The sequence below is a fragment of the Cupressus sempervirens genome, chromosome 4 (genome assembly GCF_028749045.1).
Source record: "Cupressus sempervirens isolate cs-2001-9-10 chromosome 4, ASM2874904v1, whole genome shotgun sequence".
Classification (NCBI taxonomy): Eukaryota; Viridiplantae; Streptophyta; class Pinopsida; order Cupressales; family Cupressaceae; genus Cupressus; species Cupressus sempervirens.
The window spans coordinates 217268612-217340700 of NC_143121.1; the positions used below are offsets into that span (position 1 = coordinate 217268612).

Genomic DNA, 72089 nt, shown 5'->3' on the forward strand with positions numbered 1-72089 from the left:
ATATCCTAAATATCAACGATGAGAGAATCAACATTGATGAATCAATGAATTTCAAATTAACATGCATTACTCTTTTTGCATACATATATTCTCCTCCCTTTTGTCACTACTCAGCATGAAAGCTTTTTGGAGCAATAAGTAACTGCTCACAAATTTAAAAGTACAAGACTACAAAGATGAGATTTCTTTTACCAATTTCTAAATAATAAGGAAATTTGCAGGAATCAATGTCACCAAGATTAGATGTGCTAGGTCCCATGGATGACGATTCCTCTGATAGGTATAAAAGAGTTTGTTATAAAAATTTAACTTTTTCTTAGCAGTGCGAAGATATAAGGCCAAGCCAAGTTATTGCACAATACTAAGATATTGAGTTTTTGATAGGCGAGCGGATTCTCATACTAATAAGCTTACCATATTTAAGAAATCAAATTTGATGCAATGATATTTTGGGAGAAAGTCTAATTTTAGATTATAGTGTTTAGGAAAAATCTAATTTAATAATATAATATGTAAGATAGTCTAATTTAGTAGTGTGACATTTAAGATAGTCAAATTTAGTGCCTTGATTTGTTTATGCGAAGAATCTAATTTTACGTGTACAAAAGATCTAATTTGATAGCTTCATCTAATTTATGTTTTTAATAAATATTTAAGCATTTCCTCCTTTTTTTCAACTTTATTTACTATTTGATATTTTATAATTGCTCTAAATAAATAGATATATTATTATTATTTTGTAGCTATTTAATATTATAATAGGTTATAATTGAATTAATCATAAAATCTTATTTCATTAAAACAAATATGCATCATAATATCTTATCATTTTATTAACATCTTAATTCTCTTTTACACATCAAATTGAGTAATGTAGATGTTTGCAGTATTTAGGATAGTCTCATTTTGAGATAAAATATCTTAGTTTGTAGTTATCTCCTAACCAAATCTAATTTGATGATGTTGACATTTATAGAAATTTAATTTTATGTAAATATATTTATTTACTTTACTTTTTTTTCCCTTTTTTTTCTGACTTTATTCCCAATGACTATAAATCATCTAATTTCTATTTTCTTAACTATTTTATATGATTGAAAAATCACATAATATATTTACCACTATAAAATTTATGTATTTAAATCATAATTTTCTATTATTAAATAATATCCATATTTTTCATAATAAAGCATCATACTAACTATAAATATTTAATTGACTCTCAAAATTATAAAAACTTATATTTAAAGATCTTTAAACACTTAATTACAATAACTTAATATTTAAGTAATATATTTAGTTTCCTTGACTATTTATTACTACAATTTCCAAAATAAATCTCATAACATACCATAACCGAGAAAACATAACTATAACAAATAATGCAACACTCTGCTCAAGAATGGGTTACTGAATCCATCATCTAACAGCTCAGTGGATTGTCAAAATGCTACGTGTCCACTATTTCATGACAAATTGGTTTTAGGTTTGGATTTGACAAAATTAGAACGTAACAAAATTGGCTTTAGGTTCTTCCATAATGTTGAAGAAGACAAAATTAGAGCGCAACAACATTTTTTTTTCCTCGAGAGAGAACCAAGCACAACATTGAAAGAACCTTTGCTTGCTCATTTTTTCTTCCTTTGAAAGAAGTTTTGGACAATATAATACGTTGATGGAATGATGCAGGTTATTTTACCTCCTGATCAGGCCAATTATGAATTACCATAATGCTATTCAAAACAAATTATTCTACTTCCTTACTGTGGAGTAGTCTAAAAAATCACTAAATAGATCTTGAGGTTTGCTTTCAAGCATTCCTTCCATATTTTGTTAAAATTTAATTTGCATCCTAGACATGTCAGATAAGTTGACCGTAAGAAGTCAAACTTAGTGTTCGATAAAACACCAAAAAAATAATGGCTTAGCGGACTGCAATCCTTTAAAAAAAGTAACTATAGATAAAACACTATGCTAATCGAATCTAAAATTGTAGTCTCGTGGGAAAGGACAGTGTTGGCTGCGAGGTGCAGAGAGGATGATTGGAATGATCAAAGACAAGGATTTCATGCTTTCCTGAAGAATTCAAGAAACGGTTCTCAAAAGAAAATTGAAGATTGTGCAATTTTGAAGCATATTTGCATTTGCTATTAAATGAATGGCAGGTAATATATAGTTTCACCAAAATATGTCCCTCCTTGGTTAACGCTTCAAAATCAGATGATGTCTACAAGATCTCGAATAACTAAAAATACTGAAGCAGCATGATATTTGAAATTTCTAACGATGGCGGTGTCTTTCAGAATACTTCAATTTTACATTCTTCTAGTTTTCTATGTATACATTTATCACAGAAAACAGAACATAAATTTTCATTGTAATAGAGGAATAACTTTGGACACACTAACTGAATTAGACAACAAACTTTTTATGGGATGCAACGGGCCTGCAGGTAAGACATTGGGGTTTTCACTGTGGAGAAATGTATTCAAATATATCCATGAGGCAGGTTGATAATATACTATTTTATACAAAATATAAGTACCAAAAATGGACATAAGTGCCACACTTGATTCTAGCTTTCCAATACCTACAAATAAAAAAAGAAGGTAGAGGGCCTAAGCGAATTTGACTTGAGATATGGACTGTCATTGCAAAGCTGGAAAAAAGTTACAAATTTTACCAAAAAAGAACTAAAAGAATATTAAATAGCCGTAAAATTAAAATCTTTCTTCACAGCCTATAAACCATTAAATAGACTGGAGGATTGCAATTGCAGAAGAGCTGAGAAGCCAAATCACTGAGATCGGCCTTAACATAGCACGCTACCTTCAAACACATAACCCATTCACAGGATGGAAGAATTGTCATGAGAGAAATGTCAAAAAATTTGGAAGGAAGTGTTTTAAACTACTCTTAATTAATTTTCCTTCCTTCAAACATTAGAACTCCTTCAGCAGGCACTTGAAACCTACAAACATTTAGTAGACCCAATTGTCTCTCTCAATGATGATAAAATTTTGTTGCAGGAATATCATTTTAAACCGCTCTTATCATATGATTGTTCCTGGCCAGGCTACACGTTAACTTCGTTTTTCTTTCTAAATCTCTGATAAGCATTTTACATGCTTCTCGCCCCAATTTACATTTGTTTGAAATTGGCAGTGCATATTTCAGGATTCAATTCGATAGAATGTAAAACAAATTAATAATGATGAAAGAATTAATTGGAAACCTTTGTAGGAAATGTCGTATGATACAAAAGGTTCAAATAAATGTTCAAAAATTATTTGTACAGACTCGAGCGTAAGTAGAATCAATGAAACATGTCTCAAAACAAAAAGAACGGTGTAAGATGTACATCAGAAACATGTTGGACGCAAGAGAATTATATTGATTGATAATGGGCAACAATTTGTGAGCCTTCTGAAAACCGTTCTGCATGTTCATGCTGCATCTCTCCCCACTCAACCAGCGGGCATCTTGACGGATGCAAACTACGTTCACATCTATCTTGGGCATTTTATTTCCTGCCACCAAATGAATGAATGCTTCTTCTGTGAGCGAGATGGAATAGTAAGAATACTGCGTACAAAAGAAAAAGGGTAAAAAGGAAGCTCTACCGAAACTCATTCAAAGCTTCGTTGAGATCAAGTTGTTTTAGGAGACGTGACCACTGTCACAAATGGTGGAATTATTGTGATTGCAGAACGAGTGATAAGATATATTGATCTGGAGGTCGGAGCTGCAGGAAGTACCCTCTTCATCTATGCTGCAAAAAGCATCAATAAAAAACACTCAGAGTGATTAATGAAACTACAATGTGCATCAAGCATATTTATTCCCTACTTAAATGCTTCGACTAGGCCAGTAGATCTGGATTAAGTGATTAATTTCTCTTATGGCATCTCATGACCGCTAAAAGTATGTTTGCTATGATGGATGCCAATGCCATTAAAGTTCTCAAAGAATGAATTGTGCAATTTTCCTCCAAAATGGCGCAGGTAATTATATTGATATTTAGTCAAAGTCCATGAAAGTGCTTAAAGAAACCAAAGAAAAGAAACACACCCCTATGTTTGGATCTTGGGAAAATATAATTGTATCTAGTGATTATCTCTGGACTTGTATTTTTTATAGTATGAAAGATAACACGGAATTATAAGCTAGCAAAAAAATTAGAATAATGTTCTTTTGTCCAGGCCATGTACACAGATATGATAATTTGCTTTGCTGAAAATGATATTTGCATTACAGATTCATCTTTCAATTGTTACTTGCAAATAATGTGCGGTAATTCCCATTTATCTATGACTTCAAAACCATGAAAAACGTTATTACTTCATCCTGTTTCTAAGTGATTATCAAATCACTATTTGGTAACATTGCTCTTAATCAAAATATGCCTAACAAGTAATGGACTGTTTCTCAAATAGACTGATATGGATGAAGCTGTTGTATGCTCTTCTATCCATCAGACACTTCAAGCCAAAGATATGCAGCTGTTCCCTTGACACTACAATAAAACTTAACTTGCACAGAGAGATATGCAATTAAATCACAGGAATGTATTTAATCATACCGAAAAATGCATTACAAAGTACAATAATCTGGGAATAAGCTTGTACCGTAGGTGAATAGCGAAGTTTGATAACAGGGGCAAATTTACTTATGTATAACCAATCAGAGGTTGTGGTAGGATGCGGCAGGGAGGCCAGTGGCCGATGAGGGAGCACCTGCTTGCATACAACTCTAAAACCCTCCAAGAAATTCCTAACCCTCAGCTTCAAATAATTCTAAATCAACATCTTTTTCAATAGAATAGGTCACTCCATATTTCTCTGCCCAATATCAAACCAGCGAAGCCTGGCCAGATCTCTTGATAGTGCACTAATTATTGATTTTACTCATGACCTTGAGCCACGATAATTTTTGGTACCAGTTCAGAAGATGTGAGGGTCCAAATTCCTTTGCTTGTCCTAACCATGCGTTTCAACATTACTTCTCAGCATCCCCGTTTGATGATTGATCCATCTGTTTCCACTATTTCTTGCATTAGTATTGTAACCGTATGAGAATAGTCATAAAAATTTCAGGAGAAGATATTGAGATTCTTACAGAAAATCAGAAAAAACAAAGGTGTAGACAAACAAACCCAAAAATCCCATGTTGCTAAACCGAGATGGACATTTTTGCTCAAATGCTCGCGGCCTACTCCTTTCTGAATCACCATAAACAAAATATTAACTAGTTGTAATAAAAACAATAGAACTTCCTATAAGCAACTACACAAGAGGAACAAATGGTATTCATTTGCCATTGATGAGTGAGACAATTAAAACAAATAAAAATTTAATCGCACCTGTACTTCATTAGTAACTTAAATTGCTGAAAATCCAAAGTTGGTAAGATGATCGTTCATTTGCAATTTCTCTCCTGAATCCCTTGAGTGATCGTGCATACTTATGCAATTCATCTCATCAGGTTCAACAAGACATTAACTCAGTAGACTTTCTAAACTGTGCAAAACACTCCACCTTAATCTGTTTCATACTTCAAATCTGAAATTGCTTTCTTCACCAAGGAAGAAGCACATTGTATCCGAAAATGACTCCCTTTGTCATCTAGGGAAAAAAATAACTTATAAAAAGCCTCTTCTTGATATCAACATGTAGTATATATATTGCAGAGATCTTATGTAATTAAGAGCCTCAAAATGAGATTTGCTGAAATTTCCATAAAGCTGCCTACCAAAGACTTTAACGGGCTTTCAAAAAAAATCAACAAGCTTCTCGAATCCATCCCTTGGAGATAGTAGCAAAAAAGCATGTCAACAAAGAGCTGCCCCATGTCAACAAAGGGCTGCCCCGATATAGGAAATCAGTGAGTTGATCATGTTAATTATTGTTAGTTGGACAGCTGTTATTTCTGACCCGAAAATAGCAGCACTATTTATGGGTAGCTTGGACAGTTGTTCGTCCTTATCTATGAATAGCGGTTGTATTTATGGGTGGTTTGGACAGCTGTTTGTCCACTTGCCAAAAATTAGTAAATGGTTATTATTTACTAATTTTAGAGATTCCCTTTTGGACACCTTGCAACCAATTCTATTATTGGCTGTTGAGTTGTCTTAATCTTAGCCGTTGGTTTGATTTAATCTCGGTCGTTGGTTTACCAACGAGAGTAGTATAAAAGGGGGTCTAGGGGGCATTTGAAAAAAAAAAATGAAAGGCAGGAAGCTTTTGGAGAAGCAGTTTGCAGTGTTAGCAAACAGTCTTGCAGTATTAGCAAGGAAGCTTTTGGAGAAGCAGTTTGCAGTGTTAGCAAACAGTCTTACAGTGTTAGCAAGGAAGCTTTTGGAGAAGCAGTTTGCAGTGTTAGCAAACAGTCTTGCAATGTTAGCAAGGAAGCTTTGGTGAAGCAGTTTGCAGTGTTAGCAAATAGTCTTGCAGTGTTAGCAAGGGCACAGTAAGAAGCTTTGGTAAAGCAGTTTGCAGTGTTAGCAAACAGTCTTGCAGTGTTAGCAAGGGCACAGGAAGAAGCTTTTGTGAAGCATTTTGCAGTGTTAGCAAACAGTCTTGCAGTGTTAGCAAGGGCGCAGTGTTAGCGTGGGAATAGCAGTGGGGAATATCAGCAGAAGAAATTAGGAGGCTGTCGGAGTTCTGCCAGTGTGAGGCAAGGAATTTTGTATCTCTTGATTTACTGAAGTTTAATATAATTCCTCATCTGTAGAACTGGTTTTCCCTTAGGGGTTTTTCCAGGGACAATTTGTCCGAAAATATTGTGTTGATTCTGTTACGCATTTCTTTCCATATTTTAAGTGAAGTTGCAGTTGTGTTATTTTTCGATATTAGCTGAGAATTTGTTTTCAGCAGTTTAATAATCATTTACGATAGGAGATTAATAATCAGTGACTGCAATAGTTTGATTTTTCACAGATCAAATCAAATTTTCGGACCATACGCTAGCCTTAGCTGGCAATAGAGCATTCGGGTGGTACACATGATCAACATCATGCTGAACAATGATCATCTCTCTCATATGCATCTTGCAAATTGCCTTGGCCTCCGCTGTATTGTCAATTGAAACACTTTTAAAACCAGGGTCGTCGAAGAGCTTTTTCTGCTTGCCATGCAACACTTCTATCATCTAGACTTTTTTTCCCAGAACCACCCATGCTCTATATTCTTACAAGTTGTTTTTGATGACTTTCAACTGATTTAAGTGTGGTGAACATTCTCGAATACTACTTTACATTCTTTAAACTTTTCTGAATTGTATCTACCTTTTTTCCATTCTTATGCTTTTCTGAGGTGTATCTGCCCTTCTTTTCATTTTTATGAAATGATAGCCTCAAACTTAACATAGTAAAAAATGGAAACAATTACAATGCATATTTTAAGCATAAATGAAAGCTCTGTCAAACACCACTCAGATTGTGCATACTTTCATATGCCCTTTTTTAGCATAAATGACAGCTCTGTCAAGCATCATTCAGATTGTTAATACTAGCATATACTTTTCTGAGCATAAATGATAGCTCGGTTAAACACCACATGGAGTTTGTGTACTACCATATGCATTTTTTGAGCATAAATGACAGCTCTGCCAAAACGACACAAAAGATAGCTATATGAAGGGAAACACTGTCCGCTGTCTCTTTTATGTTTCTAGGAGCGTAATGCCCCTATTCAAGCTTTTCTGAATTCAGAAAAACCTTTAGTTTCATGCCATCAAATATTTTTTAGAGAGCAGTGGCCAGTGTATGTTTGACATGAAGACCCTGATGATTAATAACCACATCGTAGGGTAACTTTTCCAAAAGCATTGCACTGGTCACAAAAAAACAATGAAAGAGTGCAACAAATACATAACTATTCCTTAAAACTTTAAAAGTAAAAGATGAATTGAGTAATAGTCTTGAAAAAAAAATTTGAAGCTATAATACAATCAGATACAAAATGAAAGATAGATATCATTCACACCTATTATCTATTGGAAACTTTAAGACTTTGCTCTGGACACCAAAGACGGTAGGGTGACTGTTGATTTGCAATTTCCCTTCCCAAATCTCTTCAGTAACCATGCACCTTTCAACACCAATAATTTTACTATCAGAATTGTCAGATAAAACGTTAAAAGTAAAAGACAAATTGATTAATAGTCTTGAAAAAGAAATTAGAATCAATAATACAAACATATATAAAAAAGAGATAAATATCATTGGTACCTATTATCTACTGGAAACTAAAGTAAAAGACAAATTGATTAATAGTCTTGAAAAAGAAATTAGAATCAATAATACAAACATATATAAAAAAGAGATAAATATCATTGGTACCTATTATCTACTGGAAACTTTAAGACATTGCTCTGGCCACCAAAGACGATAGGATGAATGTTGATTTACAATCTCCCTTCCCAAATCTCTTCAATAACCATGCATCTCTTAACACCAGTAATTTTACCAGAACCGCCCATACCCCATATTCTTATAATCTGCTAGTGACTTCTTTCGGATTGAAGTGTGTAGTCAACTCAAAGCCTTTTAGGGATTCGACCAACAATGGTACCTTTCTAATTACTTTCAGTACACCATAGGCAACATTCTTCCAGTCCTCATATCTAGACATATACAACAAACGAAACGGAATAAACATCACGCTGTTAACAGTGAGCATGTCACACTTTAGCAGTAGGCAGCAAAACGATTAATGAAGTCTCATGGGCCTAAAGCTAAACGAAAGTAAAATTGCACACAACGCATTGATAAAATAAGGATAAGTGCAAGGTAGAGTAAATGATACTTACTCTTTAATACTCAGGATGCGATCTGTATATGATTGATTGTAGAGCACGTTCTTCCACTCTTGAAGCTTTCCTGGCGTGTATCTGCCCTTCTTTTCGTTCCTGTTGAGCGCAACAGCAGAGACTCCTTTTGCATACCGGACACCTTCAGACTTCACATAGTACATGATAGAAATAATTCTAGTGCATGATTTAAACATAAAAGCCAAATCTGCAGACAGATCTGCCAAACACAACCTGGATTGTGCGTGATGTTCTGGAAATACAGCTATATGAAGTGCGGCAGCTTCTAACTCTCCACACAAATGATACCCTAATTTAAGCTCTTCTGATTCCCAAAATAAACCCATTTCCATAACATTAAATTACATCAGTGGACAAGATTAAACGCAGATTGTGCATATTAGGGTCTGCAGAAAATGTCATGAATTTGGTTTGAATTGAACCCCAAGAAACATCAGAATAAAAAATATAGACCCCCCAGCAAACGAGAGACTTCGCTATAATAGGATCAAATCTACGCCTATGTGAGAAAATTCCTGTGAATGGGAATTGCTAGGAAACCAGGCGGAAAAAGGAAAGAGGGAAGGCATGTGAGCGGTGGACCCCAAGTTGGTCTGTTCGCAGCAGAAATCATGTGGTTGGAGGACCTACGGAATTTTTGTGGAAAAGTTAGCCCACTTGTGTGGGAAAAATAATCATTGTGATAGAAGAGTTTAAACTAAAACCAAGGGAAAGGTTCACTTGTTAGTGGCATAATCAATAATTTGGTTTTCTTAGTTAAGATGAGATGTTATGACACTTTGTTTTCATTGAACAAGTTAAGAGTTGATTCTACAATTTGGACTTTCAAGATCAAGTGGGCTAATCCTAGGGATTACGGAAGATCAAGTGCACTAACCTTATGGATTAAGAAATTTGTGTAAGTTCGAACTATCATTTTAAATGGTAATTGTGCTTGTGGTGAGCATACTATGTATGTTTGTGGTAAGAAGACTTTAATAATAAAAGTTTGGGATCTCCTCTTATTATTTTTGTTTGCTTATCTTTCATATAATTCTTGTACATTTATCTCATTTATTATTATACATTTGCATCTTATACATATTTTGATTGTATTTGTTTATACACACATTCCTAGATATGTGAAATTTGTATTGATCTACGAACCTTTTAGACAGGTTGAGTTTGTAATCACGAGTCACCTTAGGTTCTTAATCCTTTCTACTTAATTTTTTTTAAAAGAAAATAAAATCGTAGAATCGTGCTAAACATTTTCCCTCTAAAAACTAGCTAAATATTCACATGATTTGTTATGGTGGCCTTGTATTGAAGGTATTCAATGTATTCATCTAGACATTCTCTCTTTTCTTACATCCTTATGTATTCCAAAATTTATTATTTGCAATTCTTACTTCAATCCAAGTACTAAAACTCTAGATTTACATAAATCATTATGAATTGTGCATTTATATGACTAAAAAGTTTGTTATTTTGTCTATATATTTACGTGAGTTGATGAAAAAGAACATGTCTCCTCTTAACATACTATTGCCAGCATTTAGATATCAAAAGAAACCAACACAAATCAAGAAAAATAAGGAGTACATTTTTATCAGTTGCCAAATTAAGTTCACAGATGAAAGACTAGTTTACAATCACATATTCAGTCTGAATTCCTAGACTCAACCATGCATGGTGAAAATAAAATACTCTAACTTTGAGTCTAGTATCAAACTAGGATTCTATGTGTCAATTCTTAATAGAGTTAAAAATAAGAGGCTACCCCTTTGATTATATAGATCCATATTGTAATGTCTCACCAACGAAACCTCATAACACAAAGTCAAATATGCACTAAAGAATCTTTTGAAATATGGATTCAAAATCATGAACATAAGTGCATTCATAACCATAATACAAAAGAAAGGCTATAATCATTACAGAATTATACAACGATCTCACATGTCCGTACACAAGTGGAAGGTGTAATACACTTCCAAGGGTTCTATGACAAGTCGAAAACACACTTGTAACATAATACACACGTCCATGAGACTTTCCAACAAGGACTTAAACAACATCCAACAAATCACAAGAAGCTAAGTCAATAACAACCCACAATTATATAGAGAGGAGAGTAAGCCATCCCCAATATTAATCTAAATAAAATATTCATTTTAATCCCAAGAGAAGTGTTCCTAAGATGATTAGATACATATGTTTGTTACCTTATGATCATCAAGAAACTTGTTATGAACCATCATACAATAGGCCTAAATCAATAACAACCAAAATAAATTGAAGGGGTGTAATAATGTAGGAAATTGAGTAGAGACATGGATTGAATGATAATTAGTAGGGAATCCAACTAAAAAAGGAAAGAGGGGAGGCATGGGAGTGGTGGACCCCGCATTAGTTTGTACGCAACATAAATCATGTGGTTAGAGTACCTAAGGACTCTTTTGTGGAAAAAGTTAGACCACTTAGGTGGACAAAGCAAATTGGTAGTAAAAAATAATCATTGTGATACATAGATAAAATTAAGGTAAAGGTTAAATTGTTTGTGGCATATGTAATTAAGAATTGGGTTTCCTTAGCTAAGTTGTGAGATAGGTTGATGGAAATATTTTAAAGAAAGTGTAATTTCTTCAATAAAGGATACGCGAGATTGAATGATATCTTATCTTCAAATGAGTTGTTTATCAAATATTTGTGTCCAATGTGATAACAACTTGGAAGAAGGTTGCTAAACCAACTTTTTGGAGAACCAAAACTTCACAAATCTACTAATTTCTTACTAAATATTAATAATGAAAGAGATGGCATTCAAAAGAATGTGAAGATGGCTTAGGATGTGATTCATGTTCTCTATAAATACCGGTCTTATAGATGTAATTAAAATTCATTCAATCCAAGGCCCATTAATGGGCCTTCAAGGGTTCATCCTCGACAACGAAAGGAAAGATGTCTTTGGCAGCCACCAGAGGAAGGATGGACCAAAATTAATTTTTACAGGGTTGCCCAAGGAAATTTAAGCATATCTAGATGTGGATGCGTTGCATGGGATTAAGAAGGCAATGCGGTGGTGATCCTTGTAAAAAGACTTAGGAATGATACTAATAAAGTGGTAGAATGTGAAGCAACAAAAGAAGTCATTCTACTTCAAGTAAGACTGGGGTTTGGATAGTTACATTTGGAAGGAGATTCTTATATAATCATCAATGTAATCAAAAAAGGCAAACTGGAGTCTTGGCATCTAACAAGCACGTTAACCAGATTAAGTATCTTTTATTGGAGTTTGAGGACTTTAGAATTTTCTAGATGTTTATCGAGAAGCGAATGGGGTGGTGGACAAATTAGCTAATCTAGGAGTGAATGCCCCCTTCGGGAAACGTCATGAATTTTTTTGAAGACTTCGGTCTTCTTAATCTTGATTGAAGTGGTGTATCTTTAGTGACATTATATTAACCCACCTCCATTTGAAGGAGTGTAATTTAAATGATTACTCCCTAATCAAGGACACTTATGAACAAGTTCTCCAGAATGCATGATAATGGTTCGCATGTAGGAAGTCTTTGGAAGGAGTGCTTCTAGTTCCTTCGTGGAAGCTTTTAAGAAGGAGAGAGGCCCCCATTTTCGCAAGAATTTGAGCAAAGTTTTCAGGTATGGAGGCCAATTTCTCCTTGGATTCAACCAACCAAATGCAAAATTTTGATGCGACGCCTGAAGAATATTTTCCTCATGATTAGGAGTTCATTAGATGTGTCATAGAGTTCCATGGCCCAGAATATTTGGATGAATACTAGCACAGGAGCACTAATTTGGACCATAATCTCTCTCTTTTTTGCTCTGGCTTTGACCGTGAGGGAGACTAAGGAGGAGATTTGAGGGGTTATAGTTGTGAGCGTTGACCCGCAGTGGCTCTTAGGTGTGGATGAGATAATTGACAATGATGTACTGGGGAGAGGACTAGATATGAGGCTCAGGCCGTGGAGGCAGATAGGTGGAGGAGATACTTCACTACAACCCCTGGTGGTGTGGTTGTCCTCCACTCCTCGCAAGGTGCATGTTCCGAAAGCAATCCAATTTAATCTTTAACGTGAGTTCTCTCTATATTCTTTAAGGCCCCGTTTGCTTGGGGAAGATGAATTTCTCTCATAACCAAGTTATCTCATAACCAGGTTTTCGAAAACTTGGTTATGTATTTTAGGAAGATAGTTGGACCATTTGGTTGACACGAAAGATGAATTTTCAAATCCATATTTTGCGTTTGGTTGCCAATTTAGAAATTGGAATTGGAACGGAATATGACTGGGAATATCTTTTTCTTGCCTTTGGTTGTTCATTTTTGAATTGGAATTAGAATTTGATGTAAAAAAAATTAATCTTATTTTATTAGTGAAACACAAGGATTATAATGAGTAAAGTATTAATATTTATGATTTAATTTATTTATAATTAGACTACATTATTATTATTTTTTATTCTTGAATATTCACAGTTTTATTTTGTTAGTCAAGAATAAATAAAATGATTATTATTTTTTTATTTTAATTCTATTTATTAGCAAAGAAAAGTAAAAAATAATCATACTTGCAATCATTTGTACAAAGTTATTTTTTGTCCTTGTTGGAAATTGTGATCATATATATTATATATTTTTGAAAAATTATGTAAGACAAATATATCGTCGAATTGAATTTATTGTCAAGTTCATCTGAACTTCATAATTGTCGAACTCAAACTCAAACTCGAACCTTGTGACTTAGCCGCTAAATATGTGTGTGTTTGTGTCCTCCCTCTATCCCTCCCTGTGTTTGTGTTCATCCACGTGATTTGGCAAAAGGATTGGACACAATAAATGTTGTTTATTTAGATGAATTATTGCCTACACTATATGACAATTCTCACATCTCTTAGGACCAGTTGCTGACACAAAGAGGGATTGTGAGGCGTGCTATGGCTCTTGGTCGATATCTTCAGAATCCATTGGCCATGGTTGCAACATTATGTAGTCCTGGCAAAGAAATATTATCATTGAAGCTTCATTCACTGGAACATTTCCTTACTCCAGATGAAAAGTATGAAGCTGTTGAGCAGGGAATGGTTACAACAACCAACTGTAGAGGCTATGAAGCGACTTGTCTTTATAAATGCTATTGGTTTTTTTAAGGGTTAGAGGGAATGGACAAGCAGCGTCCGGAAACCATGTTATGGATCCATTGGATGATACTAGAATTCATCCAAAGTCATATGAACTTGCCAAGAAAATGGCTAAGGACATATATTGTGAAGAAGTTGGACATGATATAGATGATATGGATGAGGAAACACAAGAAATGGTTGTTGAGCATGTCAAAAAATATCCTGATCTGTTAAATGCCCTTGATATTGATGAATATATTAGAAGTGTGGAGCAACGGACATCCAATAAAAAGCAGGAAACCCTTGCTGACATAAAGAGTGAATTGTTACATGGATTTAAGGATTTGAGATCGCCATATAAAGAGTCATCCCAGGATGAGGAATTTTATATGCTGATTGGAGAAAATGAAGAGACCCTATCAGTGGGAAAAATTGTCCAAGCAATAGCCCGCAGAGTCCAAAATCATCGTATAATTTGTGATCTGGAATCAAGCTTGACAGGAATAATATTGAAAGAGGAGCTTTATGATGATCTAGATATAGATCCTATAGAAAAAATTGCAAAAGGCAGCATCCTTACCTGTTGGGTGAAAACTATGACAAAAGTGAAGTACCTAGTTAAGTTAACTTGCAAAGAGAGTTCACTGAAGAATGATAACTATCAGGGTGAACATGATAAGGATAAGGAAGTTAAGGATCCATATTTTGCGGAAGAGGATTCCATTTCACGAAGTGAACAAGAGAATGAAACCATTAAGTTCCTAGCAGGTAAAGAGCCAGGGGAGAGTATTATCCGTCCAAGCTTGAAAGGGCCTACTCACTTGATTCTAACACTGAACATTTTCAATGGAGTTTATGCACACAAGGATATTGTGGAGGGAGGAAAAGACCAAAAGGATTTTGCTAGCTATCTTCGACTTGGAAAATGCTTTCAATTGGGGAGGAGACATTTGAAGATCTTGATGAGGTCATAGACAGATATATATTCAAGAGAGGATAAGATATTTCGGTATTTTGTTCTACTGTTTGGTGAGTCATAAAACACACATCAACAGACACCTTTCTACAAATGCAGGAACACACAAGCTCCTCTCTCTCCCTCCATCCCTCCCTCCCCCCTTCCTATCCTGCACTCTCTGCCCCTCTATGTATCTCTCCCTTTTAATAAATTTATTAAGTTAGTTAATTATTCAACAAAATATGCAACTAAAATTTTACATGAAATATTATATAGGAAAAAATATACCATTTTACATTCACATACATTAAACATTTGATGATAACTTTAACAAGAAAAATGATGCCTTGTCAATAATTGCTCTTAAAAAATGTGAAATTTTGGCTCCATAGATTTTACATGCAATTTTTAAAAAAAGATCATGAAAATCATAAATCATATAAATCATATTTTAACATCATGAAATTCTGATAATGAATTTCACATAATTACTACAATATGAAAACTTGCTAACTAGATCACATATCCATGAACAATATGAAAACTTGCTAACTTGATAGAACAATATCCATGATTTGAATGGTGGTGTGAAAACACACCATTAAATACAAAAACACTGAGAAATCCATGATGTATGCCCTTATGCCCCACATTTGACGGCACATTGTTAAATACGAAAGCACTGAGAAATCCACGATGTATGCCCTTATGCCCCACATTTGATGGCAACCCTCTCATGCTCCTTAATCTTCCCATTACTGTCTGTATTGTTAGATGGTCAATCCTGCATATATGAACTAAACATGCTTGAAAAATTAAAACCTAATTATTTTTTTAATGAAATACACCAAGGAGTGGCATCAGAAATATTGACCGTTTACAAACACAGTAAACAATCATCAGATAGCTCATTTTTTATCAGCATGTGTGGTCTTGCAATAACAGCAAATCAAGAGCAATAAAAAAATACAAGAGAAAGACACTTGATCAATACCGTTGACAATCTTGTCAAGAAGCACGTACATAGGAAACCAAATTGTGGAAAAAAAAAACAAGAAATTTTAAAAATATCCAAGCAAATTAGGAATATACATATAACATGGGACATAATCATGACTGTACAATCATCTATTAGAAATCCTCAATACTTTTGATAATCTTGTCAACGAGAACATACATAGGAAATCAAATAGGGACAAAAAGACAAAAAATAAAAACATATGCAAGCAAATTAGGACTATAGATATAACATAGGATAGAATCATGAACTACACAATCATCTAGCAAATCACATTTCTATATGCTTTCAAGTTCTACAATTGAGCATTCATCATTTGCCACTCCTTGTGTATTTCACGCATGTATGGTTCAAATATAACTCTAATTAACAATGCAATGAACAACTATACCAAATATTTACGAGATCATAAACTACGTGTTGTGAGAGATCAATGCAATACCATTAAACAAAGCCAACTAACCATATAGAATTATTTCACATGCCAATCATGTGAATGCCAATGAAATGAACAACTAAACTATGTATTGACCAATGCCAATCATGTCAATGAAATGAATGACTAAACTATGCATAGATCAAGTATGTATACATGCATACATACATGTGTGTACATACATACGTACATACATGTGTACATACATACTTACGTACATACATACATACGCACATACATACATACATACACACACACATACATACATGCTTAGCAAAATAGTAAAAATGTGCTCAGTAATGATTTCCAATATAGTGTTGTGACAGATCAATGCAATACCATTACACAAAGCCAATTAATCATCTAGAATTACTTCACATGCCAATCGTGTGAATGCTAATGAAATGAACAACTATCCTACGTATTGACCAATGTCAATCATGTCAATAAAATGGATGACTAAACTATGCATAAATCAAGTTTGTATACATACGTACATACATGTGTGTACATACATACACACATACATACATACATACGTACATACATGTGTGTACATACATACGCACATACATATATACATGCTTAGCAAAATAGTAAAAATGTGCTCAGTAATGAGTTCCAGTATAGTGTTGTGAGAGATCAATGCAATGCATAGATCAAGTATGTATACATGTGTACATACATACACACATACGTATGTACATACATGTCTGTACATACATACTGTTTGTTTCAAATCTGTTTAGCAAAATAGTCAATATGTGCTCACTAATGAATTCCAGTATAGTGCTGTGACAGATCAATACCAGTGAAATGGACAACTAAACTTTGTAACAGTTTCTTGCCAGTAATGAGTTCTAGTATAGTGTTGTGAGAGATGAATGCAATACCATATAAATAGAGCCAAGTCATAAACTATGTATAGACTAATGGCAGTCATGGCTTTTATCTAGACATAATCAATATGTGCTCAATATGTGCTCAATAATGAAATTTACAAGTATATCACTAGCTTTAATATATACATAGCTGACCTATACATAGTTTATCATGGTTCTATTTCTATCTGCTATCTACTTAGCATAGTCAATAGATGTGGTAACTATTTGTTTCAAATCTATTTAGCAAAATAGTCAATATGTGCTCACTAATAAATTCCAGTATGGTGTTGTGAGAGATCAATACCAGTGAAATGAACAACTAAACTTTGTAATAGTGTTTTTTTGTTTGTATCAATTCTATTTAGCAAAATAGTCAATATTTGCTCAATAATGAATTCTAGTATGTGCTCATGTGATTACCTGTATATATCATAGTGCCAATCATAATAGCAAAACATGACAATCATGCTTTTATCTATACATAGTTTATCATGGTTCAAATCTGTTTAGCAAAATAGTCCAATATATGCTATAACAATTTGTTTAGAATCTGTTTAACAAAATAGTAAATATATGCTCACTAATGACTTCCAGTATAGTGTTGTGAGAGATCAATACAATACCATTAATCAAAGTGAATCATGCCAATGAAATGAACAACTAAACTATGGATATATCAAGTATGTATAGATCCATGCAAAATCATTCAACATACTTATGACATCATAAACTATGAACAGATCAATGCAATACCATTAAACGCAGCCAACTCATAAACTATGTATGGATACATGGAAGATCAATGACAATCATGGCTTTTATCTATACATAGTTGACATATACATAGTTTATCATGGTTCAAATCTGTTTAGCAAAACAGTCCAATACATGTTGTAACAGTTTGTTTAGAATCTATTTAACAAAATAGTAAATATATGCTCACTAATGACTTCCACTATAGTGTTGTGAGAGATCAATGCAATACCATTAATCAAAGTGAATCATGCCAATAAAATGAACAACTAAAATATGGATATATCAAGTATGTATAGATCCATGCAAAATCATTCAACATACTTATGAGGTCATAAACTATGTATAGATCAATGCAATACCATTAAATGCAACCAACTCATAAACTATGTATGGATACATAGAAGATCAATGACAATCATGGCTTTTATCTATACAGAGTTGACATATATTGTATAATTTATCATGGTTCAAATCTGTTTAGCAAAACAGTCCAATACATGCTGTAACAATTTGTTTATAATCTGTTTAACAAAATAGTAAATATATGCTCACTAATGACTTCCAGTATAGTGTTGTGAGAGATCAATGCAATACCATTAATCAAAGTGAATCATGCCAATGAAATGAACAACTAAACTATGGATATATCAAGTATGTATAGATCCATGCAAAATCATTCAACATACTTATGAGGTCATAAACTATGTACAGATCAATGCAATACCATTAAACGCAGCCAACTCATGAACTATGTACGGATACATGGAAGATCAATGACAATCATGACTTTTATCTATACATAGTTGACATATACTGTATAATTTATCATGGTTCAAATCTGTTTAGCAAAACAGTCCAATACATGTTGTAACAGTTTGTTTAGAATCTGTTTAACAAAATAGTAAATATATGCTCACTAATGACTTCCAGTATAGTGCTGTGAGAGATCACTAATTAAATAGTCAAAATGTACTCAATAATGAGTTCCAATATAGTGATGTGAGATCAATATAGTTTTAGTTTAGTGCTATTAGAGATTAATGCAAAACCATTGAATAGAGTAATCATGCAACATAAGTCATTGCAATTTAGTCAGTAGCTGAAATAGCTAAATGGTACCAAATGTCATTGCAATCCACTCCACTTTCTCTGCCTCATCCATCATCAAGAACCCTTTGGCTCTTTCATGTTGAAGCACGAAGGTATCATGTGCTTTCACGAAAATTTCTCGACTTAGTTCAGGGATAGCTTTGAGAGCAGTATATGTAGCAGTCAAAATATTATCATCTTCAGATTTATCCACTTTTACAATCTGAGGCTTACCGAGGCCATCTTTCAGTTCCTTCATAGTTTCGCATATCACATCCAATGATGTAGCCAAAGATGTCTTCTTCCTCTTTCCCCTTCTTGATGATGATGGTGGAGGAGTCCCTCTAGCACTTGCACTCGATTGCTTGGAATGATATAACTCTTCATCAATATCTGGTTGGCTGTCAAGAGGTGTACCACAATTGGTATCATCCTCATCAAGCATGTTAAATGCATCATTCATAGGGTGGCCTTCTTCAGCATCAAAGGGCGTTGTAGATGCAAACCCTTCAGCAATGTCATTATTGACAATTACAACCAACTTATTGAAATATTGGAAAGGTGACCTCTTATACATTTTTGCATTTTTGAATTCTCTCATCTACATGTAAGCATTAATAGATGGATTAGGTAGTAATTTTTTTTTTATTAAAATAAGAAGGGAAAATTTCTTCAATGAAAAGAGTACAAAGATCATCCTACCTTCAAAAGGTCATCCCACACTGAATCCTCAGCATCCACAGTTTGAGTTTCTTCATTCCAAGCTAACCCACTTGTATTTTTCAAGTCCTTCATTACTTTATATCCTACTTTCCATGTTTTCAGCTTATTCTTAAAATGATCTCGTGATAGGTTCAAGTTCATCACTGCATTGAATGTCCTTTCTATCGCAGTCCACGCCTCTTTTTTAAACCCACCTTCACCTTTCCGTTTGAGATGGACTTGTTCGAGGAGCAAGTCTAGAAACTTGCATTCCATCGATTTTGTCCACATTTTCTTCTTTGAAGAAGAAGATTTGTTGCTCAAGCGAGGGATCCATCTATATCACTCAAAGTAATGGGAGAACACATTTGGTTCACATGATCAGATCTGTCCATGCTCATCATGAGCTTGGTATATGCCATTGTGTACTCTTTCCTGTATTTCATTTAAATTTGAAGGTGAAAATCTTTAACTATCAATTTGTAATACGTCATAATGGAACGAGGCTAACATATTGAATAGGTAAATGTATTATGATTTAAAGTAATCATATGACTGAAATTGAAAGTTATTGCTCTTTAAATTTAAATGGAATGCAACAAGCAGTAACATTAGAAAAATAGGATTTTCAACGAATTCATTGTTCTCTTCTTACTAGTGGGCTTATGATCTTCATCATTTGGTACTCCTTGCTGTATTTCATTTAAAATTGAAGACTATAAACTTTAAATATCATTTTTTAATACATCATAATACAATGAGGCTAACATTTAATAAACTTGAAGCATTTAACTGAAGATGATACACATTTTAATTAATAATTGATGATAACACATCAACATCAAAAAAACTACCAGCAAGACAAAATGGTGATATCAATGGTAAGTAAATAGTCATGAGCCCCATTATGAAGCATGTTATTGTACTTTCTCAATGCAAAGATGTATAATAATTGTGATTTCTTGCATTTAAAACAATGTAATCTATATTTCAAGTTGGATTGTGTATTGCAGATATGATCAACAATTTTTGTACATAATGTAGGTGTGAAATTGAAAGTTGATGTTCTTTTTATTTAATTAGAATGTAGCAAGGACTAATATCAAAATAAAGAAATCATGCACCATCATTGTATATGCATACATCAATTTAATCATATAAAGCACATTGCCTTCTAATAAATCATTTATTCTCGAGATCTATAATCTTCCCACATCCTATTTGCTACATCTTCTTGAAATTGGGCCCACTCATTTCTATCCTCTTGAGACAACCCATATGTCTCAAGCAGTGGTACTCTATCCCATCACGATCATCTTCCTCTTCAATAGCTTCTTCCAATGGAAGGCCATCCTCTATTGTAATGGAATTGTGAAGTATGCAACATGCTAAAACAATATAGGATTGTGTCATGATATCATAAGACGTTGCATGTCTTAAGATTGGAAAATGTTGCTTCAGAATACCAAATGTATGTTCTATTGCATTTCTAAGAGAGGAGTGTCGATGGTTGAACAACTCATGTGCATAGTTTATTGGGTTTTCTCTTGACCACTCTTTCAAGTGGTAGCGTGTACACCGATAAGGAGCAAGAAATCTAGGTGCATTTGGATATCCAGCATCCACGAGATAATATTTTCCTACATAAAGAAAGTATATTGTCAATATTTGAACCATTTAGTATAACCTTAAGTATATTAAAATGTGATTTGGCTTACTAGGGGGAACTACAAGCGGATCTGATCTGGATAGAGCTGAGGCTAGAACACGGCTATCTGCAGCAGAGCCTTCCCAACCAGTAAGGCAACATTGAAACTTATAATCAAAAGAGCAGACACCCATAACATTTTGCGATAGGTTCCCTTTTCTATCACGATATTTACCTTGTATGTCGACATCAACTCGCACTAGAATATGGGTTTCGTCGATGGCTCCAATGTAATCCTATGGGATATGATACACTGATCAAATGTATGCTCAAGTCATAATAAGATAAGGACAACATTCTAGACAATAAACTTGTAACAATGTGTGATTTACCTTGAAGAATGGTTCAAAACAATCCTTCCCACTAATTTCAGGAGGAGTGCCTGGACTAGGTGGTATGAAGTAATCTCTGTGAAGGGCTAAGACAACCATCAAAACCTTGTGGAAGTACCGACTGACTGTCTCTCCTGAGTGCCCAAAGTTATGGGCAATCTTGCGGTTCCTTAGATTGTGCCCAAGGGTGTGGAGGAACATCACTAGTTGTTCCTCTAACTTCAAGTGGATCATATCTCTCAAGCTTCCTTTCAGCCTTAGAATATGAGCTAGAGAAAAGAAGGTTGCCCTACTCATCCGAATTTGATCATGACAATCCACCTCATTCGAATGAATAATGTCTCTACAAAAGGAATTTCCTTTTCTTATTCGTTTACCCATTTGATTGCCTTCTCAGGCTACCAGTACTTTGGCTATGCCAACAAAAGCAAAAAGAATTGTGAGAATGCGGGTGTATGTGGTCTTCCTAACTATGCTTCCTTTGACCTCTATACTCTCCATAGGATCCATCAGTGACTTGAAAGGTGGACAATTTAAACACTATCAGTTATGAGATATCAACTATCACCTATCGAGATACAACATGATTATTTCCTAGCCTCATTGCATTAAGAAGTCAATTATTTATTCAAATACAGCAAGGAGTACCAACTACTGAGGATCATAAGCCCATAATGAACAAATTACAATAATGTGTCATTCTACTCCATGTAATCTATCTATACCAATGAAAGCATAATATTGATTCCATTTGTCTATATGTATACACACATGTATGTGTATATGTATGTGTACACACATGTATGTATGCATGTACGTACACACACATGTATGTATGCATGTACGTACACACACATGTATGTATGTGTGTACGTACATACACACACATATGTATGTATGTGTGTACGTGCGTACACACACATGTATGTATGTGTGTATGTACATACACACATGAATGTATGTATGTATGTATGCATGTATGTACGTACACACACACACATGTATACATGTATGCATGTATGTATGTACACACACATGTATGTACGTACACACACATGTATGTATGTGTGTACGTACGTACACACACATGTATGTATGTATGTATGTATGCATGTACACACATGTATAAATGTACAGACACATGTATGTATGTACACATACACATGTACAAACTATAACCTAAATTTGGGCTTTTATGAATGTGTTTTAATAAACCGTCGGGTCTATTGAAACTGAGGCTTGTCTTTTAGAAGATGAAAAGTAGCATTGTCGGCAATGGAAATAGAGTTTCTTTCTGCATTGATCTATACATAGTTTGAAATCATGGCTTTTATCTATACATAGTTTATGACCTCATAAGTATGTTGAATGATTTTTCATGGATCAATACATACTTGATATATCCATAGTTTAGTTGTTCATTTCATTGGCATGATTCACTTTGATTAATGGTATTGCATTGATCTCTCACAACACTATACTGGAACTCATTGAACTATTTTGCTAAATAGATTTGAACCATGATAAACTATGTATAGGTCAATCATGTATAGATAAAAGCATGATTGCCATGTTTTGCTATTATGATTGGCACTATAATATATACAGGTAATCACATGATCACATACTGGAATTCATTATTGAGCACATATTGATTATGTATAGATAAAAGCCATGATTGCCATTGATCTATACATAGTTGATCCACACATAGTTTATAACTTGGCTCTATTTAATGGTATTGCATTCATCTCTCATAGCAGTATACTAGAACTCATTACTGGCAAGAAATTGTTACAAAGTTTAGTTGTTCATTTCACTGGTATTGATCTCTCACAACACTATACTGGAAGTCATTAGTGAGCATATATTGACTATTTTGTTAAACAGATTCTAAACAAACTATTACAACATATATTGGATTGTTTTGCTAAACAAATTTGAACCATGATAAACTATGTATAGATAAAAGCCATGGTTGCCATGTTTTGCTTGATTGGCACTATGATATATATAGGTAATCACATGAGCACATACTAGAATTCATTATTAAACACATATTGATTATGTATATATAAAAGCCATGATTGCCATTGATCTATACATAGTTGATCCATACATAGTTTATGACTTGGCTCTATTTAATGGTATTGCATTCATCTCTCATAGTAGTATACTAGAACTCGTTATTGGCAAGAAACAGTTAGAAAGTTTAGTTATTAATTTAACTGGTATTGATCTCTCACAACACTATACTGGAATTTATTAGTGAGCACAAGTTTATGACTTGGCTCTATTTAATGGTATTGCATTCATCTCTCACAGCAGTATACTAGAACTCATTACTGGCAAGAAACTGTTACAAAGTTTGGTTGTTCATTTCACTGGTATTGATCTCTCACAGCACTATAGTGGAATTTATTAGTGAGCACATATTGACTATTTTGCTAAACAGATTTGAAACAAATAGCCAGAAACTGTTACAAAGTTTAATTGTTCATTTTACTGGTATTGATCTCTCACAGAACTATACTCGAATTTATTAGTGAGCACATATTGACTATTTTAAAAATAAATTTGAAACAAACAGTTACCACATATATTGACTAAATTGCTAAGCAGATAGCAGATAGAAATAGAACCATGATAAACTATGTATAGGTCAGCTATGTATAGATAAAAGCTATTGATATACTTGTAAATTTCATTGCTATGAGTACAAAAAATTAAAACTTTAACTATGATATATACAAGTAATCAGAGTTAAACATACTGGAACTCATTCTTGAGCATATATTTTAGCTATTTTTCTAACCAAACCTGCAACAAACTGTTATGTTTGAATGAACAACAAAAACCCCAAAAAAATCTAGTATGCAAAGGTGGGTGGGAGAAGAGAACCGTTTAAAACCGTCGTCGTTGTTCAAAGTGAAGAAATCACAAAAAATGCCACAGCCATAGGGAACCCAACAAACCTAGCAAACAGCCATAGCCCAACAAACGCCATGGCCACAGCCCAAGAAACCCAGCAAACCAGAAATCCTTGCCTTTGCACAACAGAGCACAAAAATCTGTCGTCTTCCAAAAGCAACACAACATCCCAATTTTTTATTCCAAAAACCTAAGGCGAATTTCGTGGACCCGACGATTTATTCAAACGCATTCATAAAAACCCAAAACCTGGTTTTCATTTCAACTTCCACCTATTTCTTGGAAGTTATTTCTTCCAATTTTTGAGCAAAATCGGTAGATGAAAACTGAAATCGAGTTCTGCATTTGGTGAACCAAACGCCACGTTTTTCCTCCATAACCTGGTTTTGACTCTAAAAACCCTATTTCGCGCCCATTCTTCCTGTAACCAAACAGGGCCTAAAGTAATGTTCAATAGACCTACATTCACATGAAAAAGTTAGGAGTTAGAATCCACAATTAGGACTTTTGAAGAGGCAATCAAGATTGAGTTAGATAACCCTATGGATCAAAGGATCTTTTGCAAGCTACAACTATTATTTTAACTAGTGGTTGTGTTTGTGATGAGGATAGTGTTTATCTTTGTGTTAAAAAGAGTTCAATAATATAATTGAAATAATATAAACTCAAGGTTTCCTATTATTGTTGCTTGCTTCTCTCTTATATATTCTTATACATTTATTTTATGTCCATTCTCATTTATTATTATACATATGTATCTTATATATACTTTGATTATCTTCAATTATGCACACATTCCTACATATGTGACCTTTGTATTGATCCACCAACCTTTTGGGCTCAGGCTTAGGTTCTTAAAGTTAATCCTTTTGAAACTAATTTAAAAAAAAATTAAAAAATCTTAGGTGCTTGCTAATTTTTTTCTCTTTAAAAACTAGCTAAATACTAACTAGCATAATTTATTATTGTGACCTTGTATTTGAAGGTATTAAATGTATTCATCTAGACATTTTCTGATATTTTACATTTTTATGCATTCAAATCTTATCATTTACACTTCTTACTTCAATCCATGTACCAAAAATCTAGATTTGCACAAATCATTCTAACCTAAGGATTTATGCAACTAATTATTTTTGTTACTTTGTCCATATATTTACATGAGTTGATGAAGAAGAACATGTCCCCTCATGACATAATGAAAACCTATTTTCAGCATTTAGATATCAAAAGAAGTCAATACATATCAAGAAAAATTATGTGTAGAGTTTTATAAGTCGCCAAATTAATTTGCAGGTGAAAGACTAATTTGCAATCACATATTCAATCCTTATTCCTAGAGTCAACCTTGCACAATAAAAATAAAATACTCTAATTTTGAGTCTAATATCAAACTGAGAGTACGTGTGTTAATTCTTTATATAGTAAAAAAATAGAAATCATCACTTTGATTATACAGATCAATGTTGTAATACCCCGCCAAGGAACCCTTAGGACACATGTACATATATGTGCTAAATAATTTTTTTTAAACATGGAATTAAAATCATGAACATAAGTGTATTCATAACCACATTGCATAAGAAAAGATATAATCATGATGAAAGTAAACCACGATAGTCACATGATCATGTACAAGTGAAATACTTAAAGCACTTCCAAGGGTTCAATGACAACCTGAAAACACACTTGTAATGAAATATACATGTCCATGAGACTTTCCAACAAGGATACAGACAATGTCCAATGAATCACAAGAAGCTCAGTTGGCAACAACCCACAAATATATATCAAGGAGAATAAGTCATCCTCAACATTCATCTAAACAAATATTCATTTTAGTCCTAATAGAAGTATTCCTAAGATGATTAAACACACATTATCATTACCTTATAACTATCAAGAAACCAATTAAGAACCATCATATAATATGCTTAAATCAATAACAATTGAAAAAAAATAGGGATATAATAATGCAGGAAATTGGATGAAAACATTGATGTAGGTGTAGTTGTAGATATGTGCAAATGCCAATTCTCACATGCAAATGTCGATCCAAGACTAATAAAAATAGAGATAAAAGGTCTTATACCAATGAGTCAAAAAAGTCATTTTGCAAGCAAAAATGATGAATAGTGCATTGGTGCAAGTATAAGTGTTAATCTAAAATTATTCCCAAAACTTGGAAAAATAGAGCAAAATGCCTAAGCTAACACCAACATACGACTGGTAAAATCTAGCCCCACATTAGGAAGTATTGGAAAATATAATTTTAGGTCATGCACATTCAATATAATTAATAACATCATAAATTAAGTTAATCTATGAAGCATAATGTCATATATTCATAAATGACTAAAACATAAAATAAATGGGATAAAATGAGTGCATCATGCTCAAATTCCCACCATTAGAATTAGTCAGGACTTATACATTGGTCTTCTAGTAGTGGTGAGCAATTTTATCTAACCATGTGATACCCTCAATTGATCCCATTCCATTTTACTAGTAGAGATAGTCACCCAGCCTCATATGTAACATATGCACAAGCACATAAGTAATGGCTAACATAGATGCTAGCTAAATGTATAACTCAAGGGATAGTATATTGATCCTAATGGAAACACACAAATACGAAAAAACATAATCCAAGTAGGGTAAGGTCGTATTTAGAACTAAAAAGGGTATGGTGTCAAGACTCAAGAGTAAAGTGTCATCACATGTCTCATAGAATCCCATGTGGCTTTGAGCATTCCTTATATCATCAAGGAAGCCCCACTATGTTGCCTCAATGTCCACAAATGGCCATGACTGTCAACTCAAAATCTATAGAATGACTTTTCCATCTCAACATCCAAAGATGACCATGATTGTATCAACTCCATGTCACTCACATGCCACAATACCAATGTTAGTTTGTCTTTAATTTACCCCATTTTATTTAATCATTTTATGAGTTCATGTTAAGAACTTTGCCAAGGAGAACCACATTGTGTCCTAGCCTACCTTGGAGAGCCACTTTGCTCCACTTATCTACCTTACCTTCTATACAATGATGTAGTGCTCAATAATAATAATAATGAAAGAGATTATGTGTCACGCAACAAAGAGGAGACAAGGTTTTCTTATTTGGACTCACTAAGAGCTCGAGTCACTTAGACCTCACCATACAAGCATAGCTCAACTAAATGCCTAGATGTTGTCTCAACACCAAGCATTACCACAAAAATGGTCTCATACCTTAATGGAATTTTTAAAAAATACAAGAAACGAATATCAACATGAGCCATGAAAATATAAGTTTTAAGCTCACTCACAACCAAGGAACACTCAAATAGGAACACCCAAGAGTAAGGACATCTTATGATCTTGAATGCATAAAAATACTCTCAAAGTTGAGAGTGTGGTTACACTACCAAATCACAAGGAACCACTAGGATATTTAAAATGTGAGAAAACAGATCTAAATAATGAAAAAATAGCATTCACATGATCAAATCGTCATGTAATTAGATTACTCAAACAATCTCTTTGTTGGGAGTATAGATTCCAAGGTCAATTTGATATCAAAAAATAGAAACAATCACTGGTCACAAAGGTTGGGTAAACTTTGTTGCCGAGGTTTTATTGTGAGATTCGAGGTTTGATATTTGGATCTGAGGTTTGTGACCTAGTCTACAAGGTCTGATAGTGATTGGTCTGGTTGAAAAGATAGAGGAAAGAAGTTAAAGAATAGTACAAACAATTATTCTGCAAGGAATAGTTGAAAGATTAGTTAGATAGTTAGTTCAGTGATCTTGCCCCCAAAGCTGTTTGAACAATGGGTCCTTTTCTCTTCCACAACTCCTAACAGAGCTAGCACAACTCCTAACGACGTTGGAATCTCCTAACAAGGATTCAAAGTCTCCTAATAGGGACTCATATGTACTAAATGTCGTAATAAATCCTAACAGGGTCCATCCTCTAACAAGGAATATTTACATTAGTACATCATCTTGCGGGCATCATTCCCAGTAGGGTTTTCCCTCTGATCAAGGGTTTACCTAGTTAACATATATGGTGTAATTATGTATGTGCATCTTAGTATGGTTGTTGTTTACTTTGATTGAATGGTTAAGATTATTTAAGGTTGATAAATGTTTTAATTATTGGATAATTGATTCAACAAACCCACCACACCCCCCCCCCCCAAGTTATCTTGGTGGACTATTGTTTTTAACAATAGTATCAACTAAGCTAGACACCAACTAAGCACCATAAAAATCACCGAGTTGATTCAACCACAATGTTCATTGGTGAAGCCACATCTTTAAACTAAGAATTGTCAAGAGATGAGTGAGAAACATCAACTCCCATCATAGAGATTTAAAACAACACTCCAACATAAAAGATTACCAACTACCCTAGGATGCTCCTGCATCAAATTAGTGTCACTAGGAAGAACCTCGTGATTAAGTAGTCTATTTTCTTACTAGATCACTTTAACCATGGCAACAATCATTGATTTTGGACTTGGGATCACTAGGCTTCGAACCAATGGCTTTATGTCTCTTTGAAACACATTTGTGAATTAATCATTATTATGTGACAAATTTGAGGAGTTTGGCACCTTCATTTCACCATCAATAAATCCTCAATCCAGAATACATTGTAGCAACTCATCTATCACAACATTTGATGGAGCAAACACAAGCATTTACAATTTAGTGAAAAGTTTAGGCAACATACATAATAGTGTTTGGTACATACTCTAGAGAACATCATAGATTGATCTTGTGCCAATACTACTAGTGTCGTTTGCATTATTGTTGGCTTACTTGTAGCTTTTTAGGAGCAAGTTTTTTAAGTGGTGCACCATAACTATGATGGCATTGAACAAGGTGAATAAATTCAACATTCCCCCCATATTTTGTGTATCATTCCTATCCTTAGAGTCCATTGCAAAAAAGTGAGGGGAAAGGCTCCTATTGTCTAGCATCTTGGAAGATGTGCAATGCATAATTATGTAGATCAGATTGTATAAGTTTGAATCAGAGGTCTGAATGTAAATGGTAGAGCTCTTTTAGGGGTCTAAAGTTTAATTCTAATTTTAGTTTTGTAGAACCAAGCATATAAAAATATCTTCCCACCAAATTCAAGGTAAACCAAATGAGGTTCAACTATTTTCTCAAAACCCAATTCTAGATTAGAAATTTAGAATCTAACAAATTCCATATATGAGACCAATGTTGGAATTGCAAATTCTAGAAGCCAAACATGCCCTTAGTACAAATATTGGCAGCCTTTTTAGTGTCCAAAAAATATTTATTTTTTCCTGTAAAAAATTAAATTCTATACACTACTAAAATTAGTATAACCCAATCAACTCAAATAAAAATAAGATTTATATAATCAAGAGAAATTAAAAATAGATATAAATAGTGGTAGTTGCATTTAATCTTTTAAATTATGTGATGTGATTGGTAAATTTAATTGAAACTATTTTTAGTGAATCAAAATTTACAATTCTATTTAACTCCTATACATGAGAACATTTCTCTACCATTCAAGATGTACTTTTTATATGCTAATTTTTTTTATCAAATAATAATTAAAAAATTTAAAACTAATCATTGATAGGAATTAATTGTTCTTCATGAATTTCTAAAAGAAAAGTATGGGTATATTTAAGTTGAGAATAATATTTTAACCCACTTTCGAAAGACAACTAGAAAGAAAAATAGGAAGACTAGAAAAAGAAAGGTGGTGCAACAATTATAACAACTTTTAAACAAGTGCCACATAATGGCATGTACTTGTCCAATAGTTAATTATATTGATATTGATCTTGTTGAATATACATTATTTTTTATATTTAATATATTAAATTAAGATAGTATATTACTAAATTATTATATTATTTGTAGACATGTAAAATTGTTGATAAATTGAATATAGTTATAAACATAAATATATTGTATTGTCCAAAAGTAGAAGAAAATTAAATTTATAATTAAGAAATTGCAAAGTATGATTATACATATATAATAAACAATAGTGTGATATTATGTAAATACTATACTATGCCAATTTTAAATATTATAGATAAGAAATTTAACACTTTTAAGACTTTTAGTACATTTCATCAATTACACCAAATGAGTTTAAAGTAATATAACTAATGCCATAGACATAATTAGAATACACAGACAATATGTTAGGTAGAAATTGTGGAATGATTTCAAGAATTATGAAAGAAAGTTGAGAAATTATGTAAACAAAAAATTCAAACACATTTTTTCAATAATAGACATATATTGTCTATTATTATTAATTTAAAATTTATAATATTCGTTAATTTCAAATTTCATAATTAAATTTAAAAATCTCTCAATGTGCATGGAAATTTTTTGAAGCAAGCTCATATTCCTCTGAATGGTCGAAATATGTGAGGGTTTCATCCAAATTTCGGTTGGAATGTTGGATCTCATTTTAAGAATGGAGATCGAAGGGATGTCTTTCTTTGTCATCATGGTGGAAAAACAAGTGTCATGGGCCACTCCAACCCACACCCATTTTTTTTGAGATTGGACATTTCAATTACCAACTCCCTTCTTATGTGTCATGGCCAAATAACATCTCCATTACCAGCCCAACATTTCTGTCTCACCCCAAAAATGTTTCACTTGGAGGTAAAAAATCTGTGGGAAATCAACTTCCCAAAGTTTGGAGGAAAAAATTGGAGTCTAGAACTTTAGTGAGATCAACTAGTCCCAATAGTAATCTAGATATTTTAAATGCTACATCCACAGATGGTGATGCCCTAAATCTTGTGATTGAAGATGAAATTCCAAAACCACAAGTCTCTTACATGTTTGACTCAACAATCATCGGTAAGATTTGGTCCTTCCTCATGGTTGGAGATCTTCTTACTTGGGTGAAGCGGTATTGGTATGGTGTTATTGATTTATTCTACATTGATCATGAGTCTCTATTTTTTATTGCTATATTTGAATCAAAGTTTTCTCATGATAATGTTCTTTGAATTAAGAGTTGGTTCTGTAGAGGGTTGGCAATATATGTTAGGACTTAGTCTCTGAACTTTAAACCTAGTCATACAACCTGTGATTTTATGCTATTTTGGATTAAGCTTCCTGCTTTACTGATTGAATATAGAGATCTACAAATTATTGAATTAATAACAAATAAAATTGGGATATTCATTTGAGATGACTTAGTGCCTTTTGATGAGCCATCTCTTTCTATCAAGTTTTGTGCCTTGCTAAAATTGGATAAACCATTATCTTCTTCCTTAATTATGTCATCTAAACACGGATGCTGGAACCAAACAATTATTATTCAGGACGTATAGACTGTGATTAAGAAGGCAAGTTGTTTGGGACATTTTACCAATCAATGTCAATATCCTAGTTGCTATAATCTAATAGTTTGTAGTAACCATAACTCTGACCCCTTGAAGTGCACTTTTAGGATACAATCCATTCCTTTCACCTCTAATGATGCTTGTGTATCTCAAGCTAAAATGATAGGTGACTCATATCATTTCTCATTTATAAATCTAGTTGTTTGTCATTTGCCTAAGGGTTATTGTAATACACAAAAAGATCAATCCCACAAAGACTATTCCGATCCTAATAACTCTATGTTTGATTTTTACACTCCTCTTCAATGTTGACGTTTAGGAAATGCTTTTTCTCTTATGAATTTTCCCAATTTATGGTCTCTTTCCTATTATTTTGTTAATAATTTTATGTTTTTTTTGACCCATCTTCTCTTTGAATGAAATACTCATTGAGATAAGCACACAAGTCTAGACAATCTCTTTTTACATCATCAATATCTTCTAAGCTTGCAATTACATAATTGGATACCATGAAAAATATATTATTCATACCTCTTAGATGGATACTGTCATCAATGAGATTTTTTTAACAATCAACCTCTTTCTTTTTTGTCTAGATTAGAAGTTGCATCACTTTCCCAAGGACATTCATTATCTGGTGAATATGCCTAATTTTTAGTAGAAGAGTGTAGTGTACCGATTCCTCCCCAATTCTTTGATAAAGATAGCATGTCCCATGACCTACCTAAGAATAATTTTTTAAAAATTTGGATCCCCCTTCACCTAGGATGGAGAGATTTAAGAATGTTCCAAATCTTGGCTTGGCAGTCAAAAAGTCTCTAGCTCAAACAAATAGATCTGGTCAAACTAGATCCCACTTTGTTGATCTAGCTCTTGCTAATATTATTTTAATTTCTCCCAGAAATTTTTTTTGTTGCAAACCCCCCCCTCATCCTCTATGAGAATGAAATCTTCAAATCCTAGGGGTAGGCCATCAAAAGATACAAAAGATAAATAAGAATTTTATGCAGGGATTCAATTAACTTTGCACGGTAATTTTCCTACCTCTAAATGACTGAAAAGAAGTACCAAGAGTGATCCTTGTCAATTATGAAGATCCTCTCATGGAATGTCAAGGGCATTATGAAGATCCTCTCAAGAGACTAAGCTATCAAAAAATAACTTTTAGAAATCTGTTGGATGTTGGTCAACATGGAATTCTTCACATGTTCCTAGCTTAGGTTCTTCTAGAGGCCTTACTATATATGGAATCACAAGACTATCAAGGCTCAACATCCTCATTGGGGAACTAATTGGAAAATGTTGTCCATTCAACATTATGAACTTTCATTCCAACTGATTAATGTTTATGGCCCTACCCCTATGTTAGATAAACAAAGTCTATTACTTGCTCTTATAGGTTTTATCCAGCAATCACTAAGTACCAGATTTATTATTGTGGTGAATTTAATGTCATTCTTCATCCAAGGGATAAGAATGGAGGTATTATTCTCCCTCCTAGATGTTAGAATATGAAAAGATTGATAACCTATAAAACTAGTGCAAAGAATAGATATATAAACTATGAATGCAAATGATACAAAATCAAAATAGCAACATAGAGTTAGTCTCGAAGAGAGTAATGCAAATGCAAGAAGACAAATAACATTAAGAGGATGCAAAAGAAATTGATCACAAATACAAGCCAAGTAGCATGCTTATATAGACTAGGAAGAGGGAGGAGGTGGCAACACCGATCAATGAGGAGCAACCATTTATTGGACTAAAGATAGCAAAGTATCTTCCTAAGATAGCTAATAGATGCTCACATGTAGGAAGGTGACACCTCGCAATAACTTTCTAAATAAGACATGCTTTATTAACCTAAGTAAGATTATTAAAAGTGTAGGAAAAAATTAGTAATATAGGAAAAAATAAATAACCCACTAGGAAATTAAAAAAGCTACACTAACACCCCCCCATAAGCAAAGCTTAGGTGGATGTAGAAATGGGTCCCGACAAGTCAGGCCTAATAAGGTACCCATGTACATAAAAGTCCCCCAAAAGAGAGAGAAAAGAGACTCCCCACAAAAAATCAGAACTCCAAGTGAGAGGAAGAGCCCCCCCCCCCAAAAGATGAAGCATCCTGCACCCCTAGCAAAGCTCGCAAATTTTGTCTGATAGATCCACTTACATCGAACAAGTTTTCTTCCCTTAGGAAGCGGGACAAGATCCCAAGTGTGGTTCCTCATCAAGGAACTATACTCTTTCTGCATAGTTGTATCCCACTTAGGAATAATAGAAGCCTCATGAAAGGATAGTGGATCTGAGGCAATAGCAATGAAGACATGTGGAGCATCCCAAAATTGTGAATGAGTCTGCCTAGTGTCTGATGGATCCCCAACCCAATTACCTGCAGACTGGAAGGTCTGTCTAGCCCAAAGTGGACCAGAAGATGGAGAATCTAGAGGAGAATCATCAACTTGTGAATGATGACTAGGAGAGGAAGTAGGTGAGTCCTCTAAATCACTCTCTGCATCGAAAGTGGAGGTAGATGACTGCTCAGGTGAATCTGGCTCATTAGAAGATTTGTCATGTATTCCAAGTGACCCCAATGTCAAAGTAGAAGGAAACCCTGTGACCATGCTCTGTTGGTTAAGCTAATGCAAGTAGCAAAATTTAAGATGACCAAATTGCTCATGCCATAATTTACTCACATCATTAGAGTGAGTGAGAATTTAAACATTCGAAGGAGGATCAAGAACAAAGTGGGAAAATAGATTGAGTCGTGATTGATGATCTGCTCTCTCAACTGCAACTATAGAATCATTGTGCAACTCACGTATCTCCACTAAATCAGGAGTGAACTCAACCTACTTGCTTGAACATGTGTGAGTGATCTGGTGTATTGATAGGAGATTAGTAGACAATGAGGGTACACAAAGAACATCATGAGATGTGTCATCCCCCACATCAATTGACCCTCTCCCACACACCTTGACAGGAGTGCCATCACCCATCAAAATAGAAGGCATAGTACACAACTCTAAGGATATAAGTTCTTCCTTAGATGAAGCCATGTGGTGCAAAGTGTATATGAGCAATGTTAGTATGCTAATAGAAACCAAATTTAAATAAAGCTTCTACAAACTAAACAAAATTCATAAATTTCAAGATAGACTAAGATGAGCTCTCAATTGAAAATATGAGCCATTAATGGGCTCTCTCAATGAGAAGCTCTCTTGTTGAGTAGCTTTGTCTAAATAGATAGGATGTATGCTCAAACTTATGCTTCAAAAAGAGCTTCAAATGGAGTTGGAATTTGGGTGTGAGTGTATGGTTTTGATGTAAAATGGCTTCTCAAAATGGCATTATGACTTTACTTCATGGATTGTGTTAAAATGGCTTGGGAGAGGATTCCTTAAATAGGCAAAGGGCTTGAGGGATCAAGGGCTAGGATGCAAGGATGGGAAAAAGCTCATGGAGGGCTTAGATTGCATGAGAGGAGAGCACATGGATTGTGCTTCCTTACAACCAATCAAGGAGTGACACATGTCACATGGTGAGAGGATGGAGGAAAGGGGAAGGATGAGTCAACAAAGGAGGCTCAAGGGATAAAATCTTCATAAAGACCCTCATAATGACTTGTAAGAGCAATAAAAGGGCTTGTAAGAGTCATTTATGACCTAGTGGACTTCATAAAGTTTTATGGTTGAGATATTTTGAGGGTGATGAGAGAAATTTTGACTTGGACTTAATTAGGAAGGTTTTAAGCTTGCTTAGGCTTGTGCAAATGATTAGAGGATGGATTAGGATGGTTTAGGATTAGCTTAGGGATAGGCAAGTGGATGGCATTTAATGAGGGTGGGTGAAGGAGGAGATATTTGTTAACTTTGGCTTGGCTTAGGAAGTTTTAACTCATGTTTAGGGAATGTGACAAGGTTAGGAGGGGATTAGGATTAGGTTTAAAGATATCTCTTAGAAGATTCTAGACTTTGGATGAGGATAAAGACTTTCTAGAATAGTCTAGAATTTCCTAGGATGAGGATGAAGACTTTCTAGAAGAGTCTAGAACTTCTTAGGATGAGGATAAATTAGATTTTTAGGAAATAAATAAAATTTTATTTATTTCAAGGGTTTGGGTTGAGGAGATATTTATTAAAACTTTTTTAATAAACATGACGATTAATATTTAACTTTAATTAAATATTTTGAGTTGGGATTAGGGGTAGGAAATGATGGGATTAGCCTTTAATCAAAATTAAAGAAGGATTAGAAGATTTTGGAAGAGGTTATTGGTCATAAGGAAATTGGCCAACTTTTGGGAAAAAAATAAATTTTTTATTTATTTTAGGATTTTTGGTCAATTTATTAATTAAATAATTAATAAATAAGGAAATAATGTTTAAATAAGATTTAAACATTTTTGGGAGGGATTCCTTAATTAAATATTTTTAATTAAGATAAAAGGATTTAATGGCATAAAAATTAATTAATTAATTAATTAAATAATTAATTAATTAATAAATTAAATAATTAATTAATTAATAAATGATGATGTCATCAGATATTTTTTCAAAAAATAAAAATACTTTATTTTTTAAAGGATTTTAGGTGTCTACATTTTGCCCCTCTTTGATGTGATGCCGCAAGTGGCATGGCATCAAAGATAAGAAAATAAGATGCCCAAGGCTAGAGCAGAAGAGGAGAGAATGGACTATGAGATGCCCCCTCAAGAAGGCAGCGAGGAGAGAAAGCGAGGCTCGATGGCTTCTTGAAAAGTACAAGAATCCGAGATGAGCAAGGAGACTCAGATTGGCAAACAGAAGGGGCTGAATTAGCTCAAACTCTCACTATGGGAGAATGATAAAGGAGAATCAGATGCATAAGAGGAAGCAAGCTTAAGACCTTAGGGAAGGTGGAGGATGAAGGAGCAGAGTGCTATAGAAAGGAATCCAGGATAGGGAGATGGATGAGGGGATTATAAAGCTGATGCAACAGGATTTCAAAGAGTTAGATTGGCGGAAGATGGGTTTCGGAGATCCCTAGGACTAAGATTGTGGATCTCGAAAGATGAAGTTTGGTGGGTTGATTTGGATTGGTGGATCCCTAAGACTAGGATTGTGGATCCCTAAAGCTAAGAGTGATGAGTGATTCAAAGAGATACTTATGCATAAGCTGGGGTAGGAGAGATGGATGCTGGATATGGATGGGGGATAATGGAGATGAAGGAAAACCATTGAAGCTTTTTGAGTGGGGGGATACTTCAAAGAGAAGTACCACCATGTAGTTGAGCACTAGATTTGCTATAGGACTGTTGGTTAATTGCCAAGGTTACCAAGAACGTCAAGGCCTTTTCACCAACCGTCCAGAGGATTGACAAACTAACTCAAAACAAACATGCAAGGATTGCCCCAACATCACACATGAATCCTAGAGGAAGCAGCGTGGAAACGACATTGGCGAACCCACAAGCAGAAAAGAAAAACAAACGAAAGACCTGATCAAGACCTTACGCTCTAATTGCCCCATTCGCAACATACCATGATATGGAAGATCGTGGCAACCTTGAGGAGGGAACAAGGAGATTGCTTGGAAAAGATACTTCAAGACCCAAAAGGGAAGATCCCAAATCAAAAGAAAGTGAAAATCCAAAAGAGAGCCGTTTGCCAACGAGATGGGTAGGACAAGGTACTAACGGACCAAGATCAGACATGAGGAAAGCTATATCCTGCAAGGACCTATCGGAGAGCACCAAAGCTGGTGGATTTGGATGAGTGATGCGTCTGGCAAGCTGAACTAAGAAAGATAACACTTTGGTGATAGGAAATCTAGCTAAAGGATGCGTTGGAATAGCTAACCAAGATGTGTGATGGGTGCAAGATGCTGATCAAGGATGAACTGACACGAACGCTGGATAGATACAATGGTACTAAGCTAAAGAGGATGTTCAAGCTGACAGACCAAGATATTTACAAGTGAGCTAATCAAGATATGGTACAAGCTAACAGACCAATGATAGGTATGATACAGATGGATAAAAAGCTCAGGATGAGAGGATAGTGGGATGGTTCGATGTTGTGCAAGATGCGAAAGCTAAGGGTGGGGTGATAGCGAAAGATATGGATTTGGCAGGATGCATCCAATGATGAGGAGAGATTTTGTGACCAAGGATAGCTAGAGGAGCAGGATGAGATGGATGGATAGGATGGTAGATAGCTAGGATTATGATGGATATAAAGAGATGACATTGGGTTTGCATGAGGATAGCCTAGAGCTAGATACCAATGACAAGGGAGGATGGACAAGACAAGATCTCCAAGGAATATAGTGCCCCCAATCAGAAGATAACATGCAGAAGGAGGTCTTATGATGGATGTGATAGGATTGAAGCTAGGATGGAAAAAACTGAAGGGGCTAGGGAGATGGATGATAGCTGGGATGATTGGCTGAAGTTGCAGGAGATTAGTGGACGGTGTGAGATGGAAGCTGGAGGATAGAGGATAGGTGGATAGATTGGAAGATGGAGGTGGATGTCAAGAGATGACCAAAAGCATAAGGGTGATAGGCTAAGCTGGGAATGGCGAGATTACACATGACGCTTGTTTGCCAAGTTTTCATCATGGTACTTGTCCAAGGCGCTTGAATTGCCAAGTTTTCACCAGTGGACGCTTTATTTTTCTTTTCTTTTTTGACTTTTTGACTTTGGACTTAGCTGGAATGATTTTGGCTTTCTTCAGCTATTTTGGCTTTTTTGGGATTTTTCATTGGCTATTGGAATGTTCAATTTTGTTGCTAGCTGTTGGTACACCGGATGTGTGATTTATGCAATAGATCGGATTAGATGAGATTGATGGTAGGAGATGGAGGGATGAAAATGTTGGAAAGGAGCATGAGATGGGGATGCTTGCAAGAGCAACATTGGCACATGTTGGAACGGGTGTGAAAAGAGCATATGGGGGATAGATGGTAGATGCGGGCATGATGGAGGATTTGTGGAAGCGTGCTTGGGGATATAGGCACCCAAGATGGAGTTAGGAGATGGGGGACATGAGTCACTAGATGGTGGATTGGCAATAGTGGATGGCATTATGCATTGGGTTTCAACTTTTTTCTTGGGGATCCACATGGTTTTGGATTTTCTTTTCATAGGCTTTTGCATTGTTTTGCATTCTTTGATTGGATTTTGCCTTTTTGGAGTATGTCTTTTAGAATAGACATACGATTGCCTAGGATGTGGATTTTTAGCTTTATGCATTTTGAAGTTGGCATTCACATTGTTGTGGTAAGCTTTGGGAAGATGGTTAGGAGAAGCTTTGTGAGATGGAGAGGATATGAAAGAGCATGTAGGGGGATGATGATGGATGATGTGCCCTGATATGTGCCTTTGTTGATCTTGCATAGAAATGGATGGAATAGGATTTTTATGATGGCTGATAGGAGGATGGAGGATGGTAGATTTTGGGACATAGGGACCCAAAATGGATTTAGTGGATGAAGGGGGGATATGGTAGGTTGTTTTGGGTTGCAAAGATGGTGGAGGGGGGATGACATAAGATTTCTTGAAGGAGTGATGGGAGGCTGGCATGGTGGGCTTGGAGATAGGCTTGGTTTGGGGGTGTGGTGTACCAACACCTTTAGATGGTGAGCCTTTAGATACATATCCAAGACCATGAAATCCTAGATTTTTTTGTGCAATAATAGGCTCTCTGATTCCTTTCTCTTGTGGTCCTAAACCTTGACCTTGATAATGCCATCGATTGAGCATTTGAATAAGCTGAGGAAACTTTTTTCTTGCAAAAAATGGTAGAAGTGATTTATTAGGTGTATTGCAATGGGGAGATATTGTTCTTAATTCTTCCGCTGAGAGAGGGCCACCGTGGATGAATGTAAGTGAACCAAGAGGGTAGATTATAGATGGTGGAATAGCTTGGATAGGTGGTAAGATGGAAGCATGGAGCGGGGGAGATGGAAGGATAGGATCTTGATGTAGCTAGTGGGATGACAAGATATCTTGTACTGGAGGAGATATGGCTTGAGGTTTTGGAGATGGAGGAGATGGTGACTGCACTATGGATGGAAGACATGGTACGATGATATCTTCATTTATGCTTTGGGGGATGTCAACATGCTTTTGGGCAAGATCTTGATAGGATTGGTTTGGAGTGGATGGTGCGATAGGAGGTGAAGGGATGGATTCTTCAAAGGCAGCAGATGGATAGATGGGAGATTCAATAGTGGAGATGGGTGAGTAGAAGATGGATGCATAAGGGTCATTACGAGAGATTTGGGAAATGTTTGGAGGCGATGTGGATAGGATTTGGAGGGATTTGATAGGTGGTGGGATTTTGATGCTTGCAGGAAGTGGAAGGATTTTAAGCAATTTGATGGATGGTATGGGGATGATAGCTATGGGAGATGGAGGTGATATTATAGATGGGGAAGCTTCATCACTGACTACTTCACATGGTTGGATTAGATGACATGGCTTATCGACTGTTGGAGGCAACTTTTCTTGTATTTCCTCTAGGAGATTCCTTGGAGACTCGTGTGTCGAAGGTGGAGGTGGATTGACAGGAATAGCTAGTGTGATGGGGGTGGAAGATTGGAAGCTTGGTTGATGGGGTGATGGAGGGGAAGTTGGAATATCAGATGGCATGACTAGATAGTTTGGAATAACTCTTGGATTTTGGGGGATGCTTGGGGGAATGTTTCTAAGGCTTTCAATATACCCGTCATAGTCAACAAGATTTTCATCATCATTGGAATAGGAGGTGGCAGGAGCAAGGACAATGCGACCAAACACATCATGATAGGATTGGTACTTCATGCTTTGATGATGAGTTTGATGGGGATGGGGTCTTGCATATGGATGAACACGGAAGCTCATGGTTGGATTTGGATTAAGCACAGATTTTGGATTGGCTGATGAAAGATTTCCTAGGGAGAGTCAAAGCTGTATGATAGACCTAAGGAGGATTGGCTAGAGATTTTTGGCTTTCTTGTGGGTGGAAGACTTCAAGGGTATGCTATCAAAAAGTGAGAGTTTTGCTTTCCTATGTGCTGGATTGGTGGAGATTGTGTCAACCTAAGGATAGACTAGTGATCCTATGGCATGACACGAGATTGACCACTTGTGGATCCCAACCTTTAGCTCAAGGTGATGAGGGATACAAGTGACAAAGCTGGATTACCCTAGACAATGCTCTGTCAAAGGAATAACCTTGGTGAGATTGGTTGATTGGTAGGATTGATTGGATAGAAAAATCTAGCAAAGTGACAACAACTCTTTAAAGGCTTGGGTGATTTTGGATTGGGTTGCTAGCTGGCTGGGGGGATGATTTGGATGGACTTTGGATTTGGGATTGTTTTAAAGCAAGGAACTAGATAGATTCAGTTGCAGCGGGGGAGCTTGGATGATTTTCTGATAAGGCAGTGACTACGCTAAGTAAGCCTTGAGTTGGTAGATTTTTGCTTTTTTGGGATTTCGACCAAAATTGGCAAACATTCATTCAAAAGCTATGAACAAACAAGCAGACAAAAGTTTTCAGCAAGCACGTCAAACACACCAACATCCTAGAAAGCTTTCTACAAGGATGAAATTTGGTTTAGCTAGGGAGTCCTCGATATACGCAAGGTACATGAGGCCCAAATCCGTAGATGAAACCAAAAAGATGTCACATAGCCGAGAGGAGCAGTAACCCACTTCTCCTCTTTCACTTCTCAAGGGTATAAAGTTCCTTGAGGCTTAGCCTGAGTGACAAAATTTTTATCCCAAGAGAGGTGTCTTTGGATTCACCCCCCGATTTTTATACTCCGCCGGAATGCTGGAGTTGAGGTCGTCCCAAGGGGTGATGAAATCCCCAAGCAGGCCTCCTAAAAAGCTAAGACAAGATTTTGGATCCTAATCTTATGCACCCAAGATGGCCTCGAAAGACGACAAGGGGAGAGAAGACTTGGATGATCTTGGGCTAAAAAACACGCTTGTTCTTTTCCAATTGATGATTTAGATTTTGTAAGCTATGATTGAAGACACTCGTGATTAGGACATACAATGTTCATTCCAATTTGACAGCGTCGTCAACATAATGAAAATCGAGAATTCGTCAGCATAAGAAATGCGAACGTCATTAAAATGCATCAAAACCATGCAATGTTCATTGATTTTTAGGCATTCAAGATTGTGTTTAGCAACATACATTCAAAGATAAGTGATTAAACATTCAAGTTTTTTCCTTTGAGCATTCAAGATTGAGATTTTGTGTGTTGTTTTAAGAACTTTGAAGTGCTTTGTTTTAACCTTAGATCATTTAAGATTGTTTTGGACTCAAAAGTGAAAATGACTCTTTGGACTTTGGTTTTCATTCAAGATTTTGTGTTCTAGTTTGCATATTTTAAGCCCAAAAATGATATTCCTAGATTGTTTTGATGCATGAAAATCCTAAGAAACATTCAAGATTTTGCAATAAGACATTTGTTTGGAACAAATAACAAAGCTTTTAGGACAATTTTTGGCAACCATTTAGGACTCTTAGTTTTCATGAGATTTTTTAAAAGAACTTTAGTGTGCACTTAGTGTTGATTTTGAACCTTTTGAAATGAAAACTTGAAGTTCTTTTTAAATTCCCAAAAATGAAGTGTTCCTAATTTTGCATGAATGCATCTAAAACTTTGATGTTGCAAGGATGCAAATGATTAGATTGGTTTAGTTTCACTTGTTAAAAGATTTTTTCTTTCTTGCAAATTTTTAATTTTTCAATGGATTTAAGTATGATTTGGGGGTTCATTTTAAGCACTAAAAAGAAGTGTGTATGATTTTGCTTCCTTAAAAAAAAATGGCCAAGATCTCCCACAAGAAGAAGAAGAAGAAATAGATGGAATAAGAAGAATATAGACAATAAGAGGAAGAAGAATTTCAAGTTCTTTGTCCACCTATAAGCTTGAAAAATCTGCAAACACTATGAGATAGATTATGAGTTCCTTTGTCTTCTTCATGCTCATGTGGACCTACAAAACCAATTTATACAATCCTACCAATCACAAAAACAAAAAAAATTAGCCAAAATCAGCAAATGACATACAAAACTTGACTAAAAAAGCTAATGAAGATGACCCATGCGAGGTCCCACCGGGCGTGCCAAAATGTATATGAGCAATGTTAGTATGCTAATAGAAACCAAATTTAAATAAAGCTTCTACAAACTAAACAAAATTCATAAATTTCAAGATAGACTAAGATGAGCTCTCAATTGAAAATATGAGCCATTAATGGGCTCTCTCAATGAGAAGCTCTCTTGTTGAGTAGCTTTGTCTAAATAGATAGGATGTATGCTCAAACTTATGCTTCAAAAAGAGCTTCAAATGGAGTTGGAATTTGGGTGTGAGTGTATGGTTTTGATGTAAAATGGCTTCTCAAAATGGCATTATGACTTTACTTCATGGATTGTGTTAAAATGGCTTGGGAGAGGATTCCTTAAATAGGCAAAGGGCTTGAGGGATCAAGGGCTAGGATGCAAGGATGGGAAAAAGCTCATGGAGGGCTTAGATTGCATGAGAGGAGAGCACATGGATTGTGCTTCCTTACAACCAATCAAGGAGTGACACATGTCACATGGTGAGAGGATGGAGGAAAGGGGAAGGATGAGTCAACAAAGGAGGCTCAAGGGATAAAATTTTCATAAAGACCCTCATAATGACTTGTAAGAGCAATAAAAGGGCTTGTAAGAGTCATTTATGACCTAGTGGACTTCATAAAGTTTTATGGTTGAAATATTTTGAGGGTGATGAGAGAAATTTTGACTTGGACTTGATTAGGAAGGTTTTAAGCTTGCTTAGGCTTGTGCAAATGATTAGAGGATGGATTAGGATGGTTTAGGATTAGCTTAGGGATAGGCAAGTGGATGGCATTTAATGAGGGTGGGTGAAGGAGGAGATATTTGTTAACTTTGGCTTGGCTTAGGAAGTTTTAACTCATGTTTAGGGAATGTGACAAGGTTAGGAGGGGATTAGGATTAGGTTTAAAGATATCTCTTAGAAGATTCTAGACTTTGGATGAGGATAAAGACTTTCTAGAATAGTCTAGAATTTCCTAGGATGAGGATGAAGACTTTCTAGAAGAGTCTAGAACTTCTTAGGATGAGGATAAATTAGATTTTTAGGAAATAAATAAAATTTTATTTATTTCAAGGGTTTGGGTTGAGGAGATATTTATTAAAACTTTTTTAATAAACATGACGATTAATATTTAACTTTAATTAAATATTTTGAGTTGGGATTAGGGGTAGGAAATGATGGGATTAGCCTTTAATCAAAATTAAAGAAGGATTAGAAGATTTTGGAAGAGGTTATTGGTCATAAGGAAATTGGCCAACTTTTGGGAAAAAAATAAATTTTTTATTTATTTTAGGATTTTTGGTCAATTTATTAATTAAATAATTAATAAATAAGGAAATAATGTTTAAATAAGATTTAAACATTTTTGGGAGGGATTCCTTAATTAAATATTTTTAATTAAGATAAAAGGATTTAATGGCATAAAAATTAATTAATTAATTAATTAAATAATTAATTAATTAATAAATTAAATAATTAATTAATTAATAAATGATGATGTCATCAGGTATTTTTTCAAAAAATAAAAATACTTTATTTTTTAAAGGATTTTAGGTTTCTACACAAAGCACCTAAATCAAGAACCCAAGTGGATGGTGAGGAAGCAACTGCAACAAGGGCCTTACCCTTTCCTTTCCCCTTGTTGTTTTATTTTGCCTTGTTAGACCCTTCATTCGCACTTTGTTTAGTAGACTCAAGGACACTGATATTATTCTTCTCAAGAATGTGTGTCAAGTGATCAATTTGTTTCTTCAAACATTTATGTTCATCATGACCAAGTCTTTTACAATAGGCACATTGGACCTTTTCTTTCTTAGGCTTATTGCCCTTGGAAGTTGTTTTTGAAGCAAGCGGTATCTGATCCTTCTTCTCTTGCTATTATTTTGTTTCTCATCCTTACAATTGTTGTTACTACTTTGTCCTTTTTTTTCTTTTGTGCCTTGGTTGGCAGCCAAGGCATGTGACTTAGAGGACTTAAGAGTATCCATATGGATTAGCTTGTCGTGCTCTCAAGTGAGATTGACAAAAAAATCATCTAAAGATGGCATGGTGAATTGAGTACCAAGTGCACCCTTAGTAGCATAGACAGTAGAGACAAACACAAAATATTCTAAACTTACCTTAGAGAGAATACTAAGAATCAGTTGTTCATGTTTCCTTTCAATTCCACATTGTTTTAACTACAACTTTAATGACTTCAATTTAGTGAAGAAATCCTGGATTGTGTTGAAATTGCTTGGACTTAAACTAATTAGTTCATTTTCCAACATATGACCCCTCATTGAATCTTGTGTGCCAAATAGTGTTTCTAGCTTTAACCATATTTCATTTGGTGTATCCAAAGATTCAATGTGAAATAGAAAATCAGGAGAAACAAACAAACACAATGTTCCATATGCCTCATCAAATTTGTTAAACCACTTAGGCTTATCTTCATCTTTATTAGGTTCAGTTTCAAGTCCCATAGTTATCCTATTTAATCCATCTTTCCTTAAGTGAATTGTCATGTGTGATTTCCACTCAAAGTAATTTTATGGAGTTAGGATGGGCATATTTGTTTGATCCATGACAAAGAAATGTAGAGAAGAAATGCTAAAAAGAAGAGAACCCGACCACGACAATGCCCCCCCTTTTTACTCAATCAAAGAACAACCCCCCCCCCCCAAGAAATATGATTTGGCACTTTATTTTAGTGTGTTTACAACTACCACTAGAAAGAAATACTTAGTGGTCTTGATTTCAATGCATTACAAACCCTCATGAAGAGCATATGCTAAAAGTGAAACTTGGGCAAAATAATCAAGGAAACAAATAGCACCGCTGCGATCTACTAAAAAAACCATGCACTTTCAAAAAAAAATCGCCTTGATACCAGGTCATATGAGAAAGTTATGATCCTCCAAAGTTTCCAAAATGAGAACCGTGCACAGTCATGATCGAGAATCTACAATTTTTGAAAAATCTATGCATGAAAATCAAAAAACAACTCCACTAGCAGATAGAGCACAAAAAATTAGCCAAAGTCATAACAAGAATCGTCAAAATCAAAGTTTGTATGAGCAAGAATAAGGCATTTGAAAACTGCATTCAAATCTACGACTGCTAATGAAGAGGGGTACGATTGTAGCTTTCTATGCTCAATTATGAAAAGTATACAACCTGCATGCAAAAAATAAAAGATACCCTGATAGTTTTTTGGTGCTGCAAATAAAACCCATAAAGCATTTTTCTTGCTGATGTACAGAAGATGTAGCTATAATGTAAATCAAACACCTTTAGCAATAAAAAAAATGGCTCCAAAAACCAAGAAATGACCCCAACAACCAAAAAATGACATGCAAATGTTGAATCAGCTTCCTAAGTCCATCAATGGCATGTTGGAACCTGTAATATTGATTGAAAACTTCAAATATGCATGTTGTTTGTCAGATTTGAGATTGAAACCCCAGAGATTAAAAATGTTTTTGTCAAAACTTTTCTGATTCTCAAGACCATCCAAAGATGCAAGAGAAGAGCATACTTTTTTTTTCAAAAAACTACAATAAGATTTATTAGCCCACCTCTCCCCCGAATCTCTCAAATAAGAAAACTAAAATCTACTCTTGCACATAGAAAAGCTCTGATACTATGTTAGAATCTGAAAAGATTGATAACCTAGAAAACTAGTGCAAAGAATAGATATCAAAACTATGAATGCAAATGATACAAAATCAAAATAGCAACATAGAGTTAGTCTCTAATAGAGCAATGCAAATGCTGGAAACAAAATAGCATTAAGAGAATGCAAAAGAAATCGATCACAAATACAAGCTAGGTAGCATGCTTATATGGACTAGGAAGAGGGAGGTGGTGGCAGCACTGACCAATGAGGAGAAACCATCTATTGGACTAAAGATAGCAAAGTATCTTCCTAAGATAGCTAATGGATGCTCACATGTAGGAAGGTGACACCTCGCAACCACTTTCTAAATAAGACATGCTTTATTAACCTAAGTAAGATTATTAAAAGTATAGGAAAAAACTAGTAATATAGGAAAAAATAAATAACCCACTAGGAAATTAAAAAACTACACTAACACTAGAGCTACCCAGGACTTTAATGACTTTGTTGATAATAATACTCTATTTGATGTTCCCCCACAAGTTGGATCTTTCACTTGGACTAATAGAAGAGTTGGGTTCCACCAGATTGTAGTTAGATTGGATAGATTTTTGTGTTTACAATGTTGGAAATTCATGAATTATACTATCCAATTGGATATATTACCATATTCTAAATCTGATCATTTTCCTATTCAATTGTCCATTCTTCCATCAGATTCTCCTCTTACTAGTCTTTCTAGACCATATTTTAAGTTTGAAAGTGTCTAGTATCATTATTCCCATTTTAATGGCCTTTTAAAATAATAGTGGAAGGATGCTCCACTAGAGCCAGGAACCAAAATGTTTCAGTTTCACAAGAAAATGTAGGATGTCAAAGGGCTTATCAAGATATGGAATAAACATGTTTTTAAAAATAATTTTGAGAAGAAAAAGGTAGTAGAAGAAAAACTAGCTGAGATTAATCAACATATTTTACTCCATGGTTTAAATGCTGATATGCATTCAAGATAGAAAATATCACAAGAGGAGTGGTCTGAATTATGTAAGTGAGAAGAAGAGTATTGGAGATAAAAGTCCAAAGAATTGTGGCTTCAACAAGGGGATCAAAATACTATGTTTTTTCATGCCTCTGCTAAAAAAAGAAGGCTAACAACACAATTTTTACAATTCTTGACCATCTAGGAAATTTGATTTCTAATGCTAAGGGTATCCAAAATGAGAGTATAAAGTTCTTCTCTAATCTACTTTCCCCTCCACCTTAAGATCCCCCCCCCCCCCCCTTCTCACCTTGTGGATGAGATCTTGGATTCCACTCCCTCATTGATTACACAACAAGACAATTTGGTTCTAATAGCCCCATTTACTCTTTTTGAGATACGTGTTGTGGTTTTTTCTATGCCTCCTGATAAGGCACTAGGCCATGATGAGTTCACTGCATTATTTTTTCATAAATGTTGGGATGTCATTTGTTTTGAATTACTTGAGGTGCTTGAAGAATCCAAGAAAAATGTTTCCATTTTGAAGAACTTTAATACCATAAATATTGTTCTCATCCCAAAGGTAAATTATCCCTATTCTTTTGCTATTTTTTGTCATATTTCTTTATGTAATACCATCTGTAAGATTATCACAAAGGCTATTTATTTGCAACTTAAGCCTATTATTCCAAAAATTATATTGATAAAACAAGGGGGTTTTGTTCCTAGTCAAGAAATAACCGAGGGAGCCATAATAGCCTATGGGACCCTTCATACCATCAAAGAACATAATATTGCAGCCTTTGTTGCCAAACTAGATATGATGAAGGCATATGATAAACTGAATTGGTCTTTCCTTCTTCTAGTCCTTCATCAGTTTGGTTTCTCTTGTAGGTGGTGTAAATGGATTAAAGCTTGCATTTTGGGTGCACATTTTTCTATTCTCATTAATGGAGCACTAATAGTTTTTTCCCTCTTCCCAAGGAGTTCATCGAGGTGACCCTCTTTCTTCATTATTGTTTATGATTATGGTGGAGGCCTTTAGTAGACTTATTAACTCTTTTAATCAAAAGGGATTGTGGAAAGGTATCAATATTGTGGGTACATCCTTGTCCATAACTCATTCTCTTTTTGTTGATGATACTTTACTCTTTGGATCATCTACATACCAAGAAGCACAAAGTATGAACAAAGCCATTGATCTATATATGCAAGTTTCTGGATAATGTATCAATGCAACTAAATCTAAAATTTATGTTTTTAATACATCCCAATTGGTTACTCAAAGAATAATCCATCTACTTATTTTTCCCTTGATCATTTGCCTTCTACTTATCTTGGTGTTCCCTTTTTTATGGGATTAAACAAATCCTCTTATTGGAAATCTGTGGTTGATTGTATCAAAAGTACAATTATTGATTGGAAGGTTCACTAGTTATCATTCTCAGGTGGAATTTTTCTTATCAAAATTGTTCTCTCTGCCATTCCTAATTATTATTTCTCAATTTCACAAGGCCCCAAAGGTATCATTGCTCAAACTGAGATTGTAATCTGTACATTTCTTTGGTCAAAAAATATGAATGGACAGAAGAAAATACCTCTAAATTCTATTTGTGCCATGTCAATCTCTTTAAGAACAAGAGGGTTCAGACTTCCCAACATTACTAATAGTAATAGGGCTTTGGTGCTAAGCTAGTTTGGCAAATGTATGACAAATCCTCTACCAAATGGTGTCACCTTTTATAAGAGAAATATTTAGATAACTTGGAACCTTCTAGGGTTTTTATTGTCCTAGACCTACCAAAGGGCTCTATCATTTGGGATTTCATGATGGCTTCTTGAGAAATTATTACTTCATTCATACTTAGGAAACTTGAACAATGGGGATAGTGTCCATTTTTTGTTTGACTCATGGAGTGGGTCCCCCCTTGCCACTATTGATTCCTTAAAAGATTTCTCAAACATAGTGATTCAAGCTTGGTGGACATCTTTTTCTAATTATGTCTCAGCTATACATATATTCATTGGGCTAGTCATTTGGAAAGACTCTTCAATTCTTCCTATATCCCACAATCAGGCTGCTTCTTTCAAACAAGTATTAAAGCTGAAATGGATGTTTTTTTTTACATCTAATCAACCAAATTGCCTCTTTTGGGTTCCAACTAAAGATGGTAAACACTCTATTAAACAAGTATAATTATCTCTCCAACACAATTACTTTAATTAGTCTACATATTATTCTTTTAAATTTTGTTGGAATAGTTCAGTTCTGCCAAAAGTAGGATGTTTTTGCATGGCTTTCATTAAAGAACTAAATTTTAACTATTGATCAACTTCATAGATGAAACATTTCTAATTCCTTTAATTGTGTGCTCTGTCTACAAGTTATGGAAACAATAGATCAACTCCTCTTAAACTACCCTTTCCCCCAAGAGTGTTGGCATTTTGTTCTTAATAAGCTTAATTTCCATATGTCATTACCTAACTCTCTGTGGTATTTATTCTAGGCATGGCCAATCTTACATTCTAAATCAATGTTTTCATGTCTTTGGAAGTGCATTGCTGCATCAATAGTATGGACAATTTGGTGGGAGAGAAACAAGAGAATTTTTAGACAGACATCATCTCCAATCCCTCAATTTTTCTAGAAGGATTAGAGAGATCAATTATTGAGCTTGTTAATACTACAATAAGTAAATATAAGGGTAAACCTATTTTTTGTCCTTGGGATGGCTATGTCATTCATCAGTGGAAGGGTTTAGTTTTTCCTCATCTTCGTACTCCATTGTGTCCATCCAAGGTTTCTCTTATCCGAGCACAAAACCAAGTGGATTACCCCAAGTAAGGGTTATTACAAACTTAATTTTGATGGCGCCTCTAGGGGAAATCTAGGTAATTTTGGATATGGCATAGTCATTAGAAACTTTAAAGGTCATGTGATTGTAGCAAAATCATCTCCTCTCCCTCCAAGTACTAATAACCAAGTTGAGGCCTTGGCTTTGCTTTTTAGTTTGGAACTTGCAAAATCACTATCTATATCTAAGTTACATGTTGAAGAGGATTCAACCATTATTATTAATACGCGTATTAAACCTCATGTGTATAATTGCTCCATACAATGTATATTGCATCAAGTATGGTCTCTTCTCAATTCAATCTCTAAATATTACATCATGCATACTTGTAGAGAAGACAATCTATTAGCTAATTGTCTAGCTAATTTGGGTATTAATGAGATTTATATTAACTCTTTACTTTCCCTACTTAGTCTTCTTGATTTCCCCAACTTGGTTAATATTATGACAAAAGGATATAGTTAGAATCCTATTGAGCCCTTCTCAAATATTATTTGATAGTAAATCATGGCTTCTCTGTGATTTCACTTATTTTACTTTTATGGATATCACTTGTTCTTTTGAGATATTGTATGCAGTTCAGGGTTCTGGATTGGACTTGCATTGGATGACTTTTTTCTAATATTGCGGTCACAATTTGAGTTTTGGATGAAGATCAATGATGAAAACTTTTATGACAATTTTTGGCTTAGCTCTTGGTGTTGTCTCTGACACCAATGAGTTTTGGGCTCATTGTAATGATAATTTTCTAAATTTGGGATTCACAATTACAAGATTCATTAGTGTTGATAGCTACTCTCTCTAGAACTTTCTTCTGCTGCATCCTTTTTGTATCAATGACTTGAGTTTTTCTTTTTTGCTTCTTTTCTCTGAGAGCCATTTTTGAACCAGTTATTATTAATATAAATATCAAGTTTTGCAAATTTTTTTTTAAAAAAATAATAAAATTATTAAACATAAATTAATTGATAAAATCATAAATATAAATTAGTTTATATTAAATTCAATTATAATTAATAAATAGATTGAACATTAAAATATTGAAATCTAATAAATATTAAAACATTTATGGAGATAATTCTAATAATATAACAAGTATAGTATAATATTATTAGTAAATAATATAAAATTAACAATCATAATTTTTATTAAATAAATTTACAAATGTTATTAAATATATCTTTGTGATTATGTTTATAAGAGAAAAGTATTTTTAAGAATTTAACATCCATGAGAATTGTGGCGAAAATAATGGTAAGTGGAAGAAACAATTCATAGCTCCTAAAAAAGTGTCCCTATAACACAAATTATTTTGAAGCAATGACAGTGCAAATAAATTAAATTTTTATTGTGAAAATAATAAAACATTAAATTTGAACTTTATAACAACTATGATTATTTAAGAATTGAAAAATATAAATTGTTTCGATTGGTTGAAATATATTGAAAAGTAAGTCAAAATTATTCCAATATCAACAAGTGTCACATAGTGGCATGTACTTGCAATTATTGTTTTTATAATAATTAGAAATTTTAATTTAATATTGAATATTATCGAGTATAATTGATAATAAATTAATTTTAAAAATATAAAGTTGTGATAATTATAGTACTTGTAAGAATTTGGTCTATCTCTGATACCATGTAAGAATTTGTCTAAGGCAATAATTCAACACCAAGATCAAGAAGCTTAGTAGATAGCACAAGAGAGACAAATAGTGATCAAATGAGAATGGACATCAGATGATTGGATATGAGATATCTGATGAATACACATTAGAAGTGCTTGTATATAAAGGCAACTAAAATGACTAGGAGTCAAGAAAGAGATAAACATCACAATTAAGCACATGTTCACCAGGAGTGGATTATCCTTCATTTAGCACAAGAGTTTGTGTGATGATAAGAGGATAAGTTTATATAGGTGTATCTCATAAAGAGATGTTGTAATCACCATGTGCTCAAATAAGTTGCTAACTCTTGTGTTGTCAACAAGACAACACAAGACAACTCATATGACTATGCATATTCCTAAGTGTCTACATGAAAACTAATATAGAAATGCATTATCCTAAGTAAACTTAGGTAAAGTGTAATAATAATTAATTATTTATATTAACAATCCCCCTTAAGTGCAACTTAAGGGAATGCACTTAAGCTCACAAAGCTAAATGCAAGATGCAATGTGGGTCCCGACTATTAGGCCATGTTAGCTACTAATGTACAAATGCAATGCTCTACATACAATGCAATGCAATCTCTCTAAACATGGAGCAAGAGGGAAAACCTCATGGGAAAAACCTCCTCCAAAAAGAGAGATGAAGAAATGCAAGATGCATGCAAGGATGGAGTAATCAAGACCCCCCTAGTATGACAAACATCATGCATGTACAAGTATATATCCCCCATAAGAAAAAATACATGATGGTATCCCCCCATATTGAATAATCTCTTGCAAGGATGTCATGAAGACAAAAAAGTATCCAATGCCTACAAATGACATTTCTCCCTTTAGGAAGAAGATACACCAAGTATAGGTGCAAGTATACTTCACATTGTGGATAGGAAGATGGATGAGGAATCCATATGTAGTATGCTATGAATGCTTTCTCTGAAGTCTGCTCATATGTTGACAAGTCCTTGATGAATGTAGATGCCACAAGCCAATTTGGTGGATTCCCAAAAGAAGGTGATAAACAAGGTAACATGTCCATGTATGAAAGTGAATCAAACTCCAAAGACAAGGATTCATCCTTATAGGAAGTTATGAGAAGAGAAGCAATGTAGCCTCCCCTCAATGATGAATGCACACCCAGGAAAAAAAACTTCTTGATGACTGAAGAAGCTACACCATGAAAACTAAATAATGTTCCTCCTTGTAGGAAGAAGTGGTGTCATAGGTGTAGTAGAGAATGCTCCCCAACTAGTAGGAAGAATCTTCAAAAGATATGATGTCTGAGAAAACTGGAATACAATCTCCAAAGACTGATATTTCCCCTTTGAAGTAAAAGAGTCCTCCTCTAACTACTGAAAAGAAGTGTTAACAATCATGTTAGTCTCAAAAGAAAGATCAAGTGGTTGAGGGTCAGAGTGTTCCCTCACATCAAGTGAAGAAGAACTCTCCTCAACAAAGAGAAGATGGATGTCATCAATAATGTCTCCCACATCTTCAATGTAAGACTCCACAAACAAAACTACAATGTTTAGAAGGAAGTCATTCCATGAAGCTAAAATAGGAAGACAAGGTGTTTCATGTTGCACTGAATCAGGAGCATCTGTGGCTGGAACTAGATCAGTAGAAGCAATAGGAGCATCAGGAAGTATGATTTCAACTAGAGTTGTAGGTACCACAACTGGAGTGACTGGAGGTAGAATGTTCTTTGGTAATGGAGGGACTCATGGATCTCCATATGCTTCCCAAAGACACATCCAAACGTCATGAGGACTACTTTCCTTACTAAGAGGAGAAAACGATTCCTTACTCATACTGTTATACATAAAGCAAAGAAGAAGAGAAAGATGTCCCCAATTAGTATTAGGTGGAAATAGCTTCGAATATAGATACAGAAACACTTCCTTATGTTTGCTTAGATGATCAATCATCAAAGTACACCATTTCTGATAGTTCCTTTTTGTCAATTTGAATCTTAAACCAAAGTGACACTTTTTACATGACTCCATGAGATCAAATAGTGTATGCACCCCCAAAATGCAAAAAAGAAATCAAAGAAACATCCCCTCAATGCATGGTTTGGCACTTTATATTTATTGCAATTACAATAGCCACTTGCCAATTTAGAGCATAAGTGGACTTCTGATTTTGATGGTTGCAACAACAAATATGAAGCTGTATCAGACTCAACAAAATAAGATACAAGACCTCTCAAGGATCTAATTAATTACAAGTGCAAATAGGCCAAAATGTGACCAAAATTTGAAAGTACTATGTCTACTCAAAATTACTCCAAATTGATGCCAAATTTAGAAAGTAGACAAAAAAATGCACTCTCAAAAAAGTAGCACATGAATATGTGTCTGGATAAGCTCGAACGAAGCCTCTGAAGTTGCAAAAATTAGGAATTGCGATTTTAAAAAAAAATTCAGGAACAAAGATCTCAAACATCTCGCACCAATGTATATATCATGAAATTCTACCTCAAAACCAAAAAAAAATGCTCAAAAATAGGAGTTCGTATGAGGGAGATATCACTATTTGAAAATCACCTGTATAATTATTTTTCCTAAATCGTCGCTGTCACACCTTCAAAAATCAAATGACTCTTGATTTCACTTTAGATGTCTGATTTTGATAAAACAAAAGTTGATTTGGAATTTTTTTGACCTTCTGAATATGATGCCAATATTTGATTTGCACCAGCAAGCTCCGATCTTGACCTGCAAAGAAAAACTCTCCAATGGCTATGCAATGAAGCTCCCATGACTTTGATACCATTTAGGAATTTGGTATAGCTCTGATACCACGTAAGAATTTGCCTATGGAAATAATTCAACACCAAGATCAAGAAGCTCAGTAGATAGCACAAGAGAGACAAATAATAATCAAATGAGAATGGATATCAGATTATTGGACATGAGATATCTGATGAATACACACTAGAAGTGCTTGCATATAAAGGAAACCAGAATGACTAGGAGTCAACAAAGAGATAAACATCACAACTAAGCACATGTCCACCAAGATTGGATTGTTCTCCATTGAGCACATGAGTTTGTGCAATGATGAGAGGATAAGTTTACATAGGTGTATCTCATAAAGAGATGTTGTAGACACCATGTGCTCAAATAAGTTGCTAACTCCTGTGTTGTCAACATGACAACTCATATGACTATGCATATTCTTAAGTGTCTACATGACAACTAATATAAAAACGTATTATCCCAAGTAAACTTAAGTAAAGTGTAATAATAATTAATTATTTACATTAACAATACTAGATGTATAGTATATAATAATATTTTTTAAGTATTTTAAATTGTGATAGTTTGCTATTATATATATAGAATGAGTTAATATAATACTAGATATATAATATCTATTAGTATTTTTGAGTGTTTTAAATTGTCATATTTTACTATTTTATATATTATAAGTTTAGTATAAGAAATATTTTAGAGTGTATAATAGTTGTGTATCATATTATTGTTCAAATATAATAGTAATATATTATTTATTTATCATCATTTATTATAAATTTATAGAATTAATTATTATATGTAAATTGTTTATATATATATATATATATATAGTTTTATGAAAAATTAAAAAATTAGATTGGACTATTTTTTGGAGTTTGCCTTCAACTCCAAGCTTATGCATAAAAATGTATCTTTCCACTCATTTCCACTCATCTTATGAGGGAAACAAATGGTAAAAGTAAAATCTCAAAAATAGGAATGAAGATTTACAAAACCATAATTTGGCTGCACTGAAATTTGTAGAAATCTATCTCTATAATTCTAAGAACCAAATTGACCCTAATGTGTAACCATTTTCCTGTCCTATTTTTCAACGTATGGAAAAAGGGTTGAATTTGTCTTCTTCTTTACTCGTGTGTGAGATACACGCTAAAGCCAAACTGATTTCTATGTTCTTTACTCATTGCCCTCTACGTACTTTCAGCTTTTATCATTTTTCTTCTATGCTTCCTTTCATGTTTTTTTATCAACGTTGGAATGGTGGAGATTGAGCTACACTTTTTCATGGAAAAATGGTATCTTGTGTACTAGAAACAAGAAATTTATTCTTTCTAGGAAATTCAAATGGACATAAAGCAAATTTAGTGGTCAATATTCATTTTGGAAAAGCAGATTTCTGTTCTTACAAACTTTATCGAATGAAGTGCTTGTCTTTTGTCTGATGGGTGCATAGTTACTGTGGCCTTTACTCTTTGTCAGTCAATGCTTGTATTACTTTTGCACGATTTCCTTTTATTTTCCTGGAGGAAACCACTCGGAAGGGGCACCGGCTATGGTGCAACATATTTGAACTGGCCAGGCCCCTCCTCCATCCTCCCACTCCATCCTGACTCTGCAGGCGCAAGTACATACATCTGTTCGTTTCGACTGTCATATTCTAATTGCGTCGTATGTTATCCGACACTGCCCTCTGCCATCCCCTTCGCCATCTAGTTTGCCCAACAAGCAATATTTCCCGCCAACTTTTTGCAATTAATATCAACCAAACCCATGAATGCTTGCCCTACCATTTTTCTCATGGAGTCTGTATCAATGGAGCCAAAGTCATTTTCATATCATATTTGTTGGGTCGTATGTCTAGCTGTTGCTGAGTTTCGGGGTCATCGTTCTCACCGCTGGGTGAATTTTCTCGCTTGTTGCTAGGTTCCTTGCATTCATAGGTAAGTCTTTGCTCATTTGAATTTTTATTTGCCTTTGTTCATCTGAATTTGGTACATGGAAGTTCTACATCTAGTGTGAAAGGTGAAAGAAATTTTAAAGTTTTCCTTGTTACCAAGTGTTACGACTCGAATTTTTGCGACTACAATTTTAGTTGAAAGTTTTCTAATTCATATAAATTGTTAATATTATTATATACATATATGTTTTGAGACTTTGGATTTCATTGTTTTATAGATAAAAAGTGAAAGGGCCTGCGAATCATTTATCATATACTGTTACCTCGTATTGTGCTGAATGTTGTTTAGGAAATTGGGAAAAGGGGTATTTCTGCATTAAAGAAATGAAGAAAACATTACATTTCAGAGAAAAACATCATAGTTTATTAACATCTATCATGTGAAACAAAAATAAAATAGAAAAGCAAAACATTATAAAGTAATATTACTATAAAGTAATATTTGTACATAGAAAATACAATACTCAATAAAAAAATTATCAAGTAAAATCAAATTTTTATAAAAATACATTTATTTAAAACTTTTTTTCTCTTCTCTTATTTGTATAACTAATTATAATTATAAACTTTTATTTTTTTAAAAGGTAAAAAATATTGTGGAGGATTCTTCTATTTAATTTGTGAGATGTTCTTTTAATTAATTTATTTATTTTTAATATATACATTGTAAATAAGATTAAATAATTTCTATAATTTTAACTTATATAAATATTTAAAAATAGAGAAAATTAATTTATATAATTTTATATCTATCTATTTTATAATTTTTATAAGTGAGATTTCTATAATTAGATTTATTTTCTATAATTGTTACAATTTTGATTTTTTGTCTTTCTCGATGAATTAGAATTAAGTTCTAATATAATTTTTAAACTTAACAAGAAGAAGTATGAAGAGTGAAGAAAAAGAAGACTATTACAAAATTATTACTATACAATATATGTCTGAAATACATTAAATTAGTAAAACCTTCTTTGATGAATAATTTACAAAGATAATCTGGAAAATAATAGAATTGATAACGTAATAAAAGATAGCATAAACATTAAATAAATTCACTCAAATAAAAATTATTTTAATTTCAAACAATAAATGCTCATTTTAATTAAACAAAGAAATGTGTTGTTTCTGAATTCCTGTAAAAGAAGACTATTACACGATTATTAATATACAATATATGTCTAAAATACATTAAAATAGTAAAAACATCTTTGTTGAATAATTTATAAAGATAATCTAGAAAATAATAGAATTGATAAAATAATAAAAGATAGCATAAACATTAAATAAATTCACTCAAATAAAAATTATTTTAATTTCAAACAATAAATGTTCATTTTAATTAAACAAAGAAATGTGTTGTTTCTGAATTCATTTAAATGAAATATAGAAAGATAAAATAGTTTTATCTAATTATGTAAATAAAATAATTAAATTAAATCAAATAATTGTTGTGGATACTTTAGGCATCTTAAATAAAAGTGTCACATGAATAGTAATATCAAGTCAAAACTTTCTTAACATAATACAACAAGGCTTCGAAGGATTGAGTGAAAATTTAGATGTAATTTTATATATTTAATGGTTATTAATAATTTATGATTGTTGATTTTTATAGTTTTTTTTCCTATTTTTCAAATAATAAAATAAATGAACTTTATAAATAAAAGTTCAATTTGAATAATAAAACAAAAATAAAATAGTCTTATTTAATATTTATAAATTAAATTTCATATATAACATCATTTTAGTCTTATAAGAAATAATAATTGATTTCAATAGTTTTAGTTTAAAAATAAAATTATTAAATAATATAAATAGCAAAAAAAATATTATATATAGTTAAATAGGATATATAAAAAATTTGATAGATTTATAAAAAATTAAAATTATTTAGATAAAAAAATTAATACATTTATCAAAAATTTAAATTACATATAATATTACTTTAGTATAAAAGAAATAATAATTAATTTTATTAGTTTTGATTTAAAAATATAATTGTAAAATAATATGCTTTTAGCTTAGGTGAATGTTTTTTTTAAAAAAATTATGGAACAAACAAATCAGAAAAGCATAGAGAAAGAAAGTTTGGAAAAGATATTAAATATAGATTTTAATTTTCTTTTTAGATGATGAGCAGATGAGGCAATTTGTCAGTACCTATTGAACGGACTGAGAAGTGCGTACAATAAAGATAGTGACACTGACACTATTCATGCCCATGGGATGGGACACCATGCAAATGGTGAAGGCTGCCAGTGCAAATATGTTGCACCGTAGCCAGAGCCAACTAGAAGTTGTCTTGGCCAATGAAAATTTTAGATTTCAACATTTTCAAGAAAATTTAGTCTTTATTTTCTAGTAGACACCACCAGACATTACAATTTGTGCAAAATATTCACTGTTTCTGAGGCAAACAAATGCTCAAATATGAGGTAAAAAAAATAGTCTCGCCTATAGATAGGCAGGACGAATAATATCACTTTTTACCTAAACAATAAGATGATGTAATATAGGTCCAGAGATTTCCAAGTGTGAATATTCACCTACCAAATAAAAGAGCTTCAAATAGAAATTTTGCAGTCTCAAAAACAAAAATTTACAAAAGTACCCTTCCTGCAAAACTGGAAGAAATTATTATTATTACATGGGGACCAAAAACTATTAACGTCTCTTGTTTAAAGCTAAAAACATTAGAGGAAAAATGAAATGTCTCTTTCCTCCTCATTCAATAGGAACTTAGTTTTTCTTAGATATTGATCGAACTATTTTAGATATCGTTTTAGATATTTTTATTATACAATAATTAATATATATAAATAAGTATAATATATTTTATTATCATTTATAATTTAATAAGAATGCATATGTAATAAAATAAATTTTATAACTAATAGAATATAATAAAGTTAATTTTTTATCTTCAATATTTTACTTTTTTACTTTTTGAAACATTAAAAATATAATATCCTAATTAAGTATATAATTATATTAAAAAATATATTTATTAAAACATTTGATAATAGTAAATTGAATTATTTTTTCATTCTTTTTCTTGTTGATAATATTTAATTATGTCCATAATCTAAAGTCTTTCAGCTAATAATAAAACAATTTAAAAAACAATTTGTAATTAAACTAGGGGAAGAGTACAAAGAGCTTCTATAGTAATTTTGAATCCTAAGCTACTTAATGATGCAATAGATTTTGACCATTTGCTTAGTCTCATATTTAACTCAAGTTATTGATAAGTGATCTCTGAACTTATCTATCATGAGATTCTGGCTTGATCTCTTATTCAAAAACTTTAATGTAAATTAGAATGACACATTTCAAAATTCAAAAATTGTAATGATTTTCTTTGCCATACTTATAGGTACATGACATTCTAAACATAATTCTTTTTTGAGTTACTTATATATATATATATATATATATATATATATATATATATATATATATATATATATATATATATATATATATATATATATATATATATATATATATATATATATATAAGCACAAAAAATGTACCTAACCTACTACATGTTTTTTTAATGCACAACTTTTGATTTGATAATTTTGTATATAACTTAATTACTAATAACAATTGATTTAGCTTTTAAATGAATTTTGTGAAATCTTTCATGCGTGCAAATGTTAAAAGTGGTCATAATGCTATTTGAATTGTATTTTATATCATTCTATTATCCACTTACTTTGAAGCCAAAATAAGTGGTACAATTGATCCAATACTTACATAAATGTCACATGCTTTATTTTATAAGAAAAGGGATTATTTTACATTTACATTAAATAAAACACCCCTCATCTTATAATTTTTATAGAGTTTTACACTGAGAGTGGGTCACACCTTTTCATTTAATTTTCTCTAATTTGGAAATGCCTCTTGGCTTTGGTATATATATTGCATATCTTGTGTTTCTTTGTTTTGCTTGTTGCTTTGTTCATTGTGAGTGAGCGTTCAAGCATAAACGAAAGGTACAACAGAGAAAAATGCATTGCAAGGATTACTAGGTATTTTAATGGATCTCTATAACATTTGGATTTGGAACTAAAATGAACATCTCATGTGTTTGGCTTGAGTGTTTTTACATGCTTTCATAGATTCACACTTCATTTGGTGCTTTAAAATTGGATCTAAATTTGCTTTCACGCATATATGTTTCACATAGTAATTAGGCCCTATGAACACTATTTGAGAGATCTTGAGAGATTGAGTTTCATTTGTTTGCTTTACATGTGAAGCTCCTCTTGATGACGGATCCCCTTATAGGTAAGGAAGGATATTTGTCATTGTCTCACTATTCTACTTGGGTTTGTCCTCAACATCCATTAGTACTTTGTCTTTTGAGACTAGTGGTGTTTGTTGTTGGATTTTTCAAAAAGTTAGTGAGGTGATTTCAAATTAACATGTCAAAAAATCTTGTTTTCTATGTTTGGGTAAGGTGAAGAGGCTAGAGGAGTATGCTCTGTTTTCTTTTGGGCACATCAGAAACTTGGAACCCTTGAATCCAAACCAAGTCCCTATGTGGTACAACTTTGTGAATCTTCCTTGATTAGAGAGGGTTAAACCATAGTGGACATTCCCTTTATTGGGTCAACCACATGGATGGTACCTCAAGCGGTAATAATCATTCTTGATGTGGTAGTAGCAACCGCTATATAAATGTCCTTGTGGGGGAAATCTTCATGGTTGTAGTCTTTTGTTGGGTTGTTAGATCTCTTCAATATCTTTGATTGATTAAATTCTCGAAATATGTCAAAACCCCAGTATGCAAGGATTGAATTTCGCCCACTCTAGATTGCAAAAGCTGCAAAGTTGACCATTACTAAGAACCTTAGTGCTGCCAAATTTTCTTTTCTAAGACTATGTGTGTGATTGAAAAACATTTTGAGAACATACACAGTAGTGGTTTTAGGGATTAGATTTATACTACGACACTATTTTTGTTCATGCGCAAGGTTGCTTTGTCCCTTGCCCATTGCTTGTAGACATTTGCTTGAAATCCCTGATTATTGTTCTATGTGCCTGATTATTATTTATAAATCTGAAATTGATCTTAGTTGGTTTAAAAAAGACAATTCGTTAATCATCATTTGGACTCTAGGGTAACCGTGTTTTTCTCATTCCTGAGTTTATTTGACCATTGTGGACCTAATCTTGAGTGTCTAAAATTGTTGTCACTTTGGATCCTTGCATCATAGCTATCTTTGAGTTAGTAAGTGAAGAAAGTTATCTCATATTATTACATTTTATTATAGAACATTATAACTCTTGGATAATTCCACAATTGTGAGACCAACCGTGGCATATTGTGTTAACCAATCATGAGACTTATATTGGCACATTATGTTAACGAGAGTGATAGATAATTACATAATTACACCTTATTAATTGAACAAGTGATTACTTTACTACCCAAGAGTGATACCAACGCTTCTTGGAGTCTTCCTATTTACTAGTGTTTTCTCTCTCATGTTAGTTATGACTAGGTTTCAAGTGAGTCACGGTAAACAACCTCAAGTTAACTTTGGTCAATTACCCTTAGTTCCAACTTGTAAAAGATGTAAAGGAAAAGAACCTATCATGATCAAACACCTAAGGGAAAAATAGAAATTGAGTTTACTCCTAGCAATCTTAGTAAATTGAACATACCTAGGCCCTCCTCACTTTTTAAGCAAGACATGTTATTCACTAGAAGCAAAGATAAAAGCATGGATGAGATGATAAATGATAGATTATTAAGGCAACATGGGGTTGAAACTTTGAGATCTCACATAAATCATGAAGATATTGATGGAACTACCTCAACAAATGATTTTTTTGGAAGAAATCAATACTACTCTCTATTTCTTGCTCCTCCTAGATTATCACCTAAATCCTCTCACCCAATGGATGATAAAATTAGACAAGATGGATTGGAAAAGATAACATACTTGGAGAAGAAAATATTATGTAATTTATGTGTACTTCAAAGATTTTTATCACATATTTGGAGATGTCTTGTCATTGATGCCAATACAATTCTTTCCTTTTGTCATTATTCTTGCCTCTCTTGGTCATCTCAAAATTATCCCATTGAGATTACATCCCATGTTAGTTGTACTCAAGTTCATTCAAAATTATTATAATCTTAAATTAATGTACATACATAACACATTTCTAGTGATCAAAGGAATACGGTTACACCGAGATTGTCAAATGAATATAAATCTTATATTGAGTTATTGTTATTGATGGGTGTGGGGTTTCCACAATATGTGAGCAACATTATTTGGATCTTGGTTATGAAGTCAATGAATAAGAGGGACACATTTCTGTTAAGAAAAGATGTAATGAACACATTGAAAAGGGTGTGTTCCCTTCAATAAAAAAAAAAAGAAATTGATAACCAAAAGTTTAAGTTTATGGCATGTAGAGGAAAAAGACAACTTCTTCTACTATAAAACACCCAATAGTGGAGAAAAATTTCCATTTATTATAGGTATTCAAACACCATGGATGCAAGAGATGATGGTAGGATATTCACATAACTCTATTATAGCACTGGATTCCACTTTTTCAACAAACAAATATGTTGTGTGTAATGCCCCGCCAAGGGATCCAAAGAATTAACCTAGAATTTCACTAAGTTTAGTAGCATTTTTTTTAATGAAAGTAAACACCACATATAACTTATGCACAATAACAGAAGCAATAGTAATGTTCATCTGAAAGTAAACATAACATACATAATAGATTACATCCTTTTAGATCCCTTAACGTTGAATTACATACATGAATCCATCAAGTACAACATCCATATGAAACAATAATGATAAGTCCAATGTTTTTACATTACATTTTAAATACTCAATCATCCACTGTACATGTAATAGGGTATGACAACCTCAAAGAATATACATACATAGAATAAGGTACATCATCATATTCTAATCCATGATACATCAAAGTAAAGATAATCACATGATACATCATCATAGAAAAATATACATCCATCATAAAGATCAAAAATAAACTAAGTGCATGGTTCCTCCTAACCGTTAATAGCATCATTAGACCATCGTGGATCCTAGCCATCCCTCCATGCGTAACATTCCAAATCACCGAAGAGATCATCAGTATTACATAGTAGGAATGTCACTCCTAATATATACAACATCATATGTAGAAAGTAATCTAACATAAGATAACATCATCTAACATATGCTAATCATCAATGAAAAAGGATACACATCCACCATCATGAAAGACGCATCAGCCACGATGTCTCAATGAATCTCAAATGATAAGAGTGGAAAATCCAGTACCACCCGATCGCGTGGTACCTAAGTGGTCCACTCCCACCATGTATTGGAGATAATCTCAAGTCCCAAATAGGCTATCCAAAATCACATAGCACAAATCTCCATAAGTCCAGGAATCCTAAAAGTATACTAACTCAAAGGTTCCAAATACAAAATCTGACATCTAATCCCAGAGGCACACAATGACATGTAGGAACCTACTATGCAAGCGAGAAAGTGTCATCACAATTATCACATACAAGTTACCCTGGCAGTTAGCTAAACTCCATGGGTTCATACTGCTTTCATGCGGCCACTAGTATCCTCTCATACTGACGAGGCATACTACGGAATGCAAGGTCGCAACCATGCATCTCACTACTCCCATCCTAGCTTGTACAAGCACTCAAGGCATGGGCGAGAACAAAACACTTATCTTTTTAGGTTCATTTAGTTAGTATTAGGTGTGAATGTTATCACTTATTAATCCAACTTACAATGAGTTACCCTGGCAGCCTCTTAGGGCCCCGACCCCCATTGCAAGCTACTTCCCGTCACTACATGCATATATCCTACCCTAATGCTCATGGACTCTCAAATCTCAAAATTACAAAAGATAATCCATAATAAAATCATCAAATATGCATAAAAGCATCAAATCTCCATGAGCAAACATCCATAGAAAATCGTGAACACAATAGCTCTCTATTGGCAACTGAAGTATCACTAATAATCAAACTATCCAATGGTTCTCAATAACCAAAATATCTCAATCAAACTGATCGAAGACTCCAAAAATGGTTGAGTCAAACATGTCACATCATGACATCATCAAGAATAAATCCACATTTTAGTCCCATCATGGCGACTAGAAAATAATCAAGGATAACTGATCGATGACCAAAAATAATGATTAAGTCAAGTATCTCATACATAAGAATCTCAACTATAACAATCAGTAATTACAAACAATGCATAGAGCATTCCATCACATAACCATGGTTGGGTTTATAAAGATCGAGATTAAAACATCATCATGTCACCACAATCACATAACTCCCAAGCCTCTGGTAGACGTCCTATACTGGTCAACACTAGTCAAACTAAAACCCAAAACAATAGCATAAAGAATTCACAATGCAAACACATGCTTTGGTTTTGCCAAGTTTACAACTTAAATTTAAATATAGAGATCTCAGTTTAGGTTTCCAAGTTTGAAGAATGAATGGAGGAACACATATATTGTTGTTGGATAAAAGTTTTCCGTAATAGAACTAAAAATCCATTTTCCAATTATAATATTTGTTTGATACATCCCCCACCAAACTATCAACTATTTATTTAAACAATTAAATCTTAATAGTTGAAAATTATTAAAAAGTCACCATTGTAAAAATAAACCTTCAATATAAATCATTTATCGAAAAATATTAACTTAAATTTATTAATAACACATATATATATATATATATATATATATATATATATATATATATATATATATATATATATATATATATATATATATATATATATATATATATATACATACATATGTAAATATATAAATAGTTATTACATTTTATAAAACTGATTTAACAATTTCGATCAACACCATATATATCATATGAAATAACAATGAAAATTGATTTCATGTATATCGATTGTTTTAAACGTTTTAACATAAACATTTTTAGTATAACATTATTATTAAATAACCCCCCCTTTCTCTTGCTGCGGTATGCAGTACCTGCGGTCGCAGGCACTGCGCCGACAGCGGGTACGTAGTACCCCTGTCGCCACAGACCTGCGACGATAGGCCTCTGCCCTTTGCAGGCATGGGGTACAATTCGTGCCCATGGCATTCCATTATAAACATTTTCTTAAACATTGTTTCATGCGATATGAATCTCGATGCGATTTATTAAAATTTCCCACTACGATTTATCAATCGCTCATTCGGTGTATTATATATATATATATCAGTATATGTATGTATGTATGTATGTATGTATGTATATGTATGTATATATATATATATATATATATATATATATATATATTCAAATTTTATAATAGATTCATAATAAATGTATACATATGCATATATATAAATATATATATATATATATATATATATATATATATATATATATATGTATGCAGATCTGAATATATAACCATGTATGTTTTTTTTTTTTTCCACAAAGATTATATCTACAATTAAGAATAAAATATTTGCATTATAGAATGCATATAAAATTTTCCAATAAATTAATCTACCCATATTGAGAATGCATATAAATATGAAACTTCTCAGAAGACATATGGAAGACACGAAGAAGACAGGGAATGCGTGATGCAGAAATAGCATAAATAAAATTACAAGAATCTACCCGAATTCTGATGCTAAATCTCTCTTCCTCAAAAAATCCGCAGGGCAAGCTTTTCCCTTCTTCAAAATTCTTGAGTCCTCCAATGCTCCAATTGCACTCCCAACGTTATGTCTAAGCTTCTAAGAATGCCTGAATATAAAGAACTTTCAAGAAACATCTAGAATGCTTCTAGAAATAGCTGGAAGGTGTCACCAACTAAGCATGTGTCTTTTCCAACCTTCAAGATGAGCCATAGGGTTGTAGACACCATGTGCTTAATTGATGCACTAACCCCTGTGTTGTTGACACATGAGAAATAGAGAAGTGTGTTAATTCCCATGCAAGCTTATAACTCCAATTTACTTTTAATATAATTTCTATTTAAATGTTTATAATTTCCATTTTAATCTTTATAACTTTCATTTTAATTTTTGTAACTTTTATTATTTTATTTATTTATTACTTTATTATTATTTTATAATTATTATTAATTTTAATTTCTAATTTCTTTTTATTTATTTTCTTTTTTCTCAATAATTCAAAATATCAAATAACATGATATTTTATATTAATTTCCTCAAATAATTAATTTATTAATTAAATCTATTTATTAAGACTTAATTAATAAAAAATTCACCATAGATCTCCAAGATAAAATATGAAAACCCATCATAGAGCAAATCACTCAAAATCAGTCTAAAGGGTTAAAAATCACAAATCATGTCATCCGACACATTCGGTGGGTAAAATATCCAGATACTTGTCCTACCTCACTAGGACAATTGGTTTAAAGGTTTGAGATTTGGATTTGAGAATTTATCTCCCTTCTCTTATCATTGAGATAGTATAATAGGGTACGCTCATCCTAGCAATTCAGGGAAGTCGATACCCGATACCTGCAACCTGCAGAAAAACCATGCATGTACATACAATATATAATGCTAAGCTAAATAGACAATGGCAGGAAGTGGTGCATCATGTAGATCCTGACTAAGCAGGTGACTACAACTCCCTTCCTTAACCACATCAGAAACACTATACAATAAGAAAACACCCACACCATACACATGCAAGTATGGGGTAAGTATCCATAATAAAACACATAAGATAATAAACCATCCAACTAATCATCAATAATAACTAAAAACAGTATAGTGATAATCATGTATGCATGAAATGTAAAGTCTAAATGATCTCATCATATAACCATTGAATCCATAACATAATGTCTGATAGTGTCAAAACAATACCACTAATCCATCAACATAATACTAGTCCATCAAAGTCTGATAATAATAGCAACGATAAGTCTAGAAAAGATGTGAACGAGGGTAGGCACTACATCCACCCCCCCTTGGGTTAGGCTTACTCCTAAAAGCCTACAAATAAGTAGGGATATAACTCCCTCAATCTAGCTGCATCCTCCGAAGTAGTTGAAGAATCATCAGTAGGGTCCCATTGGACCCTTACCTGCTTGATGGTTCGACCCCTGAGGGTCAACTCCCACTGCTGCAGAATACGAACCGGCTCCAAAGCCAGCTGCCCATCCTCTACCTGCAACACATTCCAATCAAGAACATGTACAATATCAAGAATATACCGCCGAAGTACTAGAACATGGAAAACATCATGAATGCGAGCTAGGCTGGGCTGTAGAGCAAGGCGGTAAGCAACCGGGCCAATCCTCTCCAAAATCTTGAATGGTCCCACAAAGCGAGGTGCTAGCTTAGAACCCTTTTCGTACCGGATTGGACTCTTTTGCAGTCGCACTCTCAAGAAAACCTTATCACCCACAGCAAACTGCTTATCAATCCTATGAGCATCAGCATATTTCTTCTGCCTATCCTGTGCTATAATCAAGTGCTCACGGATACGCACTACCTTTTGCTCCATATCACGAAGCATCTCAGGACCCAACAAGATGCGATCCTCAAGACTGTCCCAACTCAATGGTGTATGACAAGGACATCCATATAATGCCTAAAATGGTGCCATGCCAATAGAACTATGATACCCATTGTTGTAAGAAAACTCCACGAGGTAGAGATAATCCTCCCAATGTGTCTGCCTATCCATCACATACGTCCATAACATATCCTCCAAAACCTAATTCACCCTATCTGTCTGACCATCAGTCTCTAGATGATATGCCAAACTAAAGTTTAACTGCGCTCCAAGCTCATGCTGCAGCGATGTCCAGAATGCAGATGTGAATACAGGATCCCTATCAAAAATGATGTTTCTAGGAATACCATGTAATCTCACAATATCATGCATAAAGACATTAGCTACAGAAGCTACTATGTAGGAAGACCTAATCAGTGAAAAATGCGCCACCTTAGTCAATCGATCAACGGTGACCATGATAGCATCATGACGTTGAACTGTCACAGGTAATCCTATAATAAAATTCATGGAGATGATATCCCACTTCCAAGAAGGAATGAGATTAGGCTGCAAAAGTCCAGCCGGGTGCTAATGTTCTGCCTTAACTCTCTGACACTCAAGGCACCTAGCCACAAAATCAGCAATATCTCACTTCATCCTAGACCAAAAGAACAAACGTTTCAAATCAGCATGCATCTTCTTGACACCTAGATGTGCTGAGTAAGGTGTACGATAGGCTTTTTCTAGTCTCAAGGTACGAAGCTCATCCAAAAATGACACATAAATCCTCCCCAAATGCCTCAAAAGACCATCTAACTCTCGAACGTAACCTGCAAACTTACCTTCCAGAGATCTTCCTGAATCAATCTCTCTACACACTTCCTGATACCATGAATCCGTAGGAAGTGCCTGAAGAATCTGACTCCTCAAATCCACACTAAGAGTCATTGATGATACCACATGTCTCCTACAACTCAAAGCATCCACCACCACATTCTCCTTACCTTGAATGTACTTAACCTCAAAATCATACTCGCATAGAAACTCCAACCATCGCCTCTGGTGAGCATTCAAATTAGGTTGAGTAAAAATGTACTGAAGACTACAATGATCGCTATGTAGCTCAAATCTATGCCCTAACAAGAAATGTCTCCATATAGTCAAAGCATGAACTACTGTTGCTAACTCAAAGTCATGTGTAGGATAATTTAACTCATGATCCTAGAGCTTGCGTGATTCATACGCAATCACCCGTCCATTCTGCATCAACACTACCCCAATCCCTTCAAGAAAAGCATCAGTACATACCATGAAATCACCTTCTGGATTAGGTAGAGCTAGAATCGGTGCACTGGTCAAAATCTCCTTGAGCTTTTGAAAAGCTTCCTCACATTTCTCTGTCCATACAAACTTCTTTCCTTTCCTTTGAAGAGAAGTAATAGGATGTGCTATCCTAGAGAAGTTCTAGACAAATCTACAATAATAACCGGCTAAACCCATGAAGCTACGAATTTTTGACACATTAGTCAGTGTAGGCCAATCTATTATTGCCTGAATCTTTGCAGGATCTACTGAAATACCATCACCTAAAATAACATGCCCTAAATATTGAATCTTTGATTTGAAGAATTCACACTTAGCTACATTGGCATAAAGCTGATTGTCCCTCAAACATTGCAATACCAACTGCAGGTGTTCCTCATGCTCCTTCTGAGTCCTAGAATATATCAATATGTCATCAAGAAACACGAGTACAAACCTGTCCAGATAAGATCGAAACACACCATTCATCAAACTCATGAAAATCGATGGAGCATTAGTCAATCCAAAAGGTACCATTGTGAACTCATAGTGTCCATAGCGCGTTCGAAAAGAAGTCTTATGAATATCTGCTTCCTTAATGCAAAGCTGGTGGTATCTTGACTTAAGGTCAATCTTGGAGAACACTATAACTCCCTTGATCTGATTGAATAAGTCATCAATCCTAGGTAAAGGATGCCTATTCTTAATAGTCACCTTATTCAACTTTCTGTAGTCAATACAAAGGTGCAAAGAACCATTTTTCTTCTTCAGAAAGAGCACTAGAGCTCCCCATGGTGATACACTAGGTCGAATGCTCCCTTTGGCTAGAAGTTCCTCTAGCTAAGACGTAGCTCACCCAATTCCTGTGTGGTCATGCGATAAGGAGCTTTAGAGATAAGTTCCGCTCCAGGAATCAGATCAATACTAAAGTCAATGTCCCTCTTCGGAGGCATGCTTGGAATCTCACTTGAAAAACATCTGCGTACTCCTGCAAAATCGGGTGATCTAAAGTCTCCCTCATGGGATCTTCTCCATCAAGATCATTTACCATAATAGCAAATATCTGACATCCCTTATGAAAACTTCACTTCAATTGCATAGCAGAAATCATCCACAAAGATATAGGCCTTGGTATCCCAACTATCTGCACATCATTCCCTTGGTCATCTTGGCACATAATAATCTTCTTCCTACAATCTATACTGGCTCTATGAGATCCAAGCCAGTCCATGCCCAAAACCACATCATAGGAACCAAGGGGTATGACTTGAAGATCCACTGTCGTAACAAAGCTTCCTAAGCCAAGCTTGCACTTATGAACTACAGAGTCTATGGAGACCTTAATGCCTGATGCTAGATCCACTTGCCAACCATGATCTTGCTTGACCGCATCCAGCTTACACTTAGAAACTATAGATGGTGAAATAAATGAATCTGTAGCTCCTGAATCAAACAATACTGAAAGAGATATACCTCTAATAGCACCTGTGATCTCAACCACTGTTCCCTGATGATCTACCTGACGCTGATCAACTGCTGCAAAAAATCTACGAGCTCTACCTGCATCACCAACTGTAGGCTCTAAAACTGTTGTTGTGTCTGCTGAGACTATTGCTGATACTGCTTCCCCTTAGAGAAACAAAACTTCTTGTTACCACCAGAATTGTAGTTTCTTTTAGATCCTGATGCTGCTCATGCTCCTACAAAACCACCTTGACCAAGGTTGACACTTTGCTCAACAAGGATAGCTCGATGCACCACATCCTTGAGGGTTTTTGGCTCAAATACCTTAACTCCCCCAATAATACGGTTATTCAAACCCCTAATAAAATGCTGTGTTAATTGAGCTGATTTTTTTTTGAACCCTGAAAAAGGCATGAGCTCATAAAACTTACGCTCATACTCGGTCACTGACAAAGTGTACTGTCTGAGATTATGAAATTCATCAGCCCTTTGCTGTTTTCATTCCTATGGTAGGAATCGTTCATAGAAACTTTCTAGGAATAATTCCCATGTAACACTGCTCATATCGATTCCCAACTTCTTCTCCTCAATCGTCCACCAAGTGGCCCCACAATTCTCTAGATTGGTGATCGCAAACCTTGCCTTAACATTGCTGTCGAACTCCTGCATGGCAAAAATCCTGTCAAGGGAA

General features: G+C 33.9%; 1 protein-coding gene across 4 annotated transcripts; it reads right to left on the reverse strand.

Moving 5' to 3' along the window:
* Positions 1-3205: 3205 nt before the first annotated feature.
* LOC149560768 (uncharacterized) lies at positions 3206-9355 on the reverse strand. 4 transcript variants are annotated; one of them, XM_089824796.1, is made up of 8 exons: positions 8812-9355; positions 8342-8625; positions 7986-8090; positions 5363-5624; positions 5156-5221; positions 4629-5034; positions 3624-3772; positions 3206-3530 (listed from the first exon to the last, which is right to left on the reverse strand). In XM_089824796.1, the coding sequence occupies exons 1-2, from the start codon at positions 9162-9164 to the stop codon at positions 8493-8495; spliced, it is 486 nt and encodes a 161-aa protein (XP_089680922.1). In that variant the 5' UTR covers positions 9165-9355; the 3' UTR covers positions 3206-3530; positions 3624-3772; positions 4629-5034; positions 5156-5221; positions 5363-5624; positions 7986-8090; positions 8342-8492. The 4 variants fall into 4 exon arrangements, with proteins under 4 accessions (XP_089680922.1, XP_089680921.1, XP_089680923.1 ...); XM_089824795.1 differs by having other exon boundaries at positions 5363-7832; XM_089824797.1 differs by lacking the exon at positions 5363-5624.
* Between the last annotated feature and the right edge of the window lie 62734 nt (positions 9356-72089).

What these genes read in the sequence shown, in the direction of transcription:
- LOC149560768 (XM_089824798.1), bottom strand. Translation starts at nt 9,164, where the DNA reads ATGGAAATGGGTTTATTTTGGGAATCAGAAGAGCTTAAATTAGGGTAT. An exon ending in CGCATCCTGAGTATTAAAGA is followed by an intron (nt 8,626 to 8,811) that starts GTAAGTATCATT and finishes GTATATGTCTAG; the next exon opens with ATATGAGGACTGGAAGAATG.